Below are 72,089 nucleotides of genomic sequence, written 5' to 3'. Positions count from 1 at the left end.
GCTGCTCGAGGGAGAAGAACAACCGGCTGACCGTGTCCACGAGATTCCTTTCTCGCGATCCTCTTCCAGACCCCATCCTTCCTCTCCAATGGCCCGCTCCAAGTCTACTGGCAAGAAAAGACCTGAGTCCGAAAGCAACCCAAATTCTCCTTCCCAGCCTGATTCGCAGGCTAGGGTTCCCTCGACCAGTGGTCGAGAAAACCTCATCCCTGACCCTAATATCCAAACTAGGGCCCGCCCTCAACATCAGAATCCGCCTGATGTCGAGTGGTATACTTACCCAGCCAGTCTAGTGACCCCTCGTATGGTCGCTAACTGCTTCAGAAAATTCCCCCTCATGGGGGTTACTATTATACGCCCTACCGCAGACCAGAGGGCTAACCTCCCAGGAGGTGTGAACAGCGCCTGGTCCTGGTATCACATTGAGGCGGGAGCTTACCTCCCTCTTCATCCCTTTTTTGTGGGGGTGGCTAATTATTTTGGTGTCGCCCCCTTCCAAATAACTCCAAATGGATATAGGATGCTGGCTGCACTTTATATCCTGTATAAACTTAAAAAATGGCCAGAACCTTTGCCCCACGAGGTCAACTATCTTTTTTACCTTAAATCTAACCCACAGCACAACGGGACGGGTTTCTTCCACTTCTGCCACCAGGAGACCGGCCAAACGTTCTTGAGTGGCACTACTCATATATCAAACGTGGGGCATTACAATAAGGAGTATTTCCTTACTCCAGACATAACCAGCAAGAATTTGGCCTTCACACGAGGAGGTAAGAGCTTGTCTTTGACTGGTCGATACTTTAACTTAAGGTGTCTCCTTTCATTTTTCTCAAACTGTACTCTGTTTTTCAGGCCCTTGGTTACGTCCAACCCCAACACCAGACATGGTGTCGAGGTCCAACTCTCTGGCCAGGATGTCTGATACAACAAAAAGTGTCAAGACCCTGATAACTGAAACAAACTTGAGGCTGTCTGGCCTCCTGGCTCCTCGCCATGAAAATAGAGGGTCCGTGGTGGACGAAGCCACTGCCGAGGGGGTTCATGAGCAGCAACCTCCTGCGCCTTCTCCCCGGAGGAGGCCAACGGGGGTTACAATCAGGGAACCCATGGGTAGCCCTTCCGCAGAAAGGCCTTCTGCTCCCCGAGGCAAGAGGAAAGAAAAGGCCAAAGAGCCTATTGTTGACTTGGGAGAATCTTCTGACGATAATGGTAAAGTTATTTCTCTTTTAAATGGTTTGCCAATTCCCTGTCACTTGTTTGACGGGGATGGTAACTTTACATATGCTCAAAATCTAGGGCCAGACTTCTTCATGCCAGATAATGAGTATATGACTATTAGAGTCAATAGTGTAGCGACCAGTAGTTGTAGCTCGGGTATTTACTTTTTTACCTTCTTTCAGTTGTCTAACATACTTTCACCTGCCTCCTTTCTTACTAACTTGCTATGTTTATTTACATGCAGATATGTCTACTCCCAACATCTTCAACATGTACCAGGCCGAGGACGAGGAAGAGGTTCCTCAACTCCAACGGAAGCCTAAGAAGAGAGCTGGGGAATCCAGCCGAGGCCCTCCAGCCAAGAAGAGTCGAACAGAAGACCTTCCTCAAGATGCGCCAACTGGGCAAAATCCTGCGCCAACAGGGAAAACTTCTACTCCTCCCCCAGTTCTTTCCAAACAGCAGACTCCCCCTACCCCGTCGAAACCTCCAGCCGCGCCTGCCGGAGAGCAGCTTACTCGTGAAGATGCTCTTGGGACCAGGCTAATGAGCCGTGCCATTCGATCTGCCAGGGACGGTCTCGATCGCATCGGCAAAGGCAACCGTGTTAGGGCTGCAATGGTTGAAGCTGAAGAGCTGCCAGTCGACCAGATCCTGAACAAGGCTCTGAATGAAATCTCCAGCGTAAGTACTTCTTTGTATTTCAAGCTTTAGTCTTTTAGACCTCATGATAAGTTCTAACTCCTTTTTGCTTTATTTACAGGCCTTGCTGTCTGCCACTACTGCCCGCACCCGAGCCCAGGCTTACCTCGAGCAGGCCAAGGCAAAGGCCATCGAGAGGTATCAGGTGAAGGCGGCCGAGGAGCTTTCGGCTGCTGAGGCTAAGCATGCCAAGGAGTTGGAGGCAATGGTCCGAGAGAGGGATGTGGCGGTGACTAAGCTGTCCGAGGCTGAAGCTGCGAAGAATACGGCAGTCAAGTTGAGGCAGGAGTATCGAGATTTCAACCAAGCCCATCTTCGTGAAATCAAGCATTTGGGAGAGGTACTCAAGTCTAAGGATGAGGCTATTGTCACTCTCGGGGGCAAGGTGAAGCAGTTGGAGTTTGACAACTCCAAGAATCTGGAAAAGTACAAGAGGACGACACTCCGATGTTTCTACAATTTCTGGAAACATAATCAGGGTGCTGACTTTAGCTACCTTTCAGAGGAAGTCAGAAATGCTGAGTTGGCTCGATGCGCTGCCCAACTGGCCAAAGAGAAGGCAAGAGCCACAACCCCTGCCACTCCAAGCGTCGCTGGTGTGGAAGAAGAAGAAGTTGTCGAGGACGCGACTAACCAGGATGCCGCCCAGGACCCTCCGACCCCGAATGCCTCTTAGAATTTTCTCTTATATTTTTTCTTTCTTTTGGATACACGACCCATGTGTCGTGATGTAAAGACAATAGTTTCTTTTTTAAACTTTGCTGCACGGGCAGTAAATCTTTTTTCTTTTACTTGAACAGTTACATCCAAGCAGCGATGCTTGCGGTGTAAAAGATTAAATCTTGATGCTATAATATCTTTACTTATTATAACATTTGTCCGAATGACCGAACTTAGCATAGTACTTTGGCATGATTTAACAAAACCTAAATTTTGAAAAATACTCTAAGCACTGTAGCATGCTTTCACTCATTTTGTTCATGTGTTTACATACCTTGCGAGTATGCTTTGCTATCGATGTGCCTTATATGCCCCCCAAGTGATCGAGGGGCTTTAGGTCCTTGGTCACTTGCCTTGACCACGGCCTGTTTGAACATTCCTGTTCGTGTAAAAAACGATACTTGTAATACAGCAAAACAACACATGTAATGAACAAATACTTGTAAATGTAAATTTACAGAGGTTGGCAAGAATGACTGGCTGCGCACAGTCCCTTATAATCTCGTATTAAAAATGGACTAAACATGTCTTTACGAGTGATTCTATAATAGAACCTTACATATACGAGCAGTTAGCCATACAGCGTGGCTAACCCTCTTTGCAAAACTTGTAAAAAAATTGAAAATTTTTTTACACACGCCAGTCCTTTAAAAAGGACTGTTTATTGATAATACTTGCGCAGGTGTTCTCCATTCCAGTAGCATGGAACAAGATCTCCGTTTAAGCGTGCAAGTTTGTATGTGCCTGGGTGAAGGACTTCTTCAATCTGGTAAGGTCCTTCCCAATTAGGTCCGAGCACTCCAGCAGTGGGGTCACGGGTATTTAAGAAAACTCATCGTAGTACTAAGTCACCGACGTTGAATTTTCTTTCCTTAACTTTGGAGTTAAAGTACCGGGCGACTTTTTGCTGGTAAGCAGCAACTCGGAGTTGAGATTTCTCTCACATTTCGTCGATTGTGTCTAGTGAGTCCATCATTAGCTGGCTGTTCTGATCTTGGTCGTAAGTTAAGCGCCGATGTGAGGGGGGATCTAACTCGACAGGTAACATGGCCTCATATCCATAGGCCAAGGAAAATGGGGTATGGCTTGTTGCTGTTCGATGGGACGTTCTATACGACCATAGGACTTCAGGCAGCTGCTCTGGCCATGCTCCTTTAGCTTCTTCAAGTCTTTTCTTCAGGGTGTCCTTAAGGGTTTTGTTCACGGCTTTGACTTGTCCATTCGCTTGGGGGTGTGCGACTGAAGAAAAGCTTTTAATAACTCCATGCCTTTCACAGAATTCGGTGAATAAGTCGCTGTCGAACTGGGTCCCGTTGTCTGAAACTATCTTCCTAGGCAGACCATATCGGCACACGATGTTTTTGATGACGAAGTCAAGAACTTTCTTGGTCGTGATGGTTGCGAGTGGTTCAGCTTCGGCCCATTTGGTGAAGTAATCAACTGCCACAACTGCGTACTTTACTCCGCCTTTCCCTGTAGGCAGGGATCCAATCAAATCTATCCCCCATACTGCGAAAGGCCACGGGCTTTGCATCTGTTTTAGTTCAGTTGGAGCTGCTCGTGGAATCTTGGAGAACCTTTGACATTTGTCGCATCTTCGCACATACTCCATCGAATCCTCGTTCATTGTTGGCCAGAAGTAGCCTTTCCTTAGAATCTTTTTTGCCAAGCTTTGCCCCCCAGCGTGATCTCCGCAAAAGCCTTCATGCACCTCCTTCATGAGTTCCTTAGCTTTTTCCGGCGTAACGCACCTGAGTAGTGGCATTGAATATCCTCTTCGGTACATAACACCATCGACCAGTATGTACCTAGCGGCTCGCCTTTGCAGAGTTCTGGCTTTGTTTCTATCTGCTGGCAGTGTACCATTCGTCAGATACTCCAAGTAAGGTGCCATCCATGTATCTTTTAGACGAATATCCATATTGGCTTCAGCCGCTTCTATGCTCGGCCTACTCAGTCTTTCTACTGGAACTATGTTCAAGGTGTCTGCATCCTTCGTGCTCGCGAGTTTAGCCAGGGCGTCTACATTCGAATTCTGGTCTCGCGGAATTTGCTGGAGGGTGTACTTTGTAAACTGGGCTAGCAAATCCTTCGTTTTATTCAGGTAGGCCATCATCTTTAAGCCTCGTGCTTGATATTCTCCCAGGACTTGATTTACGACTAGCTGTGAGTCACTGTAAATACCAAGCGTCTTTATGCTCATATCTTTGGCCATCCTTAATCCAGTGAGGAGTGCTTCGTATTCCGCTTCATTGTTTGAGGCGGCGAAGTCGAACCTGATTGCGCAGTGAAATCGATGCCCTTCCAGCGTTATCAATATCACTCCCGCTCCAGCGTGGGATTCGTTGGATGAACCATCCGTGAATAGCTTCCACGAAGGAGTTTTGTCTTGAGGCATGGGCGTTTCAGGCTGTTCGCACTGCTCACTGTCTGGGAGTTCAGTGAACTCCGCAACAAGATCGGCCAAGACTTGTCCCTTTATTGCTGCTCCCGGTGAATAAGTTATATCGAACTGCCCTAGTTCGACTGCCCATTTTAACAATCGCCCAGCTGCCTCAGGCTTTTGGAGGACTTGCCGAAGGGGCTGGTCGGTTAGCACTGTGATAGGATGGGCTTGGAAGTAAGGACGCAACTTCCTGGAGGCTAGTATTAAGCAGTATGCTAACCTTTCAATTGGCGGATATCTTAATTCTGCACCGATTAGCCTTTTGCTGACATAGTAGACTGCTTTCTGTACGCCTTCTTCTTCCCGTACAAGTACCGCACTAGCAGCAACTTCAGTAATCGCCAGATAAATAAACAAAGTTTCTCCTTCGATTGGTTTTGACAAGATGGGAGGTTGCGCCATATGAGCTTTCAAGGCTTAGAATGCTTACTTGCAGTCTCCCGTCCATTCAAACTTCTTATTGCCCCTGAGTAGATTGAAGAAAGGGACACATTTGTCAGTTGATTTCGAGATGAATCTACTCAGGGCAGCGATCCTTCCGGTCAAACTTTATACATCCTTGATCTTCTCCGGCGACTTCATGTCGATCAGAGCTTTTATTTTGTTAGGGTTGGCCTCGATTCCCCTTGAATTTACTATAAAACCCAAAAACTTCCCTGATCCGACTCCAAAGGAACATTTGAGGGGATTCAACTTCATCTTGTACTTGTTTAACACGTTAAAGCACTCTTGTAGATCCCTCACATGTCCTTCTGCCTTTTTAGACTTTACCAGCATGTCATCCACATATACCTCCATGTTCGCACCTATCAACTCCTTAAACATGTGGTTGACTAGCCGTTGGTAAGTCGCACCTGCGTTTTTCAGTCCGAAGGGAATGACTTTGTAACAGTATAAGCCCGTATCGGTCCGAAAGCTGGTGTGATCCTCGTCAGGGGGATGCATGCTAATCTGGTTGTAGCCCGAATATGCATCCATGAATGAGAGGATCTCATGTCCTACAGTTGCATCGACCAGCTGGTCGATTCTTGGGAGTGGGAAGCAGTCTTTTGGGCAGGCTTTATTGAGGTCTGTAAAATCCACACAGGTCCGCCACTTGCCGTTAGGCTTGGGGACTAGCACTGGATTTGAGACCCACGATGGATAAAATGCCACCCTGATAAACCCATTCTCCTTAAGTCTTTCAACTTCTTCTTTCAAGGCTCTTGATCTATCTTTATCGAGCAGCCTTCTTTTTTGTTGCACGGGCGGAAAAGTTTTATCTATGTTCAAGACGTGGCTGATTACCGTAGGATCTATCCCAACCATGTCTTTGTGCAACCAGGCGAAAACTTCCTGGTTCTTTTGCAAGAATTCCACCAGTGCATGCTTCGTGGTATGCTCTAAGTTTTTCCCAACCTTCACAACTCTGGTCGGGTCTTCCTTATCGAGTTGGACCTCCTCCAGGTCCTCAACGAGTCCAACATTCTCTTCAAAATCCCCAAAGCAAGGATCCAAATCTCCATCCTCACTTTGGGCAACACCCTATTTGGTGACTTCACCACCTGATTGGGCTTGCGTATCTACTGCCATCTGCAATTGGTCTGGGGTAGTGCTTCTCGACGTTCCACTTTTCGCCTTTGTGATCGAGGCGTTGTAGCACTCCCTGGCTTCCCTTTGGTTTCCCAAAACGCGTCCTACCCACGCGTCTGTTGGGAACTTCATGGCTAGGTGCCTCATAGAGATGATGGCCCGTAGATCAACCAGTATGGGCCTTCCAATAACGGCGTTGTACGCCGAAGGACAATCGACCACTACAAAAGTGGCGAGTAATGTCCTTGTTGCTGGGGTTGTACCCGTTGTTACTGGAAGTTTGATCATTCCGAATGGGGCGAGTCCTTCTCCAGAGAAGCCATATATCGTCTGATTGCAGGGCTCCAAGTCCTTTACGGACAATTTCATGCGTTCCAATGTTGACTTATACAGGATGTTCACTGAACTTCCTGTATCGACCAGTACCCTCTTTACCATCATATTGGCCATCTGGATGTCCACGACCAGCGGATCGGAATGTGGGAACCGGACGTGTTGGGCGTCGCCATCAGAGAAGGTTATCTTACCTTCCTCTGACCGAGCCTTTTTTGGTGCACGGTCCTCCACAGTCATCATCTCGATGTCCTGGTCGTGGCGCAGAGTCCGAGCATATCGTTCTCTGGCCTTTCCGCTATTTCCCGCGAGGTGCGGGCCTCCACAGATGGTTAAAAGTGTTCCAGTCACGGGGGCAGGCTGTAATGGTGGCGAGCGTTGGCATGTGGACGTCTGCTCGTTGCCACCTGGAGCTTCTAGTTGGGAATTTCCCGAGGCCCGTACGTACCTTCTCAAGTGTCCTTGTCTAATAAGGAACTCGATTTCGTCTTTTAACTGGTTGCATTCGTTAGTGTCATGTCTGTAGTCGTTATGATAACGACAGAACTTGGTAGTGTCTCTTTTCGAAATGTCCTTTCGAATGGGTACAGGTTTCTTGTAAGGCACACTAGAGCTTGTGGCCTGGTAAACCTCTCCCCGAGACTCAACGAGGGCAGTGTAGTTAGTGAACCTAGGCTCATAACGATTACCCTTGGCTCGTTTGTTGTCGGAGGTGGAAGGCTCGTTATACGGCCATTTTCCTCCATTCTTGCCATTACCGTTGCCATTTCAGTTGCCTTTGCCGTTGCCATTAGGTTTGGAACCATTGGCGGCTTTGGCGGGTTCGGCGGCCTTCTTACCCTTGTTTGAGGGTTTTCCATCATCAGCAATGGCATCTTCGAGCTTGATGTAACGATCAGCTCAGTCCAGGAACTCCTGGGTGGTTCTAACTCCTTCCTTTCGGAGACTTTTCCAGAGGGGAGAGCAACGTTTAACCCCTGCAGTAATGGCCATCATCTTGCCTTCGTCTCCTACTGTTTTTGCTCCAGCTGCCGCTCGCATAAAGCGCTGGACGTAATCCTTCACTGATTCCCCGTCCTGCTGGCAAATCTCGACTAGCTGGTTTGCTTCTGTTGGGTGCACTCGACCCGTATAGAACTGTCCGTAGAACTCCCTCACGAACATTTCCCAGGAAACTATGCTTGCAAGCGGGAACTTAAAGAACCACCCCTGCGCTGCTTCAGAAAGTGTTGCAGGGAAGATCCTGCACCGAGCGTCTTCGGACACTTTCTGAATGTCCATCTGAATCTCAAATTTATTCACATGCGAGACTGGGTCCCCATATCCATCAAAGTTTAGGAGTGTAGGCGTCTTGAATTTGCTGGGAGTTTCGGCGTTAGCTATCCTTTCGACGAAAGGAGTGCCTTTCCTCCTATCGTGGTCGATGTAAGAAGTCCTTCCTCCGACCAGCTGCTGAACAGCCTGGTTGAGTGCGTCTATCTGGGCCTGCATTGCGGTAGGAATCGCAGTGGCTTCTGTTGCTGGGGGGACGTTCTCGCCGTGCTTCTCGCGATGATCATTGAGTACATCTCTCAGGTCCTCTTCTCTTCTTCTCTGCTCGCTACCACCGAGCCGGTTGAAGACATTATTTTGTCTGGGTTGCCCCCCAACATCCTGCCTATTTGGTTGGTCATCTTGAGGTACTTGGCTCCTGCTTTTACCTCTTTCTCCATTCCTCCCACCCGCATTTCCTTTGCCTGAGTCAACCTCGTTATATCTGTGGCCATCTCTGAACCTTGACTGGCTATGGTGAGATCGACTGTTCCCTCGATGCCTGTCCCTGACTGAACCATCCCGAGTGTTAGAGGGTGGTCTGCGCTGGTCGTGGTGTCCCCGTGCACCATCGTGTCGTGGGGGGCCTCAGACCACAGAGCCTAACTCTGAGTCTCTCCTGTTGCCAGGAGGGTACCGACCTCTGTTCGGTAGGTTCGGCTCATCATCCCCACGACGTCTAGGGCTGCGAGGCTGATGCTCGGTCCTATTCTGCCTCTGTTGCGGGGGATTACCCCGAGCAGCTTGGGATGTTGGCCGCGCCTCAGGATCCTGTGGGACATCATCATGGGGCATCTGAGGCTGCTCGGGACTTTACGGACTCGAAGGTTGAATCGGTGGGCTTGGATTAGGACCCCTCTGGGGTGGCCCATTCACCGGTTGGTCAGGCTGTGAGGCAGGTGCAGCCTGATTTCTAGCCAACAGCAAGGCTGCCTCCAGGGCTGCCATGGCTTCGTTCTGGCGGCGATCCACCTCCGCCTGTCTTTCGCTCAATTCCGCACGCTGCCTTTCTATCTCCTACTGCTGCCGCGCCATAACTTCAGCGGCAGTCTCCTAACTGGCCCTCAGATTAGCCAGTTCTTCCTGCAACGCGCCCAGAGTACTCTTCAGCGTTGCATCGTCCATTTCCTCCTCTTCAAAATCCAATTGCGGCTCATCTTCCGCTATGCTTGCAGGAGGAGGAGGAGGTGGCGGGTTTGACGGTGCAGCGGCGGTGGCCTGCCCAGCTTTCTTTCCTGCTTTCGCCATTAGTTTTCTTAACAGCAATAAATCAAGCTCTCAATGAAAGCACCAGAATGTTGACCCAAGATTTGGCCAACTGACACGGAGTCGAAATATGAATGATGTGAACGAATGTATAGAGAAGAACGTATGGCAAAAGTAAAGAAAACACGCAAGAATTTTTATAGTGGTTCGGCCCCAGGATCTGGTAATGACCTACGTCCACTTAGACTGGTATTGATATAAGAATCAGAAGAGTGATCAAAGAACTTGGGCTCAATGAGTTTCACTAACCTCTGAAGAACAATACAAGTTTACTAGGAGAATTACTATAGTTTCGAATGATTCAAAAGCAAAAAGTCCCCTCCCTTGAGCTATCTCTTGCTATTTATAGGCTCAAAGGGGGTTTACAAAAGATTGTTACAGATATTCTTTCCTGAATAATCGGATACCCAGAAGATTATATGAGATAAATTCGGGATTACAAAGATCTTCCCATAAATGTCGCCTTGTACACGGAACCTTTGACCAGACTGGTCGCGGGTAGGACGGGCTTACCCTGCTTCTACTGTGTCCTCTGGTCGATACTCTAGTAGACGCTTCCGGGTGTCAGCCACGTGTCCAGGGATTGCTTGCCATGTCATAAATGCAAATTTATTGGATAACAGTTAGTATCAACTGTGAAGTTGTGACTCACTAGTCAGGTTCGGCAGTGGTACTGGGCTCTGGTCACATTGTGCTAACTCACTAGTCATGACAACCCTAGTGTGTTTAGTGCAAGCTATGTAGATTAGACCTAATCGACCCTCTGCATTGAATGACTCAAAGAGCATTAATGCAGGACCGACCTCAAGTTCGATGAATATAAACAAGCGTTTATCTAGCCAAAGGCTAGTCATTTAGAGCCAGGGCCAGCGAGCCTTGTGACTGTTAGGTCACATGGCTATGGGTACCGACCCCTTAGTGACATGCTTGTCAGTCACTCATTTGATAAGAGCCATTGCAGGAAAGCTTAGGTAACGGTGTTGTTACAAGGCTATGGGCACTGGGCCCCTAGTGACTTGGTTGTCAGTCACTCAGTATGGTTTACCAGGACCTCAAGGTGATATTCACTCATCTGATCAGAGCTATGAGCTCTGTATGATCATTTGATCATCATATGCATGGTTTTGGGCACTGAGGCCCCAGTGACTTGCTTGTTGGTCACTCAGCATGGTTTACCAGAACCTGTAGAAGGTTAGAGGCTTGCCCAACAGCCAGCCTTCCACTTGAATTAGTGGCTCGCTTGCCGGTCACTCAGCATGGTTTATCGGAACCTCAAGTGTTGCGACACTCATCTGATTAGGATTGAATTGATAGTCCTCCAGTCAGAAGGCCAGGATTTCTTATCCTGGATACCTCATCATTTGTTGGAATTCATTTGCATGCTGAATAGAGCTATGATTGCTAGGCATGCCAGATATGATTTGATATCATGATATGACTGTTTATGAGCATATGAGTTTTCTTGCTGGGCTTCAGCTCACGGGTGCTTTGTGGTGCAGGTAAAGGCAAAAGGAAGCTGGACCATTACACTCAACTTGTACAAATCAAGGGAAAGAGTTCAAAGGGAAGAGCAAGTCATTGATAAGTGAATAGTTTCAACACTAAAATTTATGATGAGTTCCATCCGAGATGGTTAGTGTTGGTTGCTACTGAGTTAGGGTTAAGCCTAGGGCTTTCAATGAAGTTCAGTTGAGTGTAACAAGCATCTATAAAGGTGGCAAAGATGTTGTAAGAACTTCACCTATGTGGACTTAGAGGTGGTGCCACCTCTCATGGGAGTTGGAGTTTCTCCCCGGAAAGTCTATGAAGAGATGAGCACATGGCCATGATAGTGCTAAGCGAGAAAGTGGGAAAACAAAAGATGTGGTGTAGGTGTGTGAGGTATCACCAGTGTTATCATATGGAATACTTGGTTCAATCTCTAAGCTACTAATGATTTTGATAATACTTTGTGATATTTTCACTAAGATAAAGTTCAAACCAAAAGACACTTTATTTTATGCACCAAAACTGTTTAAGCTAGAGAATCTGTCTTGTATTTAACAAAGTGGGGGATTGTTATGATTGGTTAAATACAAATGATAAAGTGTTAAAATACAAGCAAGGTATAAACACTTAGTAGAATTCACATTGTGAAGATGTGAATTTGAGTTTCAAATTGTAGGCCCTTATAAAATGCAAATTTGGGTCCAAAGTGATACATAAAAGTATCTAAGGGGTTCCCAAAAATTTTGGTGGAAGTGTCCAAAGTCAGAGGGGGTGGCGATACGTCGCCACCCAGGAGGCGACACATCGCCTGAAGGCTAGGGTTTCCAGAAACCCTAGCAGGTGACGCGTCGCCTGCTATAAAACGTGGACTTACGTAAGTGTTCCAAATTACGTGTTTTACAAGTCTAATCCTATTGGTTGGACTTAATGACGATGCCTACTCTATATATGGGTCAAAAACAGTGATTTGGGAGACTTGATTACTCTCTCCAATCTCTCTCTAGCTCCAAGAATCTCTAGTTTTCTCTAAGAACTCTCCAAGAAAGTGCTTGGCCTAGAGAGTTGAAGGCTTATTCAATCTCAATCCTCATTTCCTCAAGAGAAGGCCTCAAGCATCAATGGTGGCTGGGAAATAGAGTATTAGGATAACATTCTACAACGTGTATAAGCCTTGGTTTGTGTTTGTTTACTCAAGGGTTTGTTCAAGGGATTTTCTCAAAGTGGTGATATTGCCTAAGGTTTGAAGCTTCATTAAAGTTGAAGAACATCATTGTTCTACTTGGGTTTGCATGTTCTTTCTTAACATTTTTTAAGTCTTTGTCAGTCCAAATTTTGTGTAGATTCTATTTCTTGTGGTGGTGTTATCTCACTCTCCCCCAACACTAATAACACAAGATGAACTTGGAACTTTTGAGAGGAAAAGAGAATTGCCTCTCTGAATTTTGAGATTCCTAGCTTGATTGAGGATGACTTACAGCTGCTAATCCCCTTTGAAAGCTCCAATCCCTCTAGAATTCATCGAAATCTCAAGTATAGCCTCTTCACTTGGGTGAATTATGACAAAAAGAAAATGGAGAAGACTAGAAAGGTGAAGGGGAGGGTTGAACGTGTATGGCATCCATCAATACCCTCCTTAAGAACCCTCAAGGACAATATGGTCATTTAGCTCAAATTCCCACTAAACCTCAAATTCCCAATTTAATCACTAATCTTCTTAACACAAATACTTTCCCCAATAATATTTTATTTACCAATAATTCCCAAAATATACGAAATCCCCAAAATACCCCTTGGCTCACCTTGAGCTTGGTATTTATCATCGTTGTGGCTTTTCCGTCAAACTTGCTCGAAATGATCCACTCATGCCGAATATTACGTATACATCCACATAATAATGTGGTCTCAAATCATGTACACACAATAATTATAAATAAACCATCGACTAGTCAAAATTACAAAAATACCAATTTTTAACAAAAGTTGGTCTTTAAACACATTCAAGACACATAATCACCCATACTCAATTACATAATCATATAATTCACATAATTACTCCATGTGCCCTCCCAACACACAAATCAAAGTACTAAACTTATTAGGAATTTTAGGACGCTACATAGACATTCTAATACTTTCTTGGGTGCTAATTCTCTTGTCCTTCCCTCCCCAATTCTATCTCGTGTGTTGAGAATTTGCCCACTCTTTGTTAGACGTGATTTAGAGATAGACTTGCAAGACTTTGACATAATTTAAGCGGTTTAGATTCTTGGTTATAAGTTTAGAGAATCAAAGGTTAGAGAATCTAAATGAAAGAGTCGTTGTTCCACTGCGTATTTGTAAGTTTCTATATCTTTGTGTTTGTTTTAATTTACGAATCTAATGTTCATATATATATATATTCCATGTTATTCTATTTTTGTCTCATTTTTTTTGAAAAATAATAAAGAGCATGCATGTAAATTTAAATTCTAAGAACCAACACTTCACATTTATGCTTATGAAAACACACAGTTAATAATAAACAGATACTACAAAGTTTAAAGATTATCAAATAAAATCCATCATCAATTGATTTCCTTTAACTAATATAAATATAAGATAAGATAGAATGGGATTGTCTCTTTCATCACAGAAGAAGGAAAATTAGTTGATAATTTCTCTGAGGTTGTATCTCATTTTGTGAGTCATTTCAGATGATTTTTAGGTAGTCCTAGCTCGGCTACAGGCATAATAAATATCCAGAATGTTGAGATGGGTTCTAAGCTTTCTGTTGAGAAGAAATTGAAGCTTCTTAAGCCTTTTTCAAAGAAGGAGATTCGGGATTCATTGTTTGGCATTCCTATTACCAAATCTCCAAGACCTGATGGATTTGGTTCAGGCTTTTTCAAAGCTATTTGGCATGATATAGGGGATGAGGTCTGTGCTGCAATAACTCAGTGTTTTGAAACAGGTTATTTCCCATCTGAGCTTCATGAAACAACCTTGTCTCTGATTCCTAAGGTAGCTAACCCCTCCCGGGCTGTTGACTATAGACCCATAGCCTGCTGCTCTACATTGTACAAGTGCATGGCTAAATTGATTTGTAAGAGACTGGCCTTAGTTCTCCCTGATCTTATACAGCCAAATCAGGGAGCTTTTGTTAAAGGTCGCTCTATAGCCCATAATATAATGATTTTTCAAGATCTCATGAAAAACTATGGGAGGGCTTCTACTTCATCAAGATGCGCTATCAAGATTGATCTAAGTAAGGCCTATGACACAGTAGATTGGAGGTTTCTTGAGGACCTATTAAAAGCTCTAAGGTTTCCTATGAAATTCATAGGGTGGGTTATGTCTTGTGTTCGAAATACATCCTATTCTCTACTGATGAATGGCAGAATTCAAGGAAAATTTAAAGGTGAAAAGGGGCTGAGACAAGGCGATCCCATGTCACCTCTTTTGTTTGTTCTTATAATGGAATATTTGACAAGAAGTCTACAACTAGCAGCGCTTAAATCCTCCTTTAGATATCACCTAATGTGCAAAAGTCTCAAGCTTATTAATCTATGATTTGTGGATGATTTGCTATTATTTTGTAAGGGTTCTATCTCAGCTATAAGAAGTATTAAGGAGGTCCTTGTGGAATTTGCTGCTGCTACTGAGCTTTCAATCAACTTGGGTAAATCTCATATTTTTTTTGATGGAGTCAATAGCAATGATAAAACTCGGATTGCTCAAGAAATTAATCTGTCTGAAGGTACTTTTCCTCTTAAGTACCTTGGGGTGCCCATGAGGCCTACCAAATGGAGACATGAAGATTGTGAGGTAATTCTTTAGAAATTTCGATTGAAAATTCAGAACTGGGCGAGTAAACATCTCTCCTTTGCTGGTCGCATACAACTTATCCATTCAGTTCTGCTTGGGCTCTGAAATTATTGGATGACCATATTTGTTTTGCCTCAAAGTATTATCAAGGAAATAGAAAAGCTTTGTAGGGGTTTTCTGTGGGGCACTTCTGGGCAGAGAAGCAAGTTGCATATCCCCTCTTGGCAGAAGGTTTGCCTCCCTATAGCCTATGGTGGACTGGGATTCAGAGATGGAGCTAGTTGGAATCGGGTTGTCTTAGCTAAGTATGTGTAACGCCCTGGTTATCCCAGAACAGTTACGATGAACCGGAAATTTGACCCGCTACCCGAGTCCTTTGGTTAAAAACGTGCTCTAAGTGTGATTAACAGGTTAAGGTGGAAAACTAATAAAAAACAATGGATATTTTCATTACAAACTGCTCTGCAGAGCTAATCAAAACATTTACAAGTTGTTCTCAGTACAAAAGGGTCATTACTGTTCCAAATTTACAATCCCGCTGACCTAAGCGGCAAAAATAGGGTAAACCCCCTAGTTCCTCTGAGAATGCCTTGGCTGTGGTAGTTAAGCGGCCGCATATGTACACATCATCACCTAAGCTCTCCACTCAAGGCTGGGTGAGCTTTTCTTTCCCCTTACCTGCACCACATAGCACCCATGAGCCAAGGCCCAGCAAGAAAACACAATAAAGCATGAGTTAATATCAACAATGATCGTAATAATCATTCAGGACCATCAGTCCAAACAAATAGGTGACAGTCGCAACAGTCACAAAAGTGGGTACAACCCCCTCTAGCCATGTGACGTTAGGGTCACTCGGGCTTAACTGATAAGAGAACCTTTCATAAAATTGATTAGGATAGGTGTATGGTGACTGGTCACCAACATAACCCTCCTCATGACTTAAAGTCATAACCCTGGAACAGCGTTCCCTAGCCATGTGACAAACAGTCACCGGGGCCATATGCCCTGGCTCTGAATAACTGGTCTTAAACCAGACAAGCGCTTATAAGTTCATCGACCTTAGGGTCGCTCCAGCGTTAACACCCCATATGAGTCATTCAACGCTGATATCGATTAGATCTAATCTTCATTTGGCTCAGCGTTCTTGACGCTATGCCATTTCTGACTCTTTAGGTCAGTGTCCCTGACTAGTCAGTACACATACAAGTATTCAACATTCGCTAGCATTTAATAAGCAATCCATGTCCACATTTATCAATCAACATGCCCCAATAATATTAACGCATGTCATATATACACAGGGTGCAGTTTTCTTTCCTCAGATTCGAGCTAGAAAGATTAAAAGAACGACCCGTGAGAACGATCAACCTTTAGTCCTTTAGCGGTCACCTAATCATAACCAACACACGGGACATCATTAATAATAATGACCAACATAGGTTTCCACACCAATATCTAGCCTACGGAAGATCAATCCCAACTAATCCAAGTAGTAAGGACACTCCCGAGGCCTATAGCTAAGTTCTCGGGGTCAAAACGAGCAAACAGGGTGAAAACAAAGCAAGGGCTGCGGCCCTGGCACCATGGGCCGCGGCCCCCAGAAATTCCTGAAGCAATCGCCGCGGCACCCAACACCAAGGGCCGCGATGCCCAGCCAAAACAGAATCCCCTCATCTTCCTCTTCAAGCCAGGGTCACGGCGCCCAAGAACAGGGTCGCGACCCCCGACCTTGGGCCATTCCCAAACGTGTTTTCAAATTCTTCAAGCTTCCAAAATCATACCCAACCATCCCCAATCATCAAAACAAGGTTCCCAAGCTTCCCAAAACTCCAAAACCCAAGGTTCAAACCAACCAAAAACTCAACAATTCACAAAGTCCAATTCAAAGCTTAGTAACTCTAAAAACTCAAAACTTTAAACTTAGATTACCTTTGATTGGGTTGTTTTCCGTCAAATCCTTCGGTTAAGAAGCTTCTAATCTTTCCTAGGATCGCTATGCCTCGATCCTCGCTTGATTCCGACTCCTAGAACTCGAGATATCTTCGAAAATACTCAAACGGTAAAACGAACTATCGAAAGGGAGAACGAGAAGTTTTCTAATTGTACGTTCTATCTGAGCTACTTCAAGCTTAAGTAACCTCAAATAAAACCTAGTGCTCGGGGTCCCAAAAATACCCCCGGGGACATTATAGTCAAAACCTCCGAAATTTCACCCTGATCTCAAATATTCCCAATTTATCATCAAATAAACATTTCGATTACCCCAAAATTGACCCCGTTATGACAAAACCGCTGTTGACGCGGTTCTTCGGCAACAGATAATTAAGAGAAGAAGAGAAAGAGATTAGTACTAAAAGTAGAACCGTCACAGATATGAAATCTTTTGGAAAGAACTAGGTGACTCAAGACACGTTTTTAAGTGGTTCGAAGGTTAAAATCCCTCTACTCCACTAGTCAATATTATTGATCTTCTCTGGGTATTTGGTTTACAAAGTATATAGTTCTTCAAAGACTATTTTTTCCAACCCCTATCAACTCCCAGGGTCTCCCTATTTATAGGAGAAGGCACCTGGAAGTTGGTAGGGAGGTCATCCCGTGACCTTACCATTTGTCATATCAAATCTATGACATTCATGATTAATTCCTAAACCTGACACACAAGTGTGGTCTAATTAGTATGGAAGGAGATAATGGGCCACACGGCCCAACCCGTCCGTGGGTGTCTGAATACGCACGTTCCTGCTGCATGTCCGAGAAGTCAGGGGGATATCGGACACGTGATGGCAGGAATATGCACGTTTATCTTGCGTGTTGACTTCCCATAGGGTCGGAGCTTCCTGAGAAGCTCGTGACCGGAGCAGTTCATAACCCGAGTTGCTCCCATCCGTGTCCTTCGGATGTCATTCTCAGCTCCTGGGCAACAAATGCGAGCTGGAAATAGGACCCCCTCGAGCTGACAAGGGTCCATCCTGGAAATAGAGCCTCCGGCCTGCGGGAGCCTCGGACTAAATTAGTTTTAGTACGAGGCTCGCCCTGCTAAACAGCCCGTGGGAAAACCAGGGCGTACATCTGCCCCCCAAGCTCCTGCTCGTGGTCTATGACGTCATATACAGGAGACCACAGTAGGGGCTTCTAGACTTCCCCCACAACCCTTCGCATTCCATTCTTTTCGCTGGCGTCTGATACGTGGAACGCCGTGGGTGGCGACGGTACACTCTACGAGAACCGCACTAAATGGCCTAGCCTACTGTCCAGCCGTCGTTTCACATTTCGAGTGGAGGGTTTCCCAAGAGCGTTTTACACGTGATCCTTCCCTTGTATAAAAGGGGGTGGTCATCCCACGCACGGGCCACCTTATCATTCAAAAAAATTCCCAAATTTCCTTCTTCTTTCTCTGACCTTCCAAAGAACGAAACCCTCATCTCTGCTGTTCTCATCTTCTCCGTTCACGAAGCTTAAGCGTACGAGTTCCTTCAAAGCCTTGGAGGTCACTGTACCAACGAAGCTCCTACCAGCGCAGCAACCTCGCTCACCATCCAACCATATACTGTAAGTTCTTCTGACCCTGTTCACTTTGAAAGCATGCCACTGTAGCTTAGGTAAAAAATATTACGGTAGCCACACGCAGGGGTTTTTTGAGCTGTGTGAACACAGAGGGTGACAGCCCTTCTTAGGTTAAGGCACGCCTGCCATGGGACACCGTCTTAGAGTATGGGTTCATGGTGTTTCTTCAGGGACAATTTCTGGGTAGGACCTTTAGGAATTTTGGGTGCAAAACCGGGTAGCTTAGGGAATACGCCTCAAAAGCGGTTTTGCATGTTGAAACTTTCCCCCCAAGGAAAATTTTTACTCTGAGCCCCCTGACACACGAATTCCGAGTAATCTGGGATCTGTTGAGGGCCTAGGCGCGTGTTCATTGAACCGCGTGGTTCTACTCTCCATGGGCTGGGCTTACCCCAGCTCGTGTAATTAACATTTGTTTCATCCTTCTGCATGGGTCGTCTTTTCTAAAGTGTTTTCTTTTGTTCGATAGGCGACCAGATGGACCCGAAGAAGATCCTGCCCTAGAAGAACGTGGGAAGATCGACCTCCCAACAAGATAAAGGAAAGGCGGTGATGCCCAGCTCGCCGATTCCCCACTTTGGCCCGGCCGTGGAGAAACAGGCTGAGGTGGCCCCTGACGCGTTTTTCGAGGCGGAGAGAGTCGTCTCGAAGATAACTGAGCAGGCCAAGATCACCAAACTCTTCATCACCCACAACATTCCCTTGGGGAAAGCCTCAATGATTGCCCGACCTACTGCGGAGGGTGAGCGGAGCTGCACGCCGCTCGACGAGTCGTTCGCGGCCTGGAGCGGCGAACACTTCAAGGCAGGGGCCTTCCTCCCCCTGGACCAGTATTTTGCTGACTTCCTGAATTATGTGGGGTTGGCCCCATTTCAGCTCCCCCCCAACTCGTACCGTCTGTTGGCGGGGTTGAGGTATTTGTTTCAAAAGCATGAGTGGGAGGTCCCCACTCCTGCTGACATTCTATACTTCTTTTGCCTCAAAGCCAGCCCAGACCAGCGGGGGCGAGGCGACGGGTTCTATTACTTAACCCGCTTCCCTAATACAGCAGCGATCATCGAGCTGCCGAGCCATCCGAACGACTTCAAGGACCAGTTTTTTATGTCAACTGGGTTCCGCAACTGCGATCATCACTACTTCAACCGTCCTCGTAAGTGATCCTTGATCTAGCCCGCCTTCTAAAGGTTATCTTATTTTAGCTCTTCCCTTATTCCACTTCTGACTTCAACCATCCTTGCAGCCATCTACGCGAGGACCGAAAAGTTTGTGACCCTCGGGGGTCAATACGACACACTGGCGAACTTGCCCCCAGTGAGAAAGACTACCGCGTGCTCGTGACGGACGAGACGATGGTATTCTGCAAGCTGATTTTCCCAAATCAGACTTTGAATTTGAAGAGGCCTCGGGGGCCTCCCCCAGCCCGCGACAACAGACCGATCATCGCGGAGGGGATTGCCGACGACGAAGGCGAGGAGGAGGGTGACGAAGTCCCTCTCGTGATGAACAGGAAGAGGACCTTGGAGGTCGCCCAGGGTATGGGCGAGGAGAGGGTCCGATCTGGAGCAGCCGCGGGTCCCTCGGGCCAAGGTAATCCTTACTTATTTAAGAATGTAGATAGGGCCACTGCAGACCCCCGGCTGGTTAGGTTCAATCCTAGGCAGCTCGTCCATCGTCACCCGAGGAATCCGGACCTGGACACGCTCTTGCTCCATTGCGTTGACCAGCTCGTGCTGGACAACCAAGAGAGTCGGCCTAGGGGTACCGTAGTAGTAGATAACACCCTAGCTTTTAGGTCGATCCTTTTTGAGGAGTATGGGACCAACTTACGCACGTGGCCGGCGCTCCAGAGGGGCATCTATGCCCCGGGGACCAGGCAGTATGTAGAAGAGTCCAGCCCCGAGTCGGAACCGGACCTAGAACCTGCACCAGTTCGTGAGACAATCGTCTTAGACTCTTCCAACTCGGAGGGTAGGGCTCCCTTAGTATTCGCTTACTCATTGCCTTTAAACCTTTTCTCTATTTCTGCATGATTTCTACCTTATAATAACCATGTTTTTTGTTCTTAGCAGAAGAGATGTCTCAGCCCGGAGGTAGTTTGCGGGGCGTGGTCTTCGGTGGGAACCCCCCAGCAGGGCAGAGGTTAAAAAGGCTCCGCGAGTCCAAGAGCTCGGCTGGGACCTCCACCAAATCCCCGGCTAAGGAGAAGGAGAAAGCCCCGCCATCCCAGGTCGCGGGGGCGATCCTTCCTGTTGCCAGGACAGGGCCCATGCCACCGCCACCCCAACGATCTCCATTAGCCACCCAGGACGGGGTAATAGAGATCGAGAATCTGGCCGCGGCAGCCCCAGATGTGCGTATCCCGGTCGATCCCCGGGCTCTGGAGAAGATGCCCGAAGCATTCCGGGGTACGGTGTATGAGTCGGCTAGCTATGCCGTCAACCATTTCTACAATCTCAAGGAGAGGGAGCTCCGGGCCATCGAAACAACGAGCCTGGTCCGAGTTATGGAGTCTTCGATGGACATGACCCTAACGGTAAATTGCCCCATCTTTTAGAGCTTTAACATTCACACGCCGCCCCCCTTTTTTTTTCTTCTTTCAGTTAGTTAATTTATCCTTCCTTTCTTGCAGGGCATTGCTGCCGCATACAGAGGCATTGCTAGGACCAAGGTCCAGCTCGAGGGTTTGGAAGCTGAGCGCCAGACCGCCCTCCAGGAGGCTCAGGAGGCGAGAGACGCGCTAGCGGCCTCTAAAGCCGAGCTAGAGAAGGTCCGCTCTGAGAACCGAGAGCTTAAAAACTCCCTGGCGGCATCGCGGACAGATCTCAAGGTGGCCAAGACCGAGGCCCAGGCGGCTTTGGAAGCCGAGCGGGTCGTCTCGGAGCAGTCCATGCAGGACCTGTTCTATCACTGCTGGGCCCATAATCCAGACGCGGACTTTTCTTTCATGCCGCCGGACCTCTGGGCATTCTTGCTACCGAAGCTCCAAGCCCGCCTAAATAAAGAGGTACCTCCCTCTGAGACTGGAGAGGCCTCTGCCGCGGCGGAGCAGGACGAGACCGCGACCTCCAAAGGGCCAACTGATGGGGCTTAGGATACTTCTCTTTTAAGTATTTTGAACTCTTACTTTTTATTGTAAACATTTTTTTTATGAGGTGTTTCCCGAGACAATTTTCTCAGCAATTTTAACATATATATTTTTATGCATTTGGCTACAATTCATCCCTTTGTTTTTATGAACTTAGTTCGGGTTAACCGTTATTTATATCCCGGGCTTTTAAAGAAGAGCCACGATCTATAAATTTTTAGTTAAACTTCTAAGTTTTATGACCTGGTTAAGACCAGGAACTTATTTTGAAAACTTAATTCGCGTCAACTTTTATCCATATCCCGGGCTCTTTAAAGAAGAACCGCGGTCAATAAATTTTAGTTAACTTCCAAGTTTTATGACCTGGTTAAGACCAGGAACTTATTTTGAAAACTTAGTTCGCGTCAACTTTTATCCATATCCCGGGCTCTTTAAAGAAGAACCGCAGTCAATAAATTTTAATTAACTTCCAAGTTTTATGACCTGGTTAAGACCAGGAACTTATTTTAAAAACTTAGTTCGCGTCAACTTTTATCCATATCCCGGGCTCTTTAAAGAAGAACCGCGGTCAATAAATTTTACTTAACTTCCAAGTTTTATGACCTGGTTAAGACCAGGAACTTATTTTGAAAACTTAGTTCGCGTCAACTTTTATCCATATCCCGGGCTCTTTAAAGAAGAACCGCGGTCAATAAATTTTAGTTAACTTCCAAGTTTTATGACCTGGTTAAGACCAGGAACTTATTTTGAAAACTTAGTTCGCGTCAACTTTTATCCATATCCCGGGCTCTTTAAAGAAGAACCGCGGTCAATAAATTTTAGTTAACTTCCAAGTTTTATGACTTAGTTAAGACCAGGAACTTATTTTGAAAACTTAGTTCGCGTCAACTTTTATCCATATCCCGGGCTCTTTAAAAAAGAACCGCGGTCAATAAATTTTAGTTAACTTCCAAGTTTTATGACCTGGTTAAGACCAGGATAAGGCTTAGTTTGTGATAACTCTTATCCATGGATAAGAATTAGCACCTAAGTCGTTAAGGAGACCTGGTTATATCCAGGTACCATATGCCCCCCAAGTAACTGGGAAAGGGTCTTTCGTGGTTACTTTAAAATCACACTTGCAAATAAAGAGAAACATTTGATTTTTATTTATACATGGAAGGTGACCTTCTAGGCCTTACAAGTGGATCATTGATAGTATTTCTTTAGGTGGATAGCATTCCAAGTCCGCGGGACCGCCCCTCCACCAAGTCGAGCTAACTTATAAGTTCCCTCTTTGATGACTTCGATGACCTGGTATGGTCCTTCCCAGCTCGGTCCCAAAACCCCATCTTTGGGATCTTTCCCGGCCAGGAAGACTCTCCTTAAGACCAAATCACCGACGCTAAAGGCACGTCTTTTGACCTTAGTGTTGAAGTAACGAGTGATCTTCTGTTGATAATGGGCGAGCTGGAGTTGTGAATCTTCTCGCCTTTCATCTACCACGTCTAGGGAATGGCATAGGAGCTCGTGGTTCCTGTCTTGGTCGTAGGACTGGACCCTATGTGACAGAACTTTAACCTCCACGGGGAGGACTGCTTCACTCCCAAAGGTTAGGGAGAAAGGAGTGTGACCCGTGGGAGTCCGATGTGAGGTCCTATATGCCCACAAGACTTGGGGGAGCTGTTCTGGCCAGACCCCCTTTGCCTCATCTAGCCTCTTCTTGAGGCTCGCCTTCAGAGTTTTATTGACAGCCTCGACCTGGCTGTTCGCCTGGGGATAGGCCACGGATGAGAAGCTCTTCACAATCCCGTGCCTTTCGCAAAATTCGGTGAACAGATCGCTGTCAAATTGAGTGCCATTGTCGGAGACGATCTTTTTAGGTAGGCCAAATCGACATATGATGCTTTTAACCACGAAGTCTAGCACCTTTTTCGATGTTATTGTCGCCAACGGCTCTGCTTCGGCCCACTTGGTGAAGTAGTCAATGGCTACTACGGCGTAATGGACCCCGCCCTTTCTGGTAGGCAGGGCGCCTACCAGATCTATCCCCCAAACGGCAAATGGCCAGGGAGACGAAATCATTTTTAGCTTGACCGGAGGAGCTCGAGCAACCGCAGCGAAACGCTGACACTTGTCGCACCTTTTTACATATGAGATCGAGTCTTTGGACAGAGTCGGCCAGTAATAACCTTGCCGGAGAACCTTCAAGGCCAGGCTTTGCCCCCCAGTGTGGTCTCCGCAGAATCCTTCATGAACTTCTTGCAGGATGGCCTTCGCTTCACTTGGAAGAACACATCGGAGGAGAGGTAGGGAATACCCACGTCGGTACAGCACCCCTTCGACTAGCGTGTATCTCGAAGCTTGATAAAGGACTCGCCGGGCGTCGTTGCGCCCTTCGGGTAACTTGCCCTCGATGAGATACTCAAGAATGGGAGTCATCCAGGTCGGCCTGATGTCAATCATTTCAATTTCCGCCCGATCCTCATCTATGCTAGGATTCTCCAAGAACTCAACTGGCACCAACCCTAGTGTTTCCGTCTCGCCCGAGGTGGCGAGAGCATCTGCGTTGGCGTTCTGCTCCCGAGGTATCTGTTCGATTGATCCTCGAACAAACGCAGACAGTTCGGACTTTACTTTTGCCAAATAGGCGGCCATCTTGGGCCCCCGCGCCTGATATTCGCCTAGAACCTGGTTCACCACGAGCTGGGAATCGCTGAAGCATTGGACAGAGCCCGCCTTTAGCTCACTAGCTATCCTAAGTCCGGCCAACAAGGCCTCGTACTCTGCCTCGTTGTTAGACGCCTTGAACCCGAACCTTAGCGCCGAGTGGAATCTATGACCCTCTGGGGATATCAGAATGATTCCAGCCCCGGAGCCGTTCTCGTTAGATGAGCCATCAACGAAGATCTTCCACGATGAGCGTGAGGGGGCGACCTGAGATGAGTCTTCTGATGGAATCTCCTGAAATCCTGCGCATTCAGCCACGAAGTCGGCCAAGGCCTGACTTTTTATGGTAGTTCGGGGAGTATAGAAAATCTCGAACTGACTGAGTTCGACCGCCCACTTTAGCAAGCGTCCCGATGCTTCAGGCTTTTGCAAAACCTGCCTTAAAGGCTGATCGGTCATGACGTGCACAGAGTGGGACTGGAAGTACGGCCTGAGTTTTTGCGAGGCCGTGATTAGGCAGAACGCCAGTTTTTCCATCATTGGGTACCTTGATTCAGCTCCGAGGAGTCTCTTGCTGATGTAATATACCGGTTTCTGAGCCTGGTCCTCTTCTCGCACAAGAACGGCACTGGCTGCGTCCTCAGTGACGGCCATGTAGAGGAAAAGAGGTTCTCCTACCTTGGGCTTTGATAGCACAGGCGGTTCAGCCAGATGCACCTTCAGATCGAGGAATGCGCTTTCGCACTCTACTGTCCATTCGAACTTCTTATTTCCCCGGAGCAGGTTGTAAAAGGGCAAACACTTATCGATCGATTTGGAAATGAACCGGTTCAGTGCTGCCACTCTTCCTGTGAGGCCTTGGACATCTTTCCGCGGCCTGGGGGAAGGAAGCTCGAGCAGTGACCTGATCTTGTCGGGGTTTGGCTCGATTCCTCGGGTATTGACTATGAAACCCAAGAATTTCCCCGATGCGACACCGAAAGTGCACTTTTGAGGATTGAGCCTCATGCCGTATTCTCGCAGTATGTCAAAGCATTCTTCCAGGTCGGCGACGTGGTTGCTGGCAGTCTTTTACTTGACGAGCATATCATCGACGTACACTTCCATGCTTTTCCCGATCTGGTCCGCGAACATTCTGTTAACTAGCCTTTGGTAGGTAGCTCCGGCATTCTTCAGACCGAATGGCATGACCTTATAGCAATAGACATTAGTCGGGGTCATGAAGCTGGTATGTTCCTGGTCTGCTGGATTCATCGCGATCTGATTGTAGCCTGAGTACGCGTCCATGAAGGACATGAGCTCGTGCCCCGCCGTGGCATCCACCAATTGATCGATCCTCGGAAATGGAAAGCAATCCTTAGGGCAGGCTTTATTCAGGCCGGAGAAGTCAATACAGGTCCGCCACTTCCCGTTGGGCTTTGGAACTAACACAGGATTGGCAACCCAAACGGGAAATTTGGCTTCGCGGATAAAGCCACACTTTTTGAGCCGAGCCACTTCTTCTTCAAGGGCTGCGGCTCGGGTCGTCCCTAAACGTCTCTGCTTTTGAGACTTGGCAGGGACGCTTTTATCTAGGTGGAGCGTGTGCATGATGACGCTCGGGCTGATTCCTATCATGTCCTCATGCGACCATGCAAATACGTCAAGGTTCTCTTGCAGAAACGCAGTCAGCTCCGCCTTTCTTTTATCGCAGAGGTTCTGTCCGAGCTTAACCGTCCATGACGGGTTTTGTTTGTCGATGCTCACCTCCTCGAGCTCCTCAATAGCTTGTAGCTCAGACCTGTCCTCGCCTACACGGGGATCAATATCCTCACTTAGGGCGGTCTTTTCATCTTTGGAAATCTGAGGTTTTTCAATCTCAGGAGCTGCCTTTGGTCCTTGAGATTCCCCTTCGTCCTGAATGGCCATCGTCACCTGCCCGGGTTTAGATTTTCCCTTCATGGAAATGTTGTAGCATTCCCTGGCAGCGAGCTGATCGCCCTTGATAGTACAGACCCCTGTTGAAGTGGGGAACTTCATGGTGAGGTGCCGAATGGAAGTGATAGCCTCGAAGGCTATGAGTGTAGGTCGGCCCAAAATGGCATTGTAAGCAGCGGAGCAGTCAATGACCACGAATTCGAGTAGTTTGGACACTGTCCGGGACTCCTCTCCTAGGGTGATCACCAGCTCGATTGTCCCTATCGCTGCTGATCCTTCTCCTGAAAAACCATACAGCATCATCGAGGTTGCCTTAAGCTCGGCAACAGTCAGACCCATTTTTTCTAAGGTGGATCGGAACAGGAGGTTCACCGAGCTCCCATTGTCCACCAATACTCTCCTTACTTTCCGGTTGGCGAGCTGGACTGTTATGACCAAGGGATCGTTATGAGGGAATTGGACATGGCCCGCGTCTTCCTCCGTGAAAGTTATCGGTTGTTTCTCTAATCTTTGCTGTTTTGATTGACGACATCCGGGGCGAACTCCACTCCGTTGTGGGCCTTTAATTCATTCAAATACCTCTTCTGGGCACCTCTACTCGTGCCGGCCATGTGCGGTCCTCCAGAGATGGTGGATATCTCTCCCTCGACCACGGGGGGGAGGACGTCCTGATCTACCCGAGGTACGGGCTGACTGGCTGGGACCTCCGTAGCGGGTCGACTTGTCGGGACCCGGTTCCGCGAGTATTGCGCCAATGGACCTGCTCGGATGAGAGTCTCGATTTCATCTTTGAGGTGCCTGCAGTCGTCGGTGTTGTGCCCGACGTCATTATGAAAACGACAGAATTTGGAAGCGTCTCTCTTTCCCTTAGGGTGTTTCAATGGCTCCGGCCTCCTCCAGGGGACTCGAGTAGCGTTGGCCAGGAAAATATTTTCCCTGGTTTGGGTGAGTTCGGTATATGTTGTGAACACGGGCTTGAATTTATCCACAGACTTATTCTTCTTTTGACCGTGCTGGCTGTTTTCACCATTTCCTTTTCTTTTGCCACCACCGGGCTGGTTATTCTGCGCGACGTCGGGAGTCGCCACTACGATCTCTGTTCCCGTCCCAGCGGGCTTTTCGGGGACCTGGCTGGTCCCTGCGGCTGAAGCTTCCGCTTCTTCCAAGTTTATCCACTCTTGGGCTCTGTTAAGGAATTCACTAACCGAACTGACCCCCCTCCTTTGAATATCCTTCCACAGATCTCCGCCGACTAGGATCCCGGTCCTCATGGCCATGAGTTTGGAGCTATCGTCAGCGTCTCTGGCTCGAGCAGCGACATTTGCAAATCTGCTCAAGTAGGCTTTCAGCGTCTCACCAGGTTGCTGTCTCACGCTAGCTAGGGAGTCGGCCTGGACTCGGGCGGCCTGAGAGGCGCGGAATGCCCTCTTGAAGTCAGCCAAAAAGGTCTTCCAGGAGCTGATTGACTGCCTTTTACTTTGCTTGAACCACTTCCTGGCAAGTCCAGTTAGGGTGGAAGGAAAGATCAAGCAATGAAGCTCCGGTCCGATGTTATGGGCCATCATTAGGGTATTGAACATCCCTAAGTGGTCAGACGGGTCTCCATCCCCGTTGAACTTTGACAAGTGGGGCATACGAAAGCCAGAAGGGTATGCCGTCACTGCTATATTGGGGGCGAAGAGTTCCATCTCATCCCCTGAATCATATTCGTCTTTTTCTTTTTCCGATAGGAGCTTCTTCATCAGCTCCTCCATCTGAGTTAGGCGCTCTAGGGTTTTGTCCTGAGATCCTGGGTTATTCCGGGGCTGTTCAATAGCTCCGGACCCGTTGTACATATTAGGCGGGTTGTTGCCCCTCCTATCTTGAGATAAGTCATTTGGGGCATTTCCATCGTTACGTACTTCGGATTGGACCCCCACTAAGCGGGCCTGGCTACCATCCCCAACTCGACCCTCTCTGTGAGAATTGAGTCGATCTCGAAGGTCGCCTCCCTGGGTAGTATGGTGACTTTGTGCTGAACTTAGTCGCTGGCGCAGGTCTCCTCCCGAGAGATCACTCCGTGCACTGCCGGTCCAGTGACTCCTGCTGGACAGACTCGGAGTGCATCTTTGGCGGCCATGACCTGATCCTTCCTCCGGCACCCTGCCGCGCCAGGAGGGTCCAGCTGACGGCGGGCCCCTCCTGCTGTTCCCGTAGGTCGGGATGTCTCGGATGGGCCGAGGAGACGGATATCTGATGGGAGAAGGAGGATGCCTGACCGGAGAGGCGATCCTAGTGCCGTCCGGACGGACTAAATTTGGTGGGGGCCTCTCGGCCCTGCCAGCTTGCTGGTCCCGCGCTGGGCGAGCTGGACGAGGAACTGGATGTCCTTCGGGGACGGGCTGACGTCTCTGGTTCTCCTCGGTCCTTCTCCGGGAATTTCCTCGATCTCTTCTGGGCGTCCTCGAGGAAGGCTGAGAACTAGGGGTTGACGCCCTAACAGAACGGCTGTACTGCTGCTGTCTGGTCCGAGGCATTTCCCTGAGGTTTGGCTCCTGATGGTGTGATGAAGGGGTGGAGTTGGCTGCAGGAAATCTACCCGAACGGCTATGCCTGGATCGATTACTCCGGCGAGACTTAGGAGCCTCGCCTTGCCTCTCTCCAACGTTACCGTTGGTTGTGAGAGGGGGTAGTCGGCTCAGAATATCCTGGATTTGCTGACCAGCTGCTGCTAACTGGCTCCTCAGCTGAGCATTCTCCATCTCCACCGCAGTGTAATAACATGGATTAGGATTAGGCGGCCGGGGCGCTGAACTACCAGTGTCGTCTTGGCCCGCCGGCTGCTTCCCTGGCCTCTGCTGGGCTTCAGGATCTTGCTCATCAGGGAGGGCAACCTGGTGGGCCTCCTGCCCATCATGCTGCTCTGTCTCGTTGCCATGCCTGGATCGAGTGGTCACCATAGTTGGATGTTTGTGGTAGTACTAATCGAACTTGCTCTCAATGAAAGCACCAAACTGTTGACGCGGTTCTTCGGCAACAGATAATTAAGAGAAGAAGAGAAAGAGATTAGTACTAAAAGTAGAACCGTCACAGATATGAAATCTTTTGGAAAGAACTAGGTGACTCAAGACACATTTTTAAGTGGTTCGAAGGTTAAAATCCCTCTACTCCACTAGTCAATATTATTGATCTTCTCTGGGTATTTGGTTTACAAAGTATATAGTTCTTCAAAGACTATTTTTTCCAACCCCTATCAACTCCCAGGGTCTCCCTATTTATAGGAGAAGGCACCTGGAAGTTGGTAGGGAGGTCATCCCGTGACCTTACCATTTGTCATATCAAATCTATGACATTCATGATTAATTCCTAAACCTGACACACAAGTGTGGTCTAATCAGTATGGAAGGAGATAATGGGCCGCACGGCCCAACCCGTCCGTGGGTGTCTGAATACGCACGTTCCTGCTGCGTGTCTGAGAAGTCAGGGGGATATCGGACACGTGATGGCAGGAATATGCACGTTTATCTTGCGTGTTGACTTCCCATAGGGTCGGAGCTTCCTAAGAAGCTCGTGACCGGAGCAGTTCATAACCCGAGCTGCTCCCGTCCGTGGCCTTCGGATGTCATTCTCAGCTCCTGGGAAACAAATGCGAGCTGGAAACAGGACCCCCTCGAGCTGACAAGGGTCCGTCCTGGAAATAGAGCCTTCGGCCTGCGGGAGCCTCGGACTAAATCAGTTTTAGTTCGAGGCTCGCCCTGCTAAACAGCCCGTGGGAAAACCAGGGCGTACAACCGCTAATCCATTATATGTGACTGTCTCATGCGGAATAGCTCGAATATATCTCCATAATAATGGAATCTCATTCACAAATCAAGTTATGCACCCAAATACACATATTCACCCTCAATGGGCCAAATTATCAAAATAGCATAATTATTCAAATGTGGACCCACATGCACGCATATAACATCATATCATCATATAATTCACATATACATGCATAATATCATTTAATGGCATAATTAAGCAAGTAGGACCCTCCTCACCTACTAATTCGGCCATTAAACCATACCGGAGAATTCGGGGCATTACAGTATGTATGGGCTGTATCTGCTAAACCAGATCTGTTATGGGTTAAATGGATCAATTCCATTTATCTGAAAGGAGTCAATATATGGAATTATGAACTGAAGGCAGATTGTAGCTGGTATTGGAGGAAGCTTTGCCATCTCAAAGATCGTTTTAACCCTGCTGCTATTCTCTCTGCTGGTGCGCAAGGGAAGTTCCAGCCTTCAAAATTATATAACAACCTTTTAGACCAGCAAAGGGTTGATTATTATCAGACCGTTTGGAGTAAACTAATCCTTCCTAAACACATATTTATGCTATGGCAGGTAGTTAACTCTCAGCTATTAACAAGTGATAATCTTAGTAGGCTGCATGTTCATATGAATACATTGGTCTGTCTTGTTTGTGAGAGATATCCTGAGAGTCATTCTCATCTATTTTTTGACTGCATTCTCTCTAAACTGTTGGTTAAAAGTATCTTTGACTGGCTGGGGTTCGATGTGTGGCCTATTGATTTTAAAAGCTGGATGGTTTGGCTGGCTAGAGCTCAGACTGGAGTAACAGCTGCTATAGTGAATATGGTTATTGCAGCTGCTATTTACAGCATATGGAGGAATAGAAATAGATGTTTTCATGATGGTTACTCTTTGACTATAGTGAATCTAGTTAAGGAAGTTAAATACACAATTAAATATAGGTTTTACATAGTGACCAATAGTCAGCTGTCTCTTAAAGACCAAGTGTACATTCGGAACCTTCAATGTAATTAGTTGAGTATCTTTTCTGGTGTGTAGTTGGCAGGTGTGACTGTTTGTTTTTGAGTCTTTGACTCTCATTTGTATTGTTCAATTGTTTAATGAAGTTCATTTTCTTCTTGATAAAAAAAAAGATAAGATATAATTCACGAATCCCCAATGAGATACTAAATGTTTATTGAAAAATTTAAGTAAGAGATTAAAGTGGCAAGATTGAAGAATGAATATTTCAAAAATTGAAAAACCACTAATAAAATACCCAATACAATAAAAAGATAAAATTTGTTGTACCCTTGTAAGTGAAAAATAATTTTTAAGTTTATTTTGACATAATCAAGTACTCCAAAATCCCGTTGAAAGCTTAAAAGTTTAAGACTTAAAAACCACTTATGAGTACATTAAAATGGATAGAGCAAATAAATTAATAAAAAAAGTAAATAAAGTGAAAAAAGAATTAGAAAAAGGAGAATGGATTATAATATTAATATCAATGTAACTGAAATAATCCAATTTTTTGTCAAAAAAAAAGAAAAAGAAAAAAGAGAAGATAATTTTACATAAAATACTTAATTTTGCTAAATTATATTTTTACGGTTTTAAGGAAATTTTTACATTTTTACGGTTTTATATATTTTAATTTTTTGTGTTGTTTCAATTTTTTTTATGTTGTATTTATGTTTATTTTGGGTTGATGTTTAGTTGTTCTGATATATATTATTTTTTGTAATTTTTTAATTTATTTTAAATTAATGCAATGAGTTGTTTTCAAAGTTACTTTTCAATCATTTTTCTTAAGACGGTATTTTTGTAATTATAAAACTTTGAAAATTATATTTTTGAAAATATAAAGTTAAGAATCGCAAAAAAAAGTAAAAAATATATATTTATATATATTTAAGAATAAATCTCTAAAATACTATCCTTAGTTATTTCCATTTCTTAATTATTGTTAGATTAAAGAGAAATGCTAAGGGACTATTGATGGTCTCCTACGTTTAAATTTAGTCAGTATGAAGTATGACTAATATTTAGTAAGTATCATGAAGTATGACTAATTAACTATAGTGTGCTACCTACCCGAAATGCTATTAGATACCTTGATGCTAGATGTGCCAATCCGACAATAGAAAGAGGCTGAGGGATGTAGTACATCAAAATAAAGGAGGGGAGGGACTAAATAAGAACCCTTGTAGTAAAAATAAAATAAAATAAAGAACATGTGAATTTTTTTGTTTGTCAGAGTAGTTGTACGGTGTACTCGATCGCACCTTATCAGAGTTCTGCTGATTTCCCTCCAAGATTTGATTATCCCACTTGGTCGCTTGAAAACAAAGACCCAATTTCGTACCAAAAACCCATACAAACAACCCTAACCCTGAGTTTCTCTAAACTCTAACAAGTTTATCTCTCTCTACAACGGCCGCCATGGCTGACCTCGAAGATGGGTTCGCTGCCAAGAAGCTGTTCAGCCAGGGCTACTCCTACACCTACGACGATGTCATTTTTCTCCCTCACTACATCGACTTCCCCACTGATTCTGTCCAACTCGACACCCGACTCAGTCGTAACATCCCTCTCAACATCCCATGTGTCTCATCCCCGATGGACACCGTAACCGAGTCTCACATGGCCATCGCTATGGCCGCCCTTGGTGGCATCGGCATCATTCACTCCAATCTCAACCCCGTTGATCAAGCCGCCTTGGTGATGGCCGCCAAGGCGCGTCGCGTTCCGATTCTATCGAATCCCGTTTTCAGGTCCGCCTCCGATCGAATCGCCTCCGAAGATGATTTCGACTCCAAGCCATATATATTGGTGACCGAGTCCGGCGCCGGAAGGTCGAAACTCGTGGGATACATCTCCAAGTCTGATTGGGAGAAGTTGCCGGACAAAGAAGTTAAGATTTACGACTACATGTCGAATTCATCCGATTCAGTATCGTCGGATTTCGACTTGGATCGACTTGCGTCGTTTCTGGAGGAGAAGAGGAGAGACGCGGTGGCGATTGTGAATGGCGATGAGGTTATCGATTTGGCGACGAAGGAGGAGGTAGAGAGGATCAAAGGGTACCCGAAGTTGGGGGCTGGGACGGTGGGTAGCGACGGGAAGTGGATGGTAGGTGCGGCGATTGGGACGAGAGAGCAGGATAAGGAGAGATTGGAGCAGTTGGTGAAGGCAGGGATCAATGTTGTGGTGATAGATAGCTCTCAGGGGAACTCCATTTACCAGATTGATTTGATAAAGCATATCAAATTGAGGTACCCGGGGCTGGATGTGATTGGTGGGAATGTGGTGACCATTAGCCAGGCCCAGAATCTGATTCAAGCTGGTGTTGATGGGTTGAGGATTGGTATGGGGTCCGGGTCTATCTGTACTACCCAAGAGGTCTGTGCGGTTGGCAGAGGACAGGTATTGTTATTTGTTTATAGTCTTTTATACGTGATGCGTGTTATGCAACTCTTGTGCTTTCGGGTGTCTTAATGATAATAATATGAAATGGCTTGCTCTCTCAAGTTGCTAATTCGAGGCGTCCGGACCTACTCGGTTGAATGTTAGAGATTTTTGTTTCCTGAGAATTAGTACAAGGTATAGCGGGATGATTTTTGTTCCGAAGTGAAGTTGACTCTGTTTCGAACACATGTTTACTGGGATATCCAAAAAAAAAGAAAAGTAAGCGACGTAAAGTCAGAAATTATAAAATGGGTTGCGTTTAATTTACAAAATTTTACTCCCAAGATTATACATGGTATTGGTAAACGGTAATGGAGTTTCCGTTAGAAGCAATGGAAGACCTTTGCTTTTAACGTGATCAGCTGCATACTATTTTCCATTATCCTAGACTATTATTTCTTCGTTTGACTATGTTTTAATCTGCTCCTAAAATTAAATAAAAAAAATTTCGGTAGTGCTTGGGTAAAAAATATAAAGTTCTTGTTTAATTGAATTTTTTTTTTGGAGAAGCTAGGTCCCCTATCTTTTACGAAAGACTGAATTTATTTTCTAAATTAGAATAATTTTATAATTCTTAATTTAGTCATAAAAGATTTTTTTTCTATTGATTATCCAAATAAAAAAGGACTTTTCATTAAAAGTAAAATCTTTATCACTTGGACATTACTCATGGTTTTCTCCCAAATTTACAGGCAACTGCTGTTTACAAGGTTGCTTCTATAGCTTCACAGAGTGGTGTTCCTGTCCTTGCTGATGGTGGTATTTCAAACTCTGGACACATTGTTAAGGCTTTGACTCTTGGGGCATCCACTGTGATGATGGGAAGCTTTTTAGCTGGAAGCACTGAGGCACCTGGGACTTATGAGTATCAGGTATGACACCTATTGTATTGTAAAGAAGATGGGATGCCGTTGCCCAGTCCAATACCTTGTGAAATAGCTACTACTGTTGGTGCAATCCTATATCGGTTCTCATAGATTTTAAGATTTTAATTTAATTAGTAATATTGAGTATTGTTGACCAATCATAAAGAACCATATAATGTGTTTGACAGCTTAAAGTGCCAAATAGCCACACTTGTAATAAAAGGAAGTGAGTTACAAGCTGCAGTGTTTTGGTGGTTTTAGTAAATTACTCCAATATTGGGGTTTTTTTTTGGACAAAACTCCAATACTGGGTTTACTAATTTGTGAATGGAGTTAGTAAACATGCCACAGAAATCTTTATAAGACACATTAATGTGCATTTAGTTGGAATTCTCAATTGCTTCCTGAAGTCTTAAGAATAAGAAATGAACTTCAAACAGAGTACATTTACATGTATAGAAATGTATGGAGGTGACATGTCTTTAATACATGGTTTATGTTATTATTTTATTATTATTATCTCTATAAGCATGATTCCTTAACTCTAGTATTCATCATAATCTACTGTGCTTGTTAGAGTGGAAATTTTCCTACATTCGTTGCCAGGAACTGTTGTATTTAGGTTGAATATGTGCTTGGTATATGCTGTTTGCATTGTTCACTAATAATCAATTATTATATTTTGCACTCCCAGAATGGTTACCGGGTAAAAAAATATAGAGGAATGGGCTCCCTTGAAGCAATGACGAAAGGGAGCGATGTGAGATATTTGGGTGATAAAGCTAAACTGAAAATTGCTCAAGGGGTTGTGGGGAAGGTTGCTGATAAAGGTTCTGTTCTGAAGTTCATACCTTACACAATGCAAGCAGTGAAGCAAGGCTTCCAAGATCTTGGTGCTTCCTCTCTGCAGTCTGCTCATGACCTTTTAAGATCAAATACTTTAAGGCTAGAGGTATGCACACTTTCGGGATCTTGACTGTAGATATGAGTGCAATCTGCTAACATGATCGGTTATTATAAGATAATAATAAACTTCAGTTTCTGTGATGTTGGCTTACATGTTTCATTAGAGTAGCGGGTCTCTATAAACAACTAAACAAGTCATTAATTTTTGCAGACTTAATTTAGATTCAATTTCCATAGCTAATGAATTTTGACATCACTCAAAAATCAAGATTAAGGTGATTTTAATTAGATGACTATGTTTCAAATGGTTGTATACAGGTACGGACCGGAGCTGCCCAAGTGGAAGGTGGAATACATGGGCTGGTTTCATATGAAAAGAAGTCATTTTGATCTGGATATTTAGTTGAGAAGGCAGCTGACCAACATATGTTAAGAGCTCAATAGCCAGATATTTTGTGCCTCATTGTCTTTGTGGTTGCTCAGCGGATGTGCCCTTTGTATGCCAATATTTAATAAGTTGTGCAATAAAGTAGACTGGTTTTTGTCTGGTTATTAAGACATCAGACTTGCTTCGTCTATCAAGTAATATTTGTACTAGGAAAATTATCTTCTAAACGTAATTGGAACAAGTTAGATATATGAATGAGCATAAAATATAAGGAAATGATAATTATTAATTATATTTTGTTTTCTTATATTTTAAGGAAAGATAATAAAAATAATTTTATGTTTTGCATAATTAGAAAATGTTATTGTTAACACAAGATTTTTGTTAACTAAGTAGTGTAATTTTGTTGGAGAAAATGAGAGATAACAAATTAGAGGGAAAAGTGTTTGTCATTCCTTCTCCTTCCATTCTCTCTTCTATTGGTAGGGGGAAAGGTTACATATTTTACAATAATGTCATTAGGGTTTAAAGCTAATAGGACAAATTGATGCGGTCACCTAATTGCTTTAAAATGTCTCAGGCAGTAGGCCATGTCAAGGTTATAAGGAAGAGTTGTGAACGAGGCTTCTAGGAAACTTGCGTATCATCATCCTATCTTGATGGTTAGGTTATTACTCTATAAATACTTAGGTTATTACTCGATAAATATATAAAGTAGGATGAAGGTACGAAAATATGTACCTAATACGGGTATAAGAAGGTTACTGCTATGTACCAAGCTCTATTACTTTACACTACCTAATTATATATATAAATTTATTTTTAGTATATTTGAAATTTAAATATATATTTTTTAATTTTTATAAAATAAATTAAAAAACACATACAAATGTTAATTTATATATTAAAAAGGGAAAATATAATTTTCACTCTTGTGTTTTTCCCGAATACGCGATCGGCCCATGTATTTGTTAAATGACAATTCAGACCTTATGTTTTATAAAATGGATCAAAATAATACCTTAGACCTGATTTTACTCAATCTTTTAAATTATAAGATTAATTCTCGGATCGTTAGTGATGCGATGAGTTCAGAGAAGTAGAGAAACTGGTCGAGGAGCTGAAAATAAAATATTATATTTGAATTTTTTGGGCCGATCGCGTATTTGAGAAAAACACAGGTCAAACTGATACTCTCCCTGTTAAAAATTAAATACTTCTAAACTTATAAAATCAATTAATATATATATTTCGTGCATATTCTAAATATAAATATGATGTATCTTATTATTATTTAGTATCTTTAATATATTATATATATTCTAATTAATTTAAATAAATGTAGATAATATATCAATTATCATATTTACCATCTTTAATACATTATATTATATTTTTATTAATTTTATAAGTATAAATAAGTATACTATGTTATTAGTATTTCCTATTCTTAATACTTAATACATACTATATTGCTTTTAATTTCATAAGTATAGTGTATTTTTTTTTTCAAAATAATTTTTTATTTTAAATTTTATTAGGGTAGGGTTACCTATGAGTACCTTATATCGGTTAATGTAATACCCATACCAAACCCGCAAAAAATGTAGGGTAAAATAATAGTGTATGGATATAGTTATTTTTACAGGATAGGATTGTGGAATAGGCATACTCTACCCCCTTGCCATCATTGCAAAGACCCAGCAGAGTCTTTGGAATTCGGTCATCCATTTCTCCTCACAAGGGTGCTCACAATTTTTTTTTGAGATCTTCCAATGACGATAGGTGGTTCTCCTAGTGGGAATCATTCGCATGGGGCTTTGTACTGTATTTGTTGTCGTTTTGTTTATGTGATGCCATTCTCATTCGAAAGGCGAGCAGATGTCTTTGAATCTTTTGTCTGTTCTTTGTTGGTTCTTGCGAAATAGATGAGAGGGTGATTGGGCTACTCACATTCTTCTCGTAGGTAGTTCTCGCTAATGTTTCCCTATCTAATGCGGGAGATTAAGAATGTTTTTGGTTCATCTTATCAATCTCATTTTTCGTGTGAATGTCTGGCTAAGCTTCTTGGTGGGTGTTTTCGCCCTTTGTGAGGTGATCCACCATCTTATATGATGAAGGTATACATTTTGTGTTCTTAGGGAATGAGGGCGACTAGCTACTAACTGGTTATGATGACTTCTCATATATCCACCAAGGCCTTGGTTCGACATATGTGCTTATTGTGTTTGAGCTTGATTAGGCTCTTGGTGACTTCTCAGGGGGAATTGAGGATTCTTTGTAGAGCTCACTTATCCCTACTATTGTTTACCTAGTTAACATCTCTTTTCCCTTTTGATGTTTTTTTAATACAACAATTATTATAATACTTTAAATTAATTGAATATCACTTTAAATTGATTAAATATCTAATGAAGAATTTCTTTGAAAGTTAAACTCAAGGTTAAAATTATTAGGTATATAGCTGTTGGACCACATTTTTCAAATAATAGTCTAGGGTCAGTAATTGCAGTAGCAGTTTAATTCTCAAAATTAGTGATATCATGTCATTTTAACTTCTATATTTGGTAAAGAGAAAAATGCACAGGAAAGAAAAATTTGGAGAGAAAAGTAAAGAGAAAGGAAAAAAAATGCATGTTTGGCAGGAGAGAAAATAGAGTGGAAAGAAAAAGGGATTGAAAAAAAATTGTGTAGGTCTACCAAAATTTTTCCTCGAGTAGAAAACTTCTCAAATTGTTACAAACATAAATTACTAATATATAACATTACTCACTTAATTTTAAAATAATATAAAATAATTATAAAATAATTTAACTTTCTTTCTTTCCTCTCTACCAACAACCCTAGTATAAATAACCTTTATTTTCCATCTTACAAATTTTCTTTCTCTCCATTTTTTCCTTTCATCATAATTTTTTTATTCACTATCAAACATAAAGTTAGAGTAATTTTTTTTGTTTTTCATTTGACGATTATTAGAATTTGTAAAGTCCTTCATTGGCTAACTTTATTTTAGACAAAATATTTTAAAGTTATTAAGGAAAATCAGTAGCATATCTCCATATTGATTTTCAGATTAATGATCAATATTTTCAGCTGATTTTGTAATGTGAAAATATCTTTAAGTGTGAATATATTTGTTGCCTTATTTATCTCAAATAATCAATTTTTGGTAAAAATATATTGTGCAAATATCTTGAGATTATTTTCAGGGATTATGTGGGATTATGTCTATTCTGGAATTAAGTTGGTGTCGAAAATGAACATGGTCAAAAGAAATGACCATGTTCGTTCTGCCAGATGAGATTGACTACGTGCTGACTCATCAGTTTCCTTTTCCGTCGTCACAGAATGCATCTGGCTGGCTGATTTCCTTAATCAAAGGAATTCGCAAATTGATTTCAAAGATACCATAAAATGATGGCCTTGGACGATTTCCCTGCCTATAAATACCTTGCCAAGGCCTTTGGAATTTTCACCTCTTCCATTTTCAATATTTGTAAACATTATTTTGAAGAGTGTCTTTATTTGTAGAGATTAAGTTTGTTCACCTTAATCTTTGTGAGAGTGCTGAGTGTACTTGTGGATATCTATCTAGTCCATTGTAAACAGATAGTGTCTGTTGTGAACGTGTTCATAAGGATCTTCGGGAGATGATTCTATCTAAGTCTCACTTCGGGAGGAAGTGTGCACTCGCTATTCTTTGAAGGGAGTTCAAGAGAATCAGCGTTTCATCAAACCAGATTCGTAGAGAATAGCACAACAAGATTGCAGCAGTAGTTTAAGAGGGAGTCTTACATTGTTTAAGTCAATGCTTTTGTACACTTTGTTTCTTTACTAATTGGTTTATTCTCTAGGCGTGGCCCCAAGGAGTAGGTTATCCGAAAGGGTTTCTGAATCTTGTAAAAAAATTTTGTGTTCTTTAATTTTTGCACTGTCTATTTATTGTGTTCAGTTCTGTCGTGACAAGTTCGGATTCTGTTCCGACAGAACTGCTATCTGTGTAAACAATTAATTACCATTCCACATTTTAATTAATTCATGGTTTAATTAATTTGGTAATTACTAAAAACGGAATTTCAATTGGTATCAGAGAGGGTCACTAAACTCTTAGTGCGATCTTGTATTTTTCCGTTTGTTTTGTGCCTTGTGAAATGTCTATCTTTGCAGAAGGTAGATCTATAACTCGCCCTCCATTGCTGAATGATACAAATTATCCATACTGGAAAGTAAGGATGAAAGCTTTTATCAAATCCCTTGATGAAAGGGCTTGGAGATCAATATTATCTGGTTGGACACCACCTGTCGAGATAATTTTGAAATCTGGTAAGACACAGGTAAAATCTGAACTTGAATGGTCTAATGAAGAAGATAAATTGTCAATTTATAATAATAAAGCTTTACATGCAATTTTTAATGGTGTTGGTGAGAGTTATATAAAATTGATTTCATCTTGTGAGTCTGCTAAAGATGCTTGGGAAATCCTTCAAACTCAATTTGAAGGAACCACTGATGTTAAGCGATCTAGGCTTGTAATGTTGACCACAAGATTTGAAAACCTTCGCATGTCTGAAAAAGAAACCCTCACTGAGTTTTATGAAGAATTGTCTGACATTGCTAATGAATATTTTGCTTTAGGAGAAAAGTTGTCTGACTCTGTTTTGGTTAGGAAAATTGTTAGATCTCTTCCTGACAGGTTTCAATCCAAGATCACAGCCATTGAGGAGGTAAAGAACCTTGACACCTTGAAAGTTGAGGAATTGATGGGATCTCTTCGAACTTTTGAACTTAATCAAAAGATCCGCCAAGAGAAACCAATTGCCGTGAAGGAGAAATCGATTTCCTTGAAATCTTCCAATGAGAAAATGGAAAGCTCAGATGAGGAAGATGATGATGAAATGATCTTGTTATCGAAAAAATTTAAGAAGTTTATGAAAAAGATTGGTAACAAGAAAAACATGTCTAAATCCTCCAAAGGTAATAATTTTTCAAAACCTTTTGAATCTACTAATAAAAAAGGTATTCAATGCAGGGAGTGTGAATGTTTTGGACATATTCAAGCTGAATGTGCCAATACCTTAAAGAAAAATAAGAAGGTCATGGCAGTCACTTGGAGTTACTAGGACTCTGAAAGTAGTGATGAGGAAGAAAAGTCTAATCTTGCCTTAACTTCTGTTTTTTCTTGCTTACCTCCTTCTATGCAGGTGAATGAGAATCTTGTTTGTTTAAATAATACTATTTCAACAGATGAGGGTTCCCATGGTGATTCAGATGAATCTGATTTGGATGAGGATTCTTTGAAAGAATTATACAAAAACATGTATGAACAATGGTTGAAAGTATGTTCAGATAATCGTTTGATGGCAAACAATAACAAAGTTCTCAAGAAGATAAATGAAGAACTTGACTCTCTTGTTAAAAAATATGAAATTGAGATTGTTGCTAAAGATTCTGAAATCAATCATTTGTCTAATGAAGTTGATAAAATTGTGAAAGGTGTAAAATTGCTTAATCATAGATCTATGGTTTTGGATGATGTTCTGTTTGCAGGTCAAAAAGCTTGTAATTTTTCTAGGTTAGGATCAAATGGATCTAAACCTAAAGGAAAAATAATTTATTTTTCTAGAAATCTTCCTTTTGTTTCGACAACTGACCCTTCTGCAGGAACAACTCAAACTCATGTGGCATCATCTTTTCAATCTGTCTCATCACATGAGATACAGACCATAAATTTCGAGAATAAAAAATCTGGTCATTTTATTCCAATTTGCAATTTCTGTGGGGTGAAAGCCCATATTCGACCTAAATGTTTTACCTTGATGAATTTTCTTCACAAAAATTACTTTAATCATCATGGTAATTTGAGACAAATGCCATTGAAGAAAATGACTCCACCTAAGAAAGTTTGGGTGAAGAAAAATAAATTCAAATGTCTTGCTGCCTTTACTTGTCTTACAACATGTGCTTCTAATTCTTGGTTTGTTGATAGTGGTTGTTCTAGGCATATGACAGGTAACAAAAGCATACTCACTGACTTCAAGACTTTGAAAAATGGGGAAGTCACATTTGGAGATGGTAAGTCTTGTAAGGTACTTGGTAGTGGCACTCTAAATTCTGAAGGACTACCAAAGTTGCAAAATGTTCTTTTGGTTGATGGACTTAATACTAATCTAATTAGTATAAGTCAAATTTGTGATCAAGACTTGTTTGTAAATTTTTCTCTTGATAATTGTTTTGTGCTTGACCAAGATGGAAATTGTGTTTTGAAGGGTTATAAATCTGTCGATAATTGTTACACATTTTCTCAATCACACAATTGTCACACAATTACAAGGAGTGATACTAATTTGTGTCATGAAAAACATAATCATGTGGATTGTGAAAATTTGAGAAAAATTGGAAGTATGAGTCATGTTCATGATTTACCGATTTTAAGTAAATATTCTTTTGGTAAATGTGAACCAGGTCGATTGGGAAAACATTTGAAAATTTCTCATGAAAAATGTTTTTGTGTTGATGATGTGTCTCGACACACTGAGGATCTTGTTGAAAATAAAACTTTGGTCTTAGAATATATTGAGTGTGACAAACAAATTGCACATATTTTCACAAAAGCCCTTGATACGGTCAGGTTTTATTTCCTCAGGAAATCCTTGGGGGCTTGTACTAATTAAATATTGTTTGTGTTGTGCCATATCCATGTGCTAGAAAGAGTTGCTTGATGTCTTCTTGTTCTTGTCCAAATAGAAAGTCTCAAACATTATGACAAAATGTATTTTTACTACTTGTTAGAATTTATAGTTAATATATATCATGCACATTTTTTTTTAAATAAAAAATCAAAATAAATAGTCCTTCCAATTAATATTCTTCCAAATCAATCTTGTTTGTAGTGCATGAGCATTTGATCCTTAAAAGTATTTTCAGGCTCCATCTTAGAATAGAGCTACCTACACTGTTGTGTAAAATGCTATCTTTAGTAAGTTGGAACTATGTAACTAAAAATTATGTAGAAGATACTCTACCACTGATAAATGCAGCCTTCAGTATAGTGTGAAAGCGTCTAATTTGGGTACTCTTTTGAGAAAAAGGCTAAAAATTGCCACATAGGGCAATGACCCTGAAAAAGGCTAAATTTGCCATACAGGGCAATGATCTCTGCTTTCACAATCACACACAAATACTTAAGATATACTGTTGGAAAAATCTGTAAGACTCATACACACTTATTAATTTGGATAAAATATTTTTTGTGTAAGGAGTACATATTTTGTGATTTTTTAAAAATAAAAGCATGATTTATATTAAATATATTTGCTAACCTTATAGTAAAAATATGTTAAGAATTAATGTTTGTTACTTTCTCCAAGGACAAGGCACGAAGACATTGGGCACAATCAAAATAGGATATTTTTTGGTACTTTTGTTTATATATTATATTATATAAAAAAATAAAAAAAAAAGAGGGGGACTTGACCGTGGCTATCAAGAAAGGGAAACTGTGGTAATATGTTGTTTTTTGTTTTGTCACTTATTATATTATTTGACATCAAAAGTTTATATTTTTGGTTTATTTTCCTTGACTGTGCAAAGTTTTTTTTTTGGGATATCAATTCATTAATTTGGTCTTGAAAAGGAATAAAATCAAATCCCTGAGTGTCATTTTCTTCTCTTTATAATCGGTCAAAGAGAGACTCATTTTCTCATTCTTTCAAAAAAAAAAATTCTCTTTGTTTTTGTTTGTTGCAACTATGGTGAAAACTCGAGGCAGTGGAGTACATGCATTTCCCATTGGTAACAACCGTCTCGGTCATCACAAAGAAGGCTTGAAAAATTGTGTTGTCATTGCCTTTTGGTTTTTGTGGACAAAGAGGGGGAGTAGTAGTTTGACTCTTTGGATTGTTTTTTGTGTTGGTTTTACTCCATTGGCTTATTGATAGACAACAAGGGGGAGTAAGGTTTATTTTGTTGGGTCTTTATCTTGGGTTTTTATCTTGTTAAACTTTCTCAAGATGTCTTTCGCAGGGGGAGTAATGTAACATTACTATTCGCTCTAATCTGGTTTGTCTTTGCAGGATCTTTCAAAATAATCTCTTAAAATATTTTTGTCTATTAAGTTGCCAAAGGGGGAGATTGTAAAGTCCTTTATTGGCTAACTTTATTTTAGACAAAATATTTTAAAGTTATTAAGGAAAATCAGTAGCATATCTCCATATTGATTTTCAGATTAATGATCAATATTTTCAGCTGATTTTGTAATGTGAAAATATCTGTGTAAATATATTTGTTGCCTTATTTATCTCAAATAATCAATTTTTGGTAAAAATATATTGTGCAAATATCTTGAGATTATTTTCAGGGATTATGTGGGATTATGTCTATTCTGGAATTAGGTTGGTGTCGAAAATGAACATGGTCAAAAGAAATGACCATGTTCGTTCTGCTAGATGAGACTGACTACGTTGCTGACTCATCAGTTTCCTTTTCCGTCGTCACAGAATGCATCTGGCTGGCTGATTTCCTTAATCAAAGGAATTCGCAAATTGATTTCAAAGATACCATAAAATGATGGCCTTGGACGATTTCCCTGCCTATAAATACCTTGCCAAGACCTTTGGAATTTTCACCTCTTCCATTTTCAATATTTGTAAACATTATTTTGAAGAGTGTCTTTATTTGTAGAGATTAAGTTTGTTCACCTTAATCTTTGTGAGAGTGCTGAGTGTACTTGTGGATATCTATCTAGTCCATTGTAAACAGATAGTGTCTGTTGTGAACGTGTTCATAAGGATCTTCGGGAGAGGATTCTATCTAAGTCTCACTTCGGGAGGAAGTGTGCACTCGCTATTCTTTGAAGGGAGTTCAAGAGAATCAGCGTTTCATCAAACCAGATTCGTAGAGAAGAGTACAACAAGATTGCGGCAGTAGTTTAAGAGGGAGTCTTATATTGTTTAAGTCAATGCTTTTGTACACTTTGTTTCTTTACTAATTGGTTTATTCTCTGGGCGTGGCCCCAAGGAGTAGGTTATCCGAAAGGGTTTCTGAACCTTGTAAAAATTCGTTGTGTTCTTTAATTTTTGCACTGTCTATTTATTGTGTTCAGTTCTGTCGTGACAAGTTCAGATTCTGTTTCGACAGAACTGCTATCTGTGTAAACAATTAATTACCATTCCACATTTTAATTAATTCATGGTTTAATTAATTTGGTAATTACTAAAAACGGAATTTCAGAATTAACGAGTCATGTTTAAATACACAAATATAAATTTAAGACAATATAGCAGGGGAAGATTGAAGATCTAAATAAATTGTCATTTGATAAATTTTGGTTAGTTTTTATTTTAAATTAGCCAAAATTGTTAGAAAGGTCACTGTTGAGAGGTAGCAAAGAGATCAAAAGAATTGAATTAAAAAATATAGTCATATATTTCAAATTAAAAGACTTTGTGTTATTTTCTTAATTTTTTAATTATAATTTTTATTGATGCAACAAATTCGATCTTTCTATATCGGGTGGTGCTTAGTATCAGATGTTGATTCTCCAATCTTCTCCGGTGACACAGATGGCTCTGGTGATCGTTGAATCGTCTGGGTGTACTTGTAAGAAAGACACTCCGATGCTTAAGTTAGTATCCAATTTCCTCTTTAGCGAAGTGATATTTTTAGGTTAAAATACTAGAGAGTTAGTTGTACAATCTACTTCCTGATTGATTATTATAATAATTGAATTTCCCGCCAGAATGTCTGTTTGCCCATTCAATTTGTAGAGGACAGAAGAGATATCTGCCTCTGACCCGTGGCTTTTGACGGCTTCTTCTCTGTTCGGGCAAAACAATCTATTTTACTTGTTCCAAAGATAACAAGACATTTGGGCCGAATATTTTGAGCCCAACAATTTCCCCTTGATCCAAGGTTTGAATTTGATACATTTATCAGACTATTCAAATCTTGGGCCTTGATTAGCGTGCCGGGAGGGCATAGTTATTATATGTGTGATTTAATGGTTTAATGCATGATTATGTGGCATGCATGATTAATATGACTATATGACTATGTGACATGCATGTTTATGAATATTAGATATGCATGTGGGCCATTTGTAACTTATAAGGGCATATTTGTAATTTTGGCCTGTTGAGGGCATAAATGTGATTATATGTGATAAATTGTTGAGACCACATTATTATGTGGATATATTCGCAGCGTATGGTTCGAGACGGTCCTAGTGAGCGGATTAGTGAAATAGTCACAGCGGGGACTAATACTCGGCTCGGGAAGGGCCTAGGAGTATTTTTGGGAATTTAGAGAATATCGTGGGAATTATTAGATACTGAATAAATAAATGGTAACTAATTGGATGACGAGATTTATTGGTAAATATTAAGAACATTTGAGGAATTAGCAGGAACTGGGGGAAAATGACCATTTTACCCCTAGGGACAACTTGAGGACTAGTAAACTTAGAAGGGAAAATAGGTATTTTGCTTAAAAATTAGAGATATACTCAAGTGTTAGAATTCTGTTGAAGCTTAGGGAAACATCACAAACTCTCATTTTTCTTTCCCACGTATTCTCTCTCTCATTTTCTCTCTTTGTGCTTTGGAAGTTAAGGAAGAAAAATGGGCAGAACCTAGGCCATAAGCTGGGAGTTTAAGCTGGGAAAACAGAGGAGAATTCAAGGAATTAAGTTGAATTTGTGAAAGGATTCTGTTGGGAAACTGGGCTACAATTGGAGGTAAGAACTCTAGTTTTAATCTCTGAATTATGCTGAAACTATGTTTAGGATTAAGCTTGCTTAAGGTTTAGTTTTGTTAGTTGGTTCTGAGTTGAATTTGGGTGCTAGTGAGAGTGTGAATTGCTACTGAATTGGGGTATTGATTCAAGTATAATTGTTAGGAATTTAATGTATAAAGTATGTGATTTAATCTTGAACTCGTGGTTGGGTTTGGTTCTAATTGGGAGGCTTATTGGATTTGAGTTTTGAGGGAAATTGGTTGGAAAAGGTTGGAGAGAACCTATAATTTCTGGGTTTGAAAAGGGCGTGCCATGACCCAGCTTTGGGGCGCCGTGGCGCGTGTGCCCAGAAGGGTCTGGGTTGGACTCTGACTTGGGGGTGCACCGCGACCCTAGGGGGAAAGTTGCGGCCTGCCTCCCTTTTGGCTTGGGTCCTTGCTCTCTGACTTGGGGGAAAGTCGTGACCCATTAAGCCAAGTCACGACTCGCCTAGGGATTTTAGTCTTAGAATGGTTTCTAGAGTTGGTAAGGCTTGGGGGTTCGAACCTAGGCGCTCGGGACAATTTCTACTACCCGGTTTAGTAGAAATTAAGGTCCCGGAGGCTAGTTTCTGTCTCCTAAGTATTTATTTGGATTGGAAGTTAACATTTACCCATTGGACACCGTGACTAGGTTTATCTCCAAGGCTCGAGACTGAGGATCATGCTCGGGACCATTCCATTATCTCTGTTCGGAATTAAAGGTAAGAAAATTGCACCCTTGTGTGGCTATGTTGGGACTGAGATTCCCTGTATTTGAATACATATGTTGTATAACTGTGATAATGCCATGTGAGCATGAAATGAATGGCATAAGAGTGTCTGGGCTGATAATTTGTGCATAGGACGTGGCTCGGCCACTGTGAGTTGGGATCAACTAGATAAACACTGGACTTGACCTAAGTGAGCCGAAGTCAGTGGAATTAAACAAAGGGTGCGACCTAAGTGCGTCGACCCTGAGTATTGCATGTTGATTGAGATAAACTGTTGAATATAAATGTTTACAATTGTTAGCTTGATGCTATGGCTTGTTGAATATCTGATTAACTATCTGATGAATTAATTGATTATCATCATTGATTATGTATTATTGCTATGGTTTTCTTGTTGGGCCTTGGCTCATGGGTGCTATGTGGTGCAGGTAAATGAAAGGGTAAGTGGGACTAGCCATTAATAGGAGAGCTCTGGGGGCGAGGTATACATTGTCAGTTGCTCGTCCACCACGACCGAGGGAAAGTACAGGGACGGAAGCCTAAAACTTGTATTTTGCCATTAGAGTGGCCACTTATTGTATATAACTTTTGAGAGTTTGTAAATTGTCTTTTAAACCCTGTTTTTGGGATCCCATGTACCAACATATATTTTAATGAAAACTAACCGTTTATGATCAAAATATTTTAACCCTAACCTGATTATGACTTTAGGATCACATTTTTGTTTAAATGACTTGATTAGCAAGTCTTGCACTATTTCAACTACACAGTGTAACAGTCTTGGTTATCCAGGGCGTTACAGAGGATTTCTTAAAAAGATCTACCCCTGCTTCGTACACCTTAGGACCGACAAGGACTGAGTATGAGAGGGCATGTTCGGAAACCTTTGTGACATGTACCAAGCGCCAGGGTGCCCCTGAGTATAAGAAGAGAGAGGATTCAGAACCGTCTCACTCATCAGAGGCCTCCCCAGATAAATCTTCCCATGCCTCTACTCGCATATCCTCTCGTATACATGGGCGCTCCTCCACGCCTTCTAAAGCTCTATCCGTCTAGCCTCTGCAATATGTGCCCTTGTCAAAGGACACTCTGGGGAAGCGGAATTCACGTGAGGACCTCTGATGAGGAGTCGAATGAGGACAAAGTAATTTCTGCCAAACTTCGAATCCCAAAGGGTTCTGCTTCTGACCCCATAGGCTCCTCGTCATTAATTCCCAAACTTGCGCTTGGGAAATTACCCCTTGGGCAAGTTCTATCACTCCTTGATATCGCCCAATAAAATCCTAAGCGGTCCCAGTAGTAATCGGGCTATCGTATCCACAGAGAGGCAAACACAACTAAATATTTGATTAGTAAATAAAAGATAAAAATAAAGTAGAATTGAAGAAATAGATTTTGTGAAATTAAAATGATAGATTAGAGAAAGTGATCAGATAAAGAGCATGGAAAGGTAGAGATGCAGTGCTGTAAAACCTATTCTAATATTGATATTAATTCAAAACACAATTGCAATTCTACACCATTAATTGCAACTGGAAGATGTATATGTTAAAAGCATAAATTAATTAATCTAGATTAAATTGAATCTAACTTATAATTTCATAGTATATCATATTATATATTCAAGAGCGACAAAATACCACTGACAGAATGCAGTAAAAGACATACAATATAACAAATATACTAAAATAAATTAACAATCTAAATAAGAAAAGCATGACTGAACTAATGTAAAAGATGTTAAATAATTTTAGAAAAGAAATTAGAAGATAAGAAACAAAATAATTAATGACATATGGAAATTGTGGATGCCAAAAATCCACCAAGAAAAAAATCCCCAGTAAATGGTTAAAATACAAGGCTATAGGTCACTTAGTCAAATTATCAGGCTCAGACCTGTAAGTCTTGTGAAACCGGAAGATTATCCCAAGGGAAGCATCACCTTGTAGGCTGTGAAGTATGGCCTTGCTAGGCTAAGAGGCCAAGCTACGCGTCACAAGGGGGCAGGCGCTTCAAGGGCCTCGCGCCATGCACCCCCCAACCACGCACAAGGGCCTCGCTACGCGAGGCTGCCCTTCCCCCGCGTGCGCCTACCAAGGCCACAAGGGCCTCGCTATGCGAGGCTGCCCTTCCCCCGCGTGCGCCTACCAAGGCCACAAGGGCCTCGCTATGCGAGGCTGCCCTTCCCCCGCATGCGCCTGCCAAGGCCACAAGGGTCTCCCTTCCCCCACATGCACCTGCCAAGGTCACAAGGGTCTCACTATGCGAGGCTGCCCTTCCCCCGCATGCGCCTGCCAAGGCCACAAGGGTCTCCCTTCCCCCACATGCACCTGCCAAGGCCACAAGGGTCTCACTATGCGAGGCTGCCCTTCCCCCGCATGCGCCTGCCGAGGCCACAAGGGTCTCACTATGCGAGGCTGCCCTTCCCTCGCATGCGCCTGTCGAGGCCACAAGGGTCTCACTATGCGAGGCTTCCCTTCCCTGACGCGCGCCTGCCAAGGCCACAAGGGCCTCGCTACGCGAGGCTGCCCTCACCTGCGCGCCTCGCAATCCAGATGCACGCCAATGCCTCGCACAACAAGACACACCTCACCACGCTCGTGTGCGTCTCGCGAGGTATGACCACGCTAAGGAGCCTTGTACCACCACCGTCTTGTGGCCCTCATGCAACCCCATCACGCCTTGTGAGACCCATGCCCGAGCCTCGTGAATACTTGGGTCACACATGGGTACTCACTTAGGCACCAAGGGTCTTGCCTTGTGAGACCCATCCCCATGCCTTGTGAATGCCCAAGTCATGCCTGGATACTCGCTTAGGCACCAAGGGTCTTGCCTTGTGAGACCCATCCCCAAGCCTCGTACATGCCTATTTCCAGGCCTCCTACCTGGAGGTAAGGACGGGATAAAAGAAGTATGGATCAACACTTACTAAAATATAAAGAAACCTAGAGAATATATTTAGGTAAAGGGGACCACTAGGGATGAGATAAATGTACAAGCACGGGATGTACAATCCTGAAAAAGGGCAAAGGCATGACTCTGACATCTGTGTCCTACAAGTAGTGGAGGTATGGATTTGTACAGAGAGTGGAAGCACTACATGCATACCTCTGACTATGTACTAGGCCGACACCATAACCTTCTGCTCTACCATGACCTGTGCCACTACCCTGACAATGTACCTATGTACAATCTTGTCCCCTGGGACCACAATGTATGGGGAGCCATTAGAGCTCCAGTATAAATAGATCATCACCCCTCTAGAAAAAGGGTTGGAAAATTGATTGTATGCCAAGGCTGTTAAGTAATATACATTTTCGACTCCATTGCAGTTCTACATATTTACTATTTCAAGTTTTCTCCATCTTCTTCTGAGACACATTTGGCAATATAGTCTTAGTTTTCTAACCTTATATCGTTGACGAGATTTCACCGTCAATAGTTTGGCGCTGTCTGTGGGAAGAACAAGCATCAAGCTGGTGTTCTTCCATCACTTCCAACAAAGAAAGATGCTAAGACGTTCAAAACGCCTACGGAAAATACAAGAGGTTGAGGTTCGCCGAGACGAAGTAGAGCGGAGGGCTTCCAAGAAAGACCCACCTCCGCCCGAGCATGGAGGTGGACTGGAAGAACCCCTTCCCCCAGGGGAGGAGAGGGAAGCATCGTCCCCAGCTATCCAGCCCGACGGAGGTCATTCAGAGCCACTAGTGTATCCACTTAACCTGCCCCAGTTGACACCACGCTCAGGCCACCAGGACCCCGGTCCCTCGATGCACTGGCCAGGCAAGGGTCCCGGGGTACGCTCGGTAAGTTTCAGCTCAAGGACGTGCTTCAACAAGGATGAGATTCATGAGTTGCATAAAAGGACTCGAAGGCTGGAAACCACGATAGAGAACATGCAGGAGGTTTTAAACGACTTACTGCAAGGGAAGTCTAGCATACCCCTCCCTAAGCGTAAAGGGAAGGAGCATGAAAAAGGGGAAAGCACTGTCCCCGTAGACGATGGGGGAACCCAACTTTCCACCAGTAAAACCCCCCAGACAAAGTACTAGGGAGGACCTAGGCCAACTAAATGTCCCCAGGAGCAAAGGTGGAGGGAAGGTGATGGTCATAAGAACGAGGCCGAAGTCCCCTCAAAAGAGGCACCCCCTGGCCTAAGAAAAGAGCTCCATGGGAAGAGGTCAGAAGCAAGAGACATACCCCCCGCGGTTCCCCCGAGGGACATAACCAAGGCAAGGGATCAGCCTGAGAACCCGCAAAACTCCTTATGCAAAAAGAGGAGAGGACTAGACACCAAAATGCGAAGCTCTCGAGGCAAGATCACCACTGCACTTGGGGGGCACATGGATGACGAAGAATTCGACCGTGATTCACCCTTCACAAGGGAGATTCAGGCTGAGCAAATGCCCACTGGCTTCAGAGAGCCTCGCATGACTCCGTACGAGGGTACTACAGACCCAAAATATCACTTAGAATCCTTCAATAACTTGATGAGGTTAAGAGGGGTCAACAACAGGGCAAAGTGTCATTGCTTCGTCGTTACGCTTAAAGGAGTGGCGTACAAGTGGTTCAGGAGGTTAAGGCCAGGAACAATCGAGTCATGGCAACAATTCTCTGATGAATTTCTTCAGCAACACCATGCAGCATGTGATTACGTCATGCCAACTACCAGCCTCGCTAACATAAAACAAGGCGAGAATGAAAGTCTGAAGGACTGCATCCATAGGTTCAGTATTGTACGCCCTGGTTTTCCCACGGGCTGTTTAGCAGGACGAGCCTCGGACTAAACATGATTTAGTCCGAGGCTCCCACAGGCCAGAGGCTTTATTTTCAGGACGGGCCCTTTCTAGCTCGAGGGGGTCCTGTTTCCAGCTCGCTCTTGTTGCACCAGGAGCTGGGAATAGCATCCGGCGACCACTGACGGGTAAGCTCGGGTTATGAATTGCTCCAGTAACGAGCTTCTCAGGAAGCTCTGACCCTATGGGAAGTCAACACGCAAGATAAACGTGCATAATCCTGCCATCACGTGTCCGATATCCCCCTGACTTCTCGGACACGCAGCAGGAACGTGCGTATTCAGACACCCACGGACGGGTTGGGCCGTGCGGCCCATTATCTCCTTCCATACTGATTAGACCACACTTGTGTGTCAGGTTTAGGAATTAATCATGAATATCACAGACTTGATATGACAAATGGTAAGGTCACGGGATGACCTCCCTACCAACTTCCAGGTGCCTTCTCCTATAAATATGGAGACCCTGGGAGTTGATAGGGGTTGGAAAAATAGTCTAGTAAGAACTATATACTCTGTAAACCAATTACCCAGAGAATATCAATAATATTGACTAGTGGAGTAGAAGGATTTTAACCTTCGAACCACTTAAAAACGTGTTTAGGGTCACCTAGTTCTTTCCACAAAGATTTCATATCTGTGACGGTTCTACTTTTAAGTACTAATCTATTTATCTTCTTCTCTTAATTATCTGTTGCCGAAGAACCGCGTCAACAGTTTGGTGCTTTCATTGAGAGCAAGTCCGATTAGTACTACCACAAACATACAACTATGGTGACCACTCGATCCAAACATGGCAACGAGACAGAACAACATGATGGGCAGGAGGCCCGCCATGTTGCCCTCCCTGATGAGCAAGTTCCTGAAGTCCAGCAGAGGCCAGGAAAGCAGCCGGCCGACCAAGACGACACTGGTAGTTCGGCGCCACGGCCGCCTAATCCGAATCCATGTTATTACACTGCGGTGGAGATGGAGAATGCTCAGCTGAGGAGCCAGCTAGCAGCAGCTGGTCAGCAAATCCAGGATATTCTGAGTCGACTACCCCCTCTCACAACCAACGGTAACGTTGGAGAGAGGCAAGGCGAGGCTCCTAAGTCTCGCCGGAGTAATCGATCCAGGCGTAGCCGTTCGGGTAGACTACCTGCAGCCAACTCCACCCCTTCACCGCACCATCAAGAGGCGAACTTCAGGGAAATGCCTCAGACCGAACAGCAGCAGTACAGCCGTTCGGTTAGGACATCAACCCCTAGCTCTCAGCCTTTCTCGAGGACGCCAAGAAGAGATCGAGGAAGTTCCCAAAGGAGGGCCGAGGGGATCCGGAGACGTCAGCCCGTCCCCGAAGAACGTCCAGTTCCTCGTCCAGCTCGCCCAGCGCGAAACCAGCAAGCTGGTAGGGCCAAGGGGCCTCCACCAAATTTAGTCCGCCCGGACGGCACTAGGATCGCCTCTCCGGTCAGGCATCCTCCTTCTCCCATCAGATATCCGTCTCCTCAGCCCGTCCGAGACATCCCGACCTACGGAAATAGTAGGAGAGACCCGCCATCGGCCGGGCCTTCCTGGCGCAGCAGGGTGCCGGGGGAAGGATCAGGTCGGAGCCGCCAAAGACGCACCTCGAGCCTGTCCAGCAGGAGTCACTGGACCGGTAACGCACGGAGTGATCTTTCGGGAGGAGACCTGCGACAGCGACTAAGTTCAGCACAAAGTCACCATACTACCCAGGGAGGCGACCTTCGAGATCGCCTCAACTCTCACAGAGAGGATCGAGTTAGGGATGGTAGCCAGGCCCGCTCAGTTGGGGTCCGATCCGAAGTACGTAATGGCGTGAATGCCCCAAATGACCTATCTCCAGATAGGAGGGGCAACAACCCGCCTAATATGTACAATGGGTCCGGAGCTGTTGAACAGCCCCGGAATAACCCAGGATCTCAGGACAAAACCCTAGAGCGCTTAACTCAAATGGAGGAGCTGATGAAGAAGCTCCTGTCGGAGAAAGAAAAAGACGAATATGATTCAGGGGATGAGATGGAGCTCTTCGCCCCCAACATAGCAGCAACGGCATACCCTTCTGGCTTTCGTATGCCCCACTTGTCAAAGTTCAACGGGGATGGAGACCCATCTGACCACTTAGGGATGTTCAACACCCTAATGATGGCTCATAACATCGGGCCAGAGCTTCATTGCTTGATCTTTCCTTCCACCCTAATTGGACCTGCCAGGCAGTGGTTCAAACAAAGTAGAAGGCAGTCAATCAGCTCCTGGAAGACCTTTTCGGCTGACTTCAAGAGGGCATTCCGCGCCTCTCAGGCCGCCAGGGTCCAGGCCGACTCCCTAGCTAACTTGAGACAGCAACCTGGAGAGACGCTAAAAGCCTACTTGAGCAGATTTGCAAATGTCACTGCTCGAGCCAGAGACGCCGACGACAGCTCCAAACTCATGGCTATGAGGACCGGGATCCTAGTAGGCGGAGATCTGTGGAAGGATATTCAAAGGAGGGGGGTCAGCTCGGTTAATGAATTCCTTAACAGAGCCCAAGAGTGGATAAACTTGGAAGAAGCTGAAGCTTCAGTCGCGGGGACCAGCCAGGTCCTCGAGAAGCCCGCTGGGATGGGAACAGAGATCGTCGTAGCGACTCCCGACGTCACGCAGAGTAACCAGCCCGGTGGCGGCAAAAGAAAAGGGAATGGTGAAAACAGCCAGCACGGTCAAAAGAAGAATAAGTCCGTGGATAAATTCAAGCCCGTGTTCACAACGTATACCGAGCTCACCCAAACCAGAGAGAATATTTTCCTGGCCAACGCTACGCGAGTCCCCTGGAAAAGACCGGAGCCAATAAAGCACCCTAAGGGAAAGAGAGACGCTTCCAAATTCTGCCGTTTTCATAACGACGTCGGGCACAATACCGACGACTGCAGGCACCTCAAAGATGAAATTGAGACTCTCATCCGAGCAGGTCCGTTGGCGCAATACTCGCGGAACAGGGTCCCAGCAAGTCGACCTGCTCCGGAGATCCCGGCCAGTCAACCTGGGCCTTGGGTGGATCAGGACGTCCTTTCCCCCGCGATCGAGGGAGAGATCTCCACCATTTCTGGAGGACCACACATGGCTGGCACGAGCAGAGGCGCCCAGAAGAGGTACGTAAATGAGTTGAAGGCCCACAATGGAGGGGAGTTCGTCCAGGAACAGCGTCAATCAAAACAACAAAGATTAGAGAAACAACCGATCACTTTCACGGAGGAAGACGCGGGCCATGTCCAGTTCCCTCATAACGATCCCTTGGTCGTAGCAGTCCAGCTCGCCAACCGGAGAGTAAGGAGAGTGTTAGTGGACAATGGGAGCTCGGTGAACGTCCTATTCCGTTCCACCTTAGAAAAAATGGGTCTGACCGTCTCCGAGCTGAAGGCAACCTCGATGATGCTATATGGTTTTTCGGGAGAAGGGTCAGCAGCGATAGGAACGATTGAGCTAGTGATCACCCTAGGCGACGAGTCCCAAACAGTGTCCAAACTACTCGAATTCGTAGTCATTGACTGCTCCGCTGCCTACAATGCAATTTTGGGCCGACCTACGCTCGTTGCTTTCGAAGCTATCACGTCCGTCCGGCACCTCGCCATGAAGTTCCCTACTTCAACAGGGGTCTGCACTATCAAGGGCGATCAGCTCGCTGCCAGGGAGTGCTACAGCATTTCCATGAAGGGAAAATCTAAACCCGGGCAGGTGACGATGGCCATTCAGGATGAAGAGGAATCACAGGGACCCAAGGCGGCTCCTGAGATTGAAAAACCTCGGGTTTCCGAAGATGAAAAGCTCGCCCTAAGCGAGGACATTGACCCCCGAGTAGGCGAGGACAGGTCCGAGCTCCAAGCTATTGAAGATCTCGAGGAGGTAGGCATCGATGAACAAAACCCATCACGGACGGTTAAGCTCGGAAAGAACCTCTGCGATAGAAGAAAGGCGGAACTGACTGCGTTTCTGAAAAAGAACCTGGACGTATTCGCATGGTCGCACGAGGACATGATAGGGATCAGTCCGAGCGTAATCATGCACACGCTCCACCTAGACAAAAGCGTCCCTGCCAAGTCTCAAAAGCAGAGGCGTTTAGGGACGACCCGAGCCGAAGCCCTTGAAGAAGAAGTGGCCCGGCTCAAAAAATGTGGCTTTATCCGCGAAGCCAGATTTCCCATTTGGGTTGCCAATCCCGTGTTAGTTCCAAAGCCCAATGGGAAGTGGCGGACCTGTATCGACTTTTCCGACCTGAATAAAGCTTGCCCCAAGGATTGCTTTCCATTGCCGAGGATCGATCAACTGGTGGATGCCACGGCGGGGCACGAGCTCATGTTCTTCATGGACGGGTACTCGGGCTACAATCAGATCGCGATGAATCCAGCAGACCAAGATCATACCAGCTTCATGACCCCAACTAATGTCTATTGCTATAAGGTCATGCCGTTCGGTCTTAAGAATGCTGGGGCTACCTACCAAAGGCTGGTAAATAGAATGTTCGCGGATCAGATCGGGAAAAACATGGAAGTGTACGTCGATGATATGCTTGTCAAGTCAAAGATTGCCAGCAACCACGTCACCGATCTGGAAGAATGCTTTAACATACTGCGAGAATATGGCATGAGGCTCAATCCTCAGAAGTGGACTTTCGGTGTCGCATCGGGGAAATTCTTGGGTTTCATAGTCAATACCCAAGGAATCGAGGCAAACCCCGACAAGATCAGGTCACTTCTCGAGCTTCCTTCCCCCAGGTCGCGGAAAGATGTCCAAGGCCTCACAGGAAGGGTGGCAGCACTGAACCGGTTCATTTCCAAATCGACCGACAAGTGTTTACCCTTCTACAACCTGCTCCGGGGAAACAAGAAGTTCGAATGGACAGTGGAGTGTGAAAGCGCATTCCTCGACCTAAAAACGCACCTGGCTGAGCCACCTGTGCTGTCAAAGCCCAAGGTAGGAGAACCTCTTTTCCTCTACATGGCCGTCACTGAGGACGCAGCTAGTGCTGTTCTGGTGCGAGAAGAGGACCAGGCTCAGAAACTGGTTTATTACATCAGCAAGAGGCTCCTCGGAGCTGAGTCAAGGTACCCGTTGATGGAAAAACTAGCGTTCTGCCTAATCACGGCCTCGCGAAAATTCAGGCCATACTTCCAGTCCCACTCTGTACACGTCATGACCGATCAGCCTCTAAGGCAGGTTTTGCAAAAGCCTGAAGCCTCGGGACGCTTGCTAAAGTGGGCGGTCGAACTCAGTCAGTTCGAGATTTTCTATACTCCCCGAACTACCATAAAAAGTCAAGCCTTGGCCGACTTCGTGGCAGAATGCGCGGGATTCCATGAGATCCCATCAGAAGACTCGCCTCAGGTCGCCTCCTCTAGTTCATCGTAGAAGATCTTCGTTGATGGCTCATCTAACGAGAACGGCTCCGGGGCCGGAATCATTCTGATATCCCCAGAGGGGCATAGATTCCACTCGGCGCTGAGGTTCGGGTTCAAGGCATCTAACAACGAGGCAGAGGACGAGGCCTTGTTAGCTGGACTTAGGATAGCCAGTGAGCTAAAGGCAAGCTCTGTCCAATGCTTCAGCGACTCCCAGCTCGTGGTGAATCAGGTTCTAGGCGAGTATTAGGCGCGGGGTCCCAAGATGGCCTCCTATTTGGCTAAGGTAAAATCCGGACTGTCTACGTTTGGGCAAGGGTCGATCGAACAGATACCTCGGGAGCAGAACACCAATGCAGATGCTCTCGCCAAGCTCGCCACCTCGGGAGAGACAGAAACCCTGGGGTTGGTGCCAGTTGAGTTCTTGGAGAAACCCAGCATAGACGGAGATCGAGCAGATATTGGAATGATTGACATCAGGCCGACCTGGATGACTCCCATTGTTGAGTACCTCGTCGAGGGCAAGTTACCCGAAGGGCGCAACGGTGCACGGCGAGTCCTTTATCAAGCTCCGAGATATACGCTAGTCGAGGGGGTGCTGTACCGACGTGGGCATTCCTTACCTCTCCTCCGGTGCGTTCTTCCAAGTGAAGCGAAGGCCATCCTACAAGAAGTTCATGACGGATTCTGCGGAGATCACACTGGGGGGCAAAGCCTGCCCTTGAAGATCCTTCGGCAGGGTTATTACTGGCCGACTCTGTCAAAAGACTCGATCTCATATGTAAAAAAGTGCGACAAGTGTCAGCGGTTCGCCGCGGTTGCGCGAGCTCCTCCGACCGAGCTAAAAATGATTTCGTCTCCCTGGACCTTCGCCATTTGGGGGATAGATCTAATAGGCGCCCTGCCCACCGGAAAGGGCGGGGTCCGTTACGCCGTGGTAGCCATTGACTACTTCACCAAGTGGGCCGAAGCAGAGCCGTTGGCGACAATAACATTGAAAAAGGTGCTAGACTTCGTGGTTAAGAGCATCATATGTCGATTTGGCCTACCCAAAAAGATCGTCTCCGACAATGGCACTCAATTTGACAGCGACCTGTTCACCGAATTTTGCGAAAGGCACGGAATTGTGAAAAGCTTCTCGTCTGTGGCCTATCCCCAGGCGAACGGCCAGGTCGAGGCTGTCAATAAAACTCTGAAGGCAAGCCTCAAGAAGAGGGTAGATGAGGCAAAGGGGATCTGGCCAGAACAGCTCCCCCAAGTTCTGTGGGCCTATAGGACCTCACATCGGACTCCCACGGGCCACACTCCTTTCTCCCTAACCTTTGGAAGTGAAGCAGTCCTCCCCGTGGAGGTGAAGGTCCTGTCGCACAGGGTCCGGTCCAACGACCAAGACAAGAACCATGAGCTCCTATGCCACTCCTTAGACTTAATGGATGAAAGGCGAGAGGATTCACAACTCCAGCTCGCCCATTATCAACAGAAAATCACTCGCTACTTCAACACGAAGGTCAAAAGACGTGCCTTCAGCGTCGGTGATTTGGTCTTGAGGAGAGTTTTCCTGGCCGGGAAAGATCCCAAAGATGGGGTTTTGGGACCAAGCTGGGAAGGACTGTACCAGGTCATCGAAGTCATCGAAGAGGGAACTTATAAGTTAGCTCGACCTGGTGGAGGGGCGGTCCCGCGGACTTGGAATGCTGTCCACCTAAAGAAATATTATCAATGAGCCATTTGTAAGGCCTAGAAGGTCACCTTCCATGTATAAATAAAAATCAAATGTTTCTCGTTATTTGCAAGTGTAATTTTAAAGTAACAACGAAAGACCCTTTCCCAGTTACTTGGGGGGCATATGGTACCTGGATATATCCAGGTCTCCTTAACGACTTAGGTGTTAATTTTTATCTACGGATAAGAGTTATCACAAACTAAGTCCTATCCTGGTCTTAACCAGGTCAGAAAACTTAGAAGTAGTTAACTAAAATTTGTTGACCGTGGTTCTTCTTAAAAGAGCCCGGGATACGGATAAAAGTTGACGCGAACTAAGTTTTTTGAAAATAAGTTCCTGGTCTTAACCAGGTCATAAAACTTAGAAGTTAACACAAATTTGTTGACCGTGGTTATTCTTGAAAGAGCCCGGGATACGGATAAAAGTTGACGCGAACTAAGTTTTTTCAAAATAAGTTCCTGGTCTTAACCAGGTCATAAAACTTAGAAGTTAACAAAAATTTGTTGACCGTGGTTATTCTTAAAAGAGCCCGGGATACGGATAAAAGTTGACGCGAACTAAGTTTTTTCAAAATAAGTTCCTGGTCTTAACCAGGTCATAAAACTTAGAAGTTAACAAAAATTTGTTGACCGTGGTTATTCTTTAAAGAGCCCGGGATACGGATAAAAGTTGACCCGAACTAAGTTTTTTTCAAAATAAGTTCCTGGTCTTAACCAGGTCATAAAACTTAGAAGTTAACAAAAATTTGTTGACCGTGGTTATTCTTTAAAGAGCCCGGGATACGGATAAAAGTTGACCCGAACTAAGTTTTTTTCAAAATAAGTTCCTGGTCTTAACCAGGTCATAAAACTTAGAAGTTAACAAAAATTTGCTGACCGTGGTTATTCTTTAAAGAGCCCGGGATACGGATAAAGTCAACTCGAACTAAGTTCATAAAAAAAAAGAGATGAATTCTGACCAAATGCATAAAAATATATATGTAAAACTGGCTGAGCAAATTTTCTCGAGGCGGAAACGCCTCACATAAAAAGAAAATTACAATAGAAAGAGTTCAAAATACTTAAACAAGAAGTGTCCTAAGCCCCATCAGCTGGCCCTTTGGAGGTCGCGGTCTCATCCTGCTCCGTCGCGGCAGAGGCCTCTCCAGTCTCCGATGGAGGAACCTCCTTATTCAGGCGGGCTTGAAGCTGCGGCAACAAAAATGCCCAGAGGTCCGGCGGCATGAAAGAAAAGTCTGCGTCAGGATTGTGGGACCAGCAGTGATAGAACAGGTCTTGTAAGGACTGCTCCAGCACGACCCGCTCGTCTTTTAGGGAGGCCTGGGCTTCGGCCTTCGCTGCCTCAAGATCTGTCCGCGATGCGGCCAGGGAGTTTTTAAGCTCCTGGTTCTCAGAGCGGATCTTCTCTAGCTCGGATGCGGCTAGGGAGTGTTTAAGCTCTTGGTTCTCGGAGCGAATTTTCTCTAGCTCGGCTTTAGAGGCCGCCAGAGCATCTCTCGCCTCCTAAGACTCCTGGAGGGCGGTCTGGCGATCAGCTTCCAAACCCTCGAGCTGGGCCTTGGTCCTAACAATGCCTCTGTAGGCGGCAGCCATGCCCTGCAAGAGAAGAATGATAAATTAGCGAACTAGAAGGAAAAAGGCGGCGTGTGAGTGTTAAAGCCTTAAAAGAAGGGGGCACTTTACCGTTAAGGTCATGTCCATCGCAGACTCTATGACTCGGACCGGGCTCGTTGTTTCGATGGCCCGGAGCTCCTTCTCCCTGATATTGTAGAAGTGGTTGACGGCGTAGCTAGCCGACTCATACACCGTACCCCGGAATGCTTCAGGCATCTTCTCCAGAGCCCGGGGGTCGACCGGGATACGCACGTCCGGGGCTGCCGCGGCCAGATTCCCGACCTCTATTACCCCGTCCTGCGCGGCTAGTGGAGATCGTTGGGGTGGCGGGTGCATGAGCCCTGTCCTGGCGACAGGGAGGTTCGCCCCCGCGACCTGGGATGGCGGAGCTTTCTCCTTCTCCTTAGCCGGGGATTTGGTGGAGGCCCCGGCCGAGCTCTTGGACTCGCGAAGCCTCGTTAACCTCGGCCCCGCTGGGGGATTCCCACCGAACACAACGCCCCGCAGACTATTCCCGGGCTGAGACATCTCTTCTGCCAAGAACAAAAAACACGGTTATTAGCAATCATGCAGAAATAAAGACAAAAGGTCCAAAGGCAATAAGAAAGAAAATACTAAGGGAGCCCTACCCCCCGAGCTGGAAGAGCCTAGGACGATTATCTCGCGAAATGGCGAAGGTTCTAGGTCCAGTTCTGAATCGGGGCTGGACTCTTCTACGTACTGCCTATTCCCCGGAGCATAGATGCCCCTCTGGAGCGCAGGCCGCGTGCGTAAGTTGGTCCCGTACTCCTCAAAAATGACCGACCTAAAGGCTAGGGTATTATCTACTACTACGGTACCCTTAGGCCGACTCTCTTGGTTGTCCAGCACGAGCTGGTCAACGCAATGGAGCAAGAGCGTGTCCAGGTCCGGATTCCTTGAGTGACGATGGACGAGCTGCCTAGGGTTGAACCTAACCAGCCGGGGGTCTGCAGTGGCCCTATCTACGTTCTTAAATAAGTAAGAGTTACCTTGACCGGAAGGACCTGCGGCTGCTCCGGATTGGGCCCTCTCCTCGCTCATCCCCTGGGCGACCTCCAAGGTCCTCTTCCTGTTCCTCACCAGGGGAACTTCCTCACCTTCTTCCTCGCCTTCGTCGTCTGCGACCTCCTCCGCGACGATCGGTCTGTTGTCGCGAGCTGGGGGAGGCCCCCGGGGACTTTTCAAATTCAAAGTCTGATTTGGGAAAATCAGCTTGCAGAATACCATCGCCTCGTCCGTCACGAGCCCGCGGTAGTCTTTCTCACTGGGGGGCAGGTTCGCCAGTGTATCGTATTGACCCCCGAGGGTCACGGACTTTTCGGTCCTCGAGTAGATGGCTGCAAGGTTGGTTGAAATCAGAATTGGAATAAGGGACGAGCTAAAATAAGATAACTGTTAAAAGGTGAGCTAAATGGAGGATTACTTACGAGGGCGGTTGAAATAATGATGATCGCAGTTTCAGAACCCAGTAGACATAAAAAACTGGTCTTTGAAGTCGTTTGGATGGCTCGACAGCTCGATCACTGCTGCTGTGTTAGGGAAGCGGGTTAAGTAATAGAACCCGTCGCCTCGCCCCCGCTGGTCCGGGCTGGCTTTGAGGCAGAAGAAATATAGGATATCAGCAGGAGTGGGGACCTCCCACTCATGCTTTTGGAACAAATACCTCAGTCCCGCCAGCAGACGGTAGGAATTGGGGGGGAGCTGAAATGGGGCCAACCCCACATAGTTCAGAAAATCAGCAAAATACTGATCCAGGGGGAGGAAGGCCCCTGCCTTGAAGTGTTCCCCGCTCCAGGCCGCGAACGACTCGTCGAGCGGCGTGCAGTTCCGCTCCCCATCCGCAGCAGGTCGGGCGATCACGGAGGTCTTCCCCAGAGGAATGTTGTGGTTGAGGAAGATTTTGGTGATCTTTGCCTGGCTGGTTATCTTCGAGACGATTCTCTCTGCCTCGAAAAACGCGTCAGGGGCCACCTCGGCTTGCTTCTCCACCGCCGGCCCAAAGTGAGGAATTGGCGAGCTGGTCACCACCGCCTTTCCTTTATCCTGCTGGGAGGACGAACTTCCCACATTCTTCTGTGGCATATTTCTCTTTGGAGCCATCTGGTCGCCAATCGAACAAAAGAAAACACTTTAGAAAAGGCGACCCAAGCAGGAGAGTGAAGCAAGTATTCTGTACACGAGCTGGGGTAAGCCCAGCCCGTGGAGAGTGGTGCCACGCGTTCCAAGGAACACGCGCCTATGCCCTCAACAGATCCCAGATTACTCGGAATTCGTGTGTCAGAGGACTCAGAGTAAAAAATTGCCTTGGGGGGAAAGTTTCAACAAGCAAGGCATGACAAAACCGCTTTTAAGGCGTATTCCCTAAGCTACCCGGTTTTTGCACCCAAAATTTCTAAGGATCCTACCCAGAAATTGTTCCTAAGAGAGAACCATGGAACCCATATTCTAAGACGATGTCCCATGGCAAGTGTGCCCTAATCTAAGAAGGGCTGTCACCCTCCATATCCGCGCGACCCAGAAAACCTCTGCATGTGGCTACAGTAAAATTTTTTGCCTAAGCTACAGTGGCATGCTTTCAAAAATAAACAAGGACAGGAGACTTACAATATATGGTTAGATGGTGAGTGAGGTTGCTCCGCTGGTAGGAGCTTCGTTGGCACAGTGGTTTCCGAAGTTTTGAAGGAACTCGTGCGCTTAAGCTTCGTGAACGAAGAAGATGAGAGCAATGGAAATGAGGGTTTTGTTCTTCGGAAGGTCAGAGAAAACAAGGAAAGTTGAGAGGTTTTGAATGGTAAGGTGGCCCGTGCGTGGGATGACCACCCCTTTTTATACACGGGAAGGATCACGTGTAAAAGGCCCTTGGGAGACCCTCCACTCGAAATGTGAAACGACGGCTGGATAGTAGGCTAGGCCATTTAATGCGGTTCTCGTAGAGTGTACCGTCGCCACCCACGGCGTTCCACGTATCAGACGCATGCGAAAAGCATGGAATGCGAAGGGTTGTGGGAGAAGTCTAAAAGCCCCTACTGTGGTCTCCCATATCTGACGTCATGGACCACGAGCAGGAGCTTGGGGGGCAGATGTACGCCCTGGTTTTCCCACGGGCTGTTTAGCAGGACGAGCCTCGGACTAAACATGATTTAGTCCGAGGCTCCCACAGGCCAGAGGCTTTATTTTCAGGACGGGCCCTTTCTAGCTCGAGGGGGTCCTGTTTCCAGCTCGCTCTTGTTGCACCAGGAGCTGGGAATAGCATCCGGCGACCACTGACGGGTAAGCTCGGGTTATGAATTGCTCCAGTAACGAGCTTCTCAGGAAGCTCTAACCCTATGGGAAGTCAACACGCCAGATAAACGTGCATAATCCTGCCATCACGTGTCCGATATCCCCCTGACTTCTCGGACACGCAGCAGGAACGTGCGTATTCAGACACCCACGGACGGGTTGGGCCGTGCGGCCCATTATCTCCTTCCATACTGATTAGACCACACTTGTGTGTCAGGTTTAGGAATTAATCATGAATATCACAGACTTGATATGACAAATGGTAAGGTCACGGGATGACCTCCCTACCAACTTCCAGGTGCCTTCTCCTATAAATATGGAGACCCTGGGAGTTGATAGGGGTGGGAAAAATAGTCTTGTAAGAACTATATACTCTGTAAACCAATTACCCAGAGAATATCAATAATATTGACTAGTGGAGTAGAAGGATTTTAACCTTCGAACCACTTAAAAACGTGTTTAGGGTCACCTAGTTCTTTCCACAAAGATTTCATATCTGTGACGGTTCTACTTTTAAGTACTAATCTATTTATCTTCTTCTCTTAATTATCTGTTGCCGAAGAACCGCGTCAACAAGTATAGAAGCAACAAAGGTGGGAGGTTTAACCAAAGAGGAGCACAAGATGGCTATTACAGCCGGAGTTCGTCCAGGAAGCAAGTTGTGGGGGAACATGCTCAAAAGAGAAGTTACGAATTTGGATGACTTCTTCGAGAGAGCACAAAAGTACATACGTGTGGAAGAGGGCCACAAGAACTTCTATGTGGAAAAAAGCGAACCTTCCTCCAGTTGCCCTACTACCAGTACGTCTGAAGATTCCATATAGAAGGGGGCGGCGTGCTAGAGGGGTCGCTGACCAAGTTTGAGATTGAACGAAGACCATCTAGCCATGAAAGTCCCGACCCGAGGGGAGAACACCTCAAAAATAGACGCTTGAGAAAAGGGTCTCCAAAAATAAACGCTTGAGAAAAGGGTCTCCAAAGTAGACGCTAGTAAAAAGGGTCTCAAAGTAGACGCTTCCAAAAAGGGTCTCAAAGAAGACGCTTGCAAAAAGGGTCTCAAAGAAGACGCTTGCAAAAATAGTACTATGCCTAATGACGAGAAGGACGCTTCTCGCTAGATATAATAAGCGCGCGCAAAAATAGATAAAAGGATAGTTAGAACCCAAAGGGTCAACATATCCTTATAGATACAACCAAGGTGCATCAAAGAGAGACCTATCGAACCCCTATTCGCGTGGGCTCCAAAGGACCTCGAGCCAAAAAAAAAAAAAAAACGATAAAAAATAAAAAGGAAGAGAAGAGTCTACAAGAATGCCTAAAGGCCTCCCTATAGACTGGGGGGCAAGTGTGGATGCCAAAAATCCACCAAGAAAAAAATCCCCAGTAAATGGTTAAAATACAAGGCTATAGGTCACTTAGTCAAATTATCAGGCTCAGACCTTTAAGTATTGTGAAACCGGGAGATTATCCCAAGGGAAGCATCACCTTATGGGCTGTGAAGTATGGCCTTGCTAGGCTAAGAGGCCAAGCTACGCGTCACAAGGGGGCAGGCGCATCAAGGGCCTCGCGCCATACACCCCCCGACCACGCACAAGGGCCTCGCTATGCAAGGCTGCCCTTCCCCCGCGTGCGCCTACCAAGGCCACAAGGGCCTCGCTATGCGAGGCTGCCCTTCCCCCGCATGCGCCTGCCAAGGCCACAAGGGTCTCACTATGCGAGGCTGCCCTTCCCCCGCATGCGCCTGCCAAGGCCACAAGGGTCTCACTATGCGAGGTTGCCCTTCCCCCACATGCGCCTGCCGAGGCCACAAGGGTCTCACTATGCGAGGCTGCCCTTCCCTCGCATGCGCCTGCCGAGGCCACAAGGGTCTCACTATGCGAGGCTGCGCTTCCCACGCATGCGCCTGCCGAGGCCACAAGGGTCTCACTATGCGAGGCTGCCCTTCCCACGCATGCGCCTGCCGAGGCCACAAGGGTCTCACTATGCGAGGCTGCCCTTCCCCTGCATGCGCCTGCCGAGGCCACAAGGGTCTCACTATGCGAGGCTGCCCTTCCCCTGCATGCGCCTGCCGAGGCCACAAGGGTCTCACTATGCGAGGCTGCCCTTCCCCCGCATGCGCCTGCCGAGGCCACAAGGGTCTCACTATGCGAGGCTGCCCTTCCCCCGCATGCGCCTGCCGAGGCCACAAGGGTCTCACTATGCGAGGCTGCCCTTCCCCCGCATGCGCCTGCCGAGGCCACAAGGGTCTCACTATGCGAGGCTGCCCTTCCCCTGCATGCGCCTGCCGAGGCCACAAGGGTCTCACTATGCGAGGCTGCCCTTCCCCCGTATGCGCCTGCCGAGGCCACAAGGGTCTCACTATGTGAGGCTTCCCTTCCCTGACGCGCGCCTGCCAAGGCCACAAGGACCTCGCTACGCGAGGCTGCCCTCACCCGCGCGCCTCGCGACCCAGATGCGCGCCAATGCCTCGCACAGCAAGACACACCTCACCACGCTCGTGTGCATCTCGCGAGGTATGACCACGCTAAGGAGCCTCGTGCCACCACCATCTTGTGGCCCTCATGCAACCCCATCACGCCTTGTGAGACCCATGCCTGAGCCTCGTGAATACTTGGGTCACACATGGGTACTCACTTAGGCACCAAGGGTCTTGCCTTGTGAGACCCATCCCCATGCCTCATGAATGCTCAAGTCATGCCTGGATACTTGCTTAGGCACCAAGGGTCTTTCCTTGTGAGACCCATCCCCAAGCCTCGTACATGCCTATTTCCAGGCCTCCTACCTCGAGGTAAGGACGGGATAATAGAAGTATGGATCGACACTTACTAAAATATAAAGAAACCTAGAGAAGATATTTAGGTAAAGGGGACCACTAGGGATGAGATAAATGTACAAGCACGGGATGTACAATCCTAAAAAATGGCAAAGGCATGACTCTGACATCTGTGTCCTACAAGTAGTGGAGGTACGGATTTTTACAGAGAGTGGAAGCACTACATGCATACCTCTGACTATGTACTAGGCCGACACCATAACCTTCTGCTCCACCACGACCTGTGCCACTACCCTGACCATGTACCTATGTACAATCTTGTCCCCTGGGACCACAATGTATGGGGAGCCATTAGAGCTCCAGTATAAATAGATCATCACCCCTCTAGAAAAGGGGTTGGAAAATTGATTGTATGCCAAGGCTGTTAAGTAATATACATTTTCGACTCCATTGCAGTTCTACATATTTACTCTTTCAAGTTTTCTCCATCTTTTTTCTGAGATACCTTTGGCAATATAGTCTTAGTTTTCTAACCTTATATCGTTGACGAGATTTCACCGTCAGCAGAAATGAAGCATAAGAAGAATCAATATCACTATTGAGAATGAGAAGTACAACAACTACACTCTAACCTCACCAATATTTCTAAAATAGTTTACTCATTTTTGTCACCTAAAACAAGCAAAACTAAGCTAGAAATAAGAAAAGAAACAAAATAACAAAGTGTCTTTTCTCCACACTCAAATCTGATGATTTTTCCTACATTTGGATATCTCTTTATAGGGAAATAGGACCCAAAATGTGTAAAATCGTGTACAAAATAATGGGAAAGTGGCTACAAAAAATGATGGAAATGGGGCAAGTGGTGTTGGGTCGTGGGGGACAGCTGGGCGACGTTGCATGCTTTGGTTGGCTCGGCAGAGGAGTGGCATAAACAACAGGTGTGTGGGAGATAGCTGCCAAGCGAGTGGGACAAGTGGTGCACGTTGTTTGGCTGGAAAGAGATGTGGCAGCAGCTGGCAGGCGGTGGCAGGCAGGCGTCAAGTGCTGGTGGCTTAGCTTGACTCGGCTCGGCTCCGTTAGGCGCTGGTGGGACGCGTGTCAAGCAGGCAGGACTTCAGCAGGCATGCGTCAAGCAGCTCAGGCAGCTCGACTCGCTCCAGGCAGCTCGGCTTGATGAATCAAATGCAAGCATGTGGTAGATGGTAGTGGAGGGAAGCTGGGTCAGATTGGGCTTGGGTTAGGCTTGGAATCCTTTCATTTTTTACCATTTTCTTACTCCCAATCTGAATTTTAAGCACAAAATCATATTAAATTTATATTTTCAATCTAAAACTATTTTGCAATTAAAATGATGTGTAGGTGTTTTATGCCCTAATTAAAACCCAAATTCTTTGTAATTGCATTTTATTATCAATAAAAGAATAGAAATCATTTTTTGACTTGGTCAATCACTTTGCTCACATGATTTATTTTCATGATTATTTGTTTAATATAAACTTCTATTAAATCCCGAGCATATAGCTAATCTTATTTATAGTGACGTAATCACAATGGAATATAAATATGATTATATGTTCAAAATAAGTTAGTCCTAAGATTAGTCAGTGCACAGGATTTACACTGACTTGCCAATCTACGATATGATCTACTTACACATTACAGTGTTATGTGCTTTCCAGAACATTAGCAAAGTAGATAAGATCGGATGTATTTGTTACATTGGACAGGACCGATATTGACAGTTGATAAGATAAGTAAACATACCGTTATTATCTATTCTAGTCATATCATATAGTTGACCATAGGTCAATTCAATCTCAATTATGAGTGGTTAGTATTCTAACTAATTGTATTATTTGAGTTCTTTGACTTGTTCGTTACCAGCTTACCCAACGAACTAGCCCATACTTACATCTTGGGAACTCGGTAGTATAATTGAGTAGGAGTGTTAATCATATATATGAGCATCTATAGCTTCTGATGAAGAAGTGTGTACGCCCTGGCTTTCCCACGGGCTGTTTAGCAGGACGATCCTCGGACTAAACATGATTTAGCCCGAGGCTCCCACAGGCCAGAGGCTTTATCTTCAGGACGGGCCCTTTCTAGCTCGAGGGGATGGAGTTTCCTGCTCCCTCTTGTTGTTCCAGGAGCTGGGAACAACATCCGGCGACCACTGACGGATCAGCTCGGGTTATGGATTGTTCCGGCAGCGAGCTTCTCAGGAAGCTCTGACCCTATGGGAAGTCAACACGCAAGATAAACGTGCATAATCCTGCCATCACGTGTCCGATATCCCCCTGACTTCTCGGACACGCAGCAGGAACGTGCGTATTCAGACACCCACGGACGGGTTGGGCCGTGCGGCCCATTGTTTCCTTCCATACTGATTAGACCACACTTGTGTGTCAGGTTTAGGAATTAATCATGAATATCACAGACTTGATATGACAAATGGAAAGGTCACGGGATGACCTCCCTACCAATTTCCAGGTGCCTTCTCCTATAAATATGGAGACCCTGGGAATTGATAGGGGTTGGAAAAAATAGTCTTGTAAGAACTATATATTTTGTAAACCAATTACCCAGAAAAGATCAATAATATTGACTAGTGGAGTAGAAGGATTTTAACCTTCGAACCACTTAAAAACGTGTTTAAGGTCACCTAGTTCTTTTCACAAAGATTTCATATCTGCGGCGGTTCTACTCTTAAGTACTAATCTCTTTCTCTTCTTCTCTTAATTACCTGTTGCCGAAGAACCGCGTCAACAGTTTGGTGCTTTCATTGAGAGCAAGCCCAATTAGTACTACCACAAACATACAACTATGGTGACCACTCGATCCAAACATGGCAACGAGACAGAACAGCATGATGGGCAGGAGGCCCGCCATGTTGCCCTCCCCGAGGAGCAAGTTCCTGAAGTCCAGCAAAGGCCAGGAAAGCAGCCGGCCGGCCAAGACGACACTGGTAGTTCGGCGCCCCGGCCGCCTAATCCGAATCCATGATATTATACTGCGGTGGAGATGGAGAATGCTCAGCTGAGGAGCCAGTTAGCAGCAGCTGGTCAGCAAATCCAGGATATTCTGAGTCGACTACCCCCTCTCACAACCAACGGTAACGTTGGAGAGAGGCAAGGCGAGGCTCCTAAGTCTCGCCGGATTAATCAATCCAGCCATAGCCGTTCGGGTAGACTCCCTGCAGCCAACTCCACCCCTGCATCATGCCATCAAGAGGCGAACTTCAGGGAAATGCCTCAGACCGAACCGCAGCAGTACAGCCGTTCGGTTAGGACATCAACCCCTAGCTCTCAGCCTTCCTCGAGGACGCCCAGAAGAGATAGGGGAAATTCCCAAAGGAGGGCCGAGGAGATCCGGAGACGTCAGCCCGTCCCCGAAGAACGTCCAGTTCCTCGTCCAGATCGCCCAGTGCGAAACCATCAAGCTGGCAGGGCCGAGAGGCCCCCACCAAATTTAGTCCGTCCAGACGGCACTAGGATCGCCTCTCCGGTCAGGCATCCTCCTTCTCCCATCAGATATCCGTCTCCTCAGACCGTTCGAGACATCCCGACCTACGGAAATAGTAGGAGAGACCCGCCATCGGCTGGGCCTTCCCGCCGCAGCAGGGCCCCGGGAGGAGGAGCAGGTCGGAGCCGCCAAAGGCGCACATCGAGCATGTCCAGCAGGAGTCACTGGACCGATAGTGCACGGAGTGATCTTTCGGGAGGGGACCTGCGACAGCGACTAAGTTCAGCACAAAGTCACCATAATTCCCATGGAGGCGACCTTCGAGATCGCCTCAACTCTCACAGAGAGGGTCCAGTTAGGGATGGTAGCCGGGCCCGCTCAGTTGGGGTCCGATCCGAAGTACGTAATGGCGGGAGTGCCCCAAATGACCTATCTCCAGATAGGAGGGGCAATAACCCGCCTAATATGTACAACGGGTCCGGAGCTGTTGAACAGCCCCGGAATAACCCAGGATCTCAGGACAAAACCCTAGAGCGCTTAACTCAAATGGAGGAGCTGATGAAGAAGCTCCTGTCGGAGAAAGAAAAAGACGAATATGATTCAGGGGATGAGATGGAGCTCTTCGCCCCCAACATAGCAGCAACGGCATACCCTTCTGGCTTTCGTATGCCTCACTTGTCAAAGTTCAACGGGGATGGAGACCCATCTGACCACTTAGGAATGTTCAACACCCTAATGATGGCTCATAACATCGGGCCAGAGCTTCGTTGCTTGATCTTTCCTTCCACCCTAACTGGACCTGCCAGGCAGTGGTTCAAACAAAGTAAAAGGCAGTCAATCAGCTCCTGGAAGACCTTTTCGGCTGACTTCAAGAGGGCATTCCGCGCCTCTCAGGCCGCCAGGGTCCAGGCCGACTCCCTAGCTAACGTGAGACAGCAACCTGGAGAAACGCTAAAAGCCTACTTGAGCAGATTTGCAAATGTCGCTGTTCGAGCCAGAGACGCCGACGACAGCTCCAAACTCATGGCTATGAGGACCGGGATCCTAGTAGGCGGAGATCTGTGGAAGGATATTCAAAGGAGGGGGGTCAGCTCAGTTAGTGAATTCCTTAACAGAGCCCAAGAATGGATAAACTTGGAGGAAGATGAAGCTTCAGCCGCGGGGACCAGCCAGGCCCTCGAGAAGCCCGCTGGGGCGGGAACAGAGATCATAGTAGCGACTCCCGACGTCACGCAAAGCAACCATCCCGGTGGCGGCAAAAGAAAAGGGAATGGTGAAAACGTCCAGCACGGTCAAAAGAAGAATAAGTCCGTGGATAAATTCAAGCCCGTGTTCACAACATATACCGAGCTCACCCAAACCAGAGAGAATATTTTCCTGGCCAACGCTACGCGAGTCCCCTGGAAAAGACCGGAGCCAATAAAGCACCCTAAGGGAAAGAGAGACGCTTCCAAATTCTGCCGTTTTCATAACGACGTCGGGCACAATACCGACGACTGCAGGCACCTCAAAGATGAAATCGAGACTCTCATCCGAGCAGGTCCGTTGGCGTAATACTCGCGGAACAGGGTCCCGACAGGTCGACCCGCTCCGGAGATCCCAGCCAGTCAACCTGGACCTCGAGTAGATCAGGACGTCCCTCCCCCCGTGGTCGAGGGAGAGATTTCCACCATCTCTGGAGGGCCACACATGGCTGGCACGAGCAGAGGCGCCCAGAAGAGGTACATAAATGAATTGAAGGCCCACAATGGAGGGGAGTTCGTCCCGGAACAGCGTCAATCAAAACAACAAAGATTAGAGAAACAACCAGTCACTTTCACGGAGGAGGACGCGGGCCATGTCCAATTCCCTCATAACGATCCCTTGGTCGTAGCAGTCCAGCTCGCCAACCGGAGAGTAAGGAGGGTGTTAGTGGACAATGGGAGCTCGGTGAATCTCCTATTCCGTTCAACCTTAGAAAAAATGGGTCTGACCGTCTCCGAGCTAAAGGCAACCTCGATGATGCTATATGGTTTTTCAGGCGAAGGGTCAGCAGCGATAGGAACGATCGAGCTGGTGATCAC

General features: G+C 45.4%; 1 protein-coding gene and 1 long non-coding RNA gene across 2 annotated transcripts; both read left to right on the top strand.

The window, feature by feature from the left end:
- The first annotated feature begins 32,114 nt into the window (after positions 1–32,114).
- LOC133798663 (inosine-5'-monophosphate dehydrogenase 2) lies at positions 32,115–35,788 on the top strand. The gene is made up of 4 exons (XM_062237097.1): positions 32,115–33,292; positions 34,027–34,206; positions 34,895–35,152; positions 35,425–35,788. The coding sequence occupies exons 1-4, from the start codon at positions 32,309–32,311 to the stop codon at positions 35,494–35,496; spliced, it is 1,494 nt and encodes a 497-aa protein (XP_062093081.1). The 5' UTR covers positions 32,115–32,308; the 3' UTR covers positions 35,497–35,788.
- Positions 35,789–37,159: 1,371 nt separating this feature from the next.
- On the top strand, positions 37,160–37,878 carry LOC133794691 (uncharacterized). Its single transcript, XR_009875292.1, has 2 exons — positions 37,160–37,460; positions 37,636–37,878. It is a non-coding gene; the product is annotated as an uncharacterized LOC133794691 (long non-coding RNA).
- Positions 37,879–72,089: the final 34,211 nt, after the last annotated feature.

Source organism: Humulus lupulus, chromosome 8 (genome assembly GCF_963169125.1).
Source record: "Humulus lupulus chromosome 8, drHumLupu1.1, whole genome shotgun sequence".
In the NCBI taxonomy this organism is placed as follows: domain Eukaryota; kingdom Viridiplantae; phylum Streptophyta; class Magnoliopsida; order Rosales; family Cannabaceae; genus Humulus; species Humulus lupulus.
This window is presented reverse-complemented; position numbering and strand designations above follow the sequence as displayed.

Excerpts from the sequence above, each read along its gene's own strand:
- LOC133798663 (XM_062237097.1), top strand. The coding sequence starts at position 32,309 with ATGGCTGACCTCGAAGATGGGTTCGCTGCCAAGAAGCTGTTCAGCCAG. Across the intron at positions 34,207-34,894 it reads CTGGGACTTATGAGTATCAG|AATGGTTACCGGGTAAAAAA; the intron begins GTATGACACCTA and ends TTGCACTCCCAG. Across the intron at positions 35,153-35,424 it reads CAAATACTTTAAGGCTAGAG|GTACGGACCGGAGCTGCCCA; the intron begins GTATGCACACTT and ends GGTTGTATACAG.